Source organism: Dermacentor andersoni, chromosome 4 (assembly GCF_023375885.2).
Source record: "Dermacentor andersoni chromosome 4, qqDerAnde1_hic_scaffold, whole genome shotgun sequence".
In the NCBI taxonomy this organism is placed as follows: domain Eukaryota; kingdom Metazoa; phylum Arthropoda; class Arachnida; order Ixodida; family Ixodidae; genus Dermacentor; species Dermacentor andersoni.
In genome coordinates, this window is record NC_092817.1 from 150,234,689 (window position 1) to 150,306,777 (window position 72,089).

Consider the following 72,089-nt stretch of genomic DNA (forward strand, 5'->3'; position numbering starts at 1 on the left):
CACCTGTCTTCCTCTTAGAACGCGCCTCGGCACTAACATAGCAGTCGACCACGCCCTTTTTCTTTTCTTTTTTTTTGAATTCGTCCGTGTACACAGACAGCGTCGGTATATAAGTCCAGATGTGTGGGTGACAGCGAAAGCGCCCCTGGTGTGTGTCAGTTACACAACAAGACGCGCCACTCCACTCCAGAAGACGCCGCACGGGAAAATGAGCCTTGGTACATACCGTACTACATCACGATTCGCTAAACGACATAAGCTTCTTCAAGTAAATATTATTTTAATTAGTGCCTCCAATAATGACGTTACGGCAACAAACAACGATTGCTAACTAGCACTATCAGCTACTTCCACAGTGCAGGTTTCCCACGTCAGCCCGGCGGTGCAGGCGCGCTGGCTTCCGACTCATTAGAGAGTTTTAGAATAGGGGCCCCAATAGTTTGGGGCCCCAAAGAGCTTAGCGGGTGTTCGCGCTGGGGCACGCAGGAGTCAAGAGTTTTAGAATAGGGCTCGAAGTCAAGAGTTTTAGTCAAGAGTTTTAGAGGAGTCAAGAGTTTTAGAATACGGCGTCGAAGAAATGCTATTAGAAATAATTAAATTAAATACACCATTTTATGATAGGAATAGTATTTTGACTTGTGTGTATTCACGTTTAATTACAATTTAGGGGTTATTCTGTAAGCAGCAAACAATTAGTTGCGCTTAGTTTTGAGCAAACCAACTTTACGTGCCTTCACCAGCCAAGCTCAACCGTGTTAGGCCTACGAGCCATAAAATCCACAATTGAATTCGGAATCAGAGGCGTCTAATGAATCAATCTTCATAGCACACGCTAGTTGCGAGAAAGTGATAACCGCAGTCACTTCTTCTAGCTTGCGAACTGCACGCGTTACCACGAATCGAACCCAGTTTGGTGGTAGGCTAGAGCCGTCGCTTCGATGGGTGCCGCCATGTTTTCTGACGCAAAGCTTTTGGGGCCGCTATTTGGGCTCCCGCGAAATCGGTGAAATAGCGTTCCCAACGCAAAACCCAAACAGTTCGCGTCTTGCGCATGCGCAGTGGCTTCGATGGTATTCTTTTGGGGTCCCAAAACGTTTGGGGACCCTATTCTAAAACTCGTATTACATCACATGCGTTCGATAGGCGTTTATAAAGCTGTACGTGTGCACGGTGTGAAGTTGCTAAATGACGGCGTTCTAGAGGCCGCCGCACAGAGACGATAGCAAAACAGTCAAAAAGAAAACACTTCGCGTTTCACTCAACCGGCTCGCGTGAGCTCAGAGATCATTTGTTTCGCTAGCTCAAATATACATTTCCCTCTTTGTCGAGATTATTCATATGGGTCAGTAACGACAAAAACAGAGAGGTAAACTACATATTCCATTACATACCTGTCCCAAAGTGCTGCCATGGATGCCCTTGTGCATCTTGCCGCTTCAAAACTCTAATCCAGGCTTTACGGCGCTGTCGATCGCGTTTTACCGACGGAAATCGAAAAAACCGCATTGTTCTGCTGGGATCGTCACGGGAAGTGCAGCCGTAAGCGACACACAACAATGGCATACCGCCGAATTTCCATGGCAATAACGCTCGAAAGGCGTTCCGTGCGCGCCAACGAGAATGTCGAGGCTGACAAGTGAGTGAAACAACTTTATTGGAGGTCCGTCGAGGGGGACGCGAACTCGTCGCGCACCTTGCTAGTCCCACGTTGGCCCCGGCAGGTCTAGCCCACCGGCCCAGTCGCGGGCACGCCGGACAGCCGCGATTTGCTTGTCTAGAGCGGGGCTACGCAGAAGCGAGTCCCACTCCTTCTCGCTGAACTTGGGGTATCTCGACTAGCACTCCCAGAGCAGCTGTGCTAAAGTGGAGGTCTGCCCACAGGACGCGCTTGCGTCCTCGTGATATACGTCAGGGTAAACTTCGCGTAGAACGGCCAGACACGGATATATGCCGGTCTGTAAAAGTCCAAGAGAAACGGCTTGTGCCCTATTCTGACAAGTGCAGCGCCTGCCACGGCCGGCGTCCACTCACTCGAAGGAGAGAGTCGAGTTCGGCCGTGCGCCCCATGCGCCTGCCAAATCGCTTTGTTCCGCAGCCGCTAGGTTTCCTGTGTTTCGATCACTGAAGTGACCGTAACACACCCTCTGAGGGCAGTTGGTGTAGCCGACGGGCAGCGCGGACCGACCACCGTGCGACGGAGTTCGCCTGGTTTGCTCTTTTCTGCCAACGGTGTACAAATAGCCAAATCTATTTTTCATTTAGCCTCTTAATATTGATGCATGCGCTAACGAGCTCGGAAAAAACTATGCGTTCAATTGCTAGTACAATCTTCTTCGTAACCGGCGACACCCACGGCCAGCGAGCAAGGCCTACCGTCTTCATCGGTACAGTGGAGAGAACGGCCCGCCGGTTTAGACTTTCCCGTATTTACCGTGCGCGAAAAAGGAGTGTCGTAATAAGACAAACAGCTCCGTGAAACTTTGCTTCATCGCATATGGGCCATATTAGTAGTATGAACTGTCCTAAGCGGAGCATCACGCTCGGTGCGCTGACTTTGTCGGCAGCCGTCAATCGTTCACCTATAAGCTTATAGCTCCCGGTTGTCGAAGTAGCAGCCGACGGTGCTTGCAACGACAACGCAGCGAGTCATAAAGCGTTTATTTTCGTGGGCATTTTAGCGTCTGGACAATTATGTCGCGGTTAAGTGAACACAGAGTTGGTTCTCTCTATGCTCTGTCGGCAGCAAAGAGCAAATAAGGGGAGCCGCCTTGCGCGGTAGTCGCTGCGCGCGGCCAGTCCGTGAAACCAAGTGTGGACACTCGGCGACATATCGTCAGTGTGTTTCGACGACGTGCACTGGGCTCCTTGTTGATGGAGTGCATGTCACTCGCATCAGTCCCGTGCTGGCATCAGCAGCCTCCGATAATACGATATTTTTAACGTAACCTTCCTCTAGTGCCGAGCCTCGATGAGCCTGGAGAATAGTGGCAGTTATATACAGGGAGGAAGGCTCGGCGACTGATGTAAAAGGCCTTAACGAGATCGTTACAAGTGGTCAGATTGCCCCTGGTGTCCAACCCACCTCCAGTGACTCCGGTGCGCACGACTAAGCCTCGCGCAATGGAGTGGGTGACCTCGTTGAGATTGGGGAGGCGTGGGTGGACAGGGCCCGCATGCGCCGGGTTCCATGTCAGGGAGATCATGCTGTCTTTAGAGTGTGGTGCCTGGCAGAGGATGCGGAGAGCTTGGGGAGAAATACGGCCTTTGATGAAGTTAGTCACAGCTGAGCGAGAGTCACACACGATGGTGTGACAGGTGGGATATAGAGTGGCCACGGCAATGGCCATTTCTTCAGCCGTCTCGGCAGAGGGGGTAGTGACGCTGGAGGCGTGGTGTATGACTCCATCGCGTGTGGCGACGGCCACAAATCGTCTGCTATGGGAATATTGGGCTGCATGAACAAATGCGACGCCAGGTACGTGAGCAAGGGCTTTTATGATAGCTCCGGCCCGAGCTTGGCACAGGGCCCTGTTATATTCAGGGTGCTTGTTTCTAGGAATAGGGTCTGTGTAGATCCAGCTACGCATGTCATTCGGGATCGGTTGTTTGGGGCCCTGTTGCTGATGGTAGGTGAAGCAAGCGTGGGTAGAATAAAGCGTCCCGTTTCAGTAAGGGTGAGACGTTCAAGCTGAAAGCGTTGTTGGGCTTCAATGGGTTCGGCAATGGTGTTGTGAACTCCCAGTTGGTTCAAGGGTTCAGTGCTGGTGTAATGCGGGAGGCCAAGTGCTTGCTTGCAGACCCCTTGTATGAGGGTGTCGAGCTTGTTTTGCTCAGCCCGGTACCAGTTGAGGTACGCAGCAGCGTAGGTAATGTGACATATGACAAAGGACTGCACGAAGCGGAGAAGGCTTTCTTCTTTGAGTCCCCCTCGTCGTTTAGAGATAGGTTTAAGAAGGCGTAGGGTGTTTTAAGACTGGGCACAGGTATTGTTGAGAGCGAAGGCGTTGGAGCCGTTGGTAGAAATGGTGAGGCCGAGGACCCGGATACTAGGGACGTGTGGGATAGGACTGCCATCTTGAAGGCGTAGGGTGGTGGCATCGCAGGGTCGGTGATCAGATTGGTGTTTGGGAGGGCGACCCCGCTGAATGGGCTTGTAGAGAAGAAGCTCCGATTTAGCCGGCGAACAGCGCAGTCCGGTTCCTTGAAGATAGGCTTCAACCATGTCAATCGCCGTTTGGAGGGCTGACTCCACTTGACCATCACTGTCTCGGTGCGCCCAGATGATGATGTCGCCGGCGTAGATGATATGGTTGATATTGTCGGCTCAATGTAGTTGCTGGGCAAGGCCAATCATGGCTAAGTTAAAGAGCATGGAAGAGATAGCTGAACCTTGCGGGGTGCCTTTGCTGCCAAGGGGAAGCTGGTCCGATCGTAAATCCCCGGCCGAGAGGTTGGCCGTACGATTGCAGAGGAAGTCACGTATGAAATTGTAGGCTCGCTCCCCCAGGTGGAGGTGGGAGACCTGGTCAAGGATAGCTGCATGGGAAATGCTGTCAAAGGCTTGAGTGAGGTTTAGTCCGAGGATGGCTTTCATGTTAGGGGAACGGTCGTTTAGCACTTGATGTTTGAGCTGCAACATAGCGTCTTGAGTAGAAGGGTGAGGGCGAAATTCAATGATGGTGTGGGGATAGAGAGAGTTGTCTTCGAGGTAAGTGTTGATGCGTGCTAAGAAGGCGTGTTCCATCACCTTGCCTACGCATGAAGTGAGGGAGATGGACCTTAGGTTGTTGAGGCTAGGTTTGCCAGGCTTTGGAATTAGGATAACGTTGGCAGTCTTCCAGGCAGCTGGGAGGGCGCCATATCGCCAGCAATAGTTGATGTAGTCAGTCAGATGGGACACGGACTCGTCATCGAGATTGCGAAGGGTTTTGTTAGTGACCCCGTCTGGGCCTGGAGCAGAACGACGGTTAAGCTTGCGAAGAGCAGCATGTATTTCAGATACGCTGAAATCGGTGTCTAGTGTAGGGTTGGGATTACCGATGTAATTGCTGTGTGGACTGACTTGTCCCCTGGAGATATATCTGGTGCAGAGGTAGTCAAGCACCTGTTGTGGACCTTGCGTAAGGGTCTCCGTATAAAGGAGTTTCTGCAGCCGATCCTGTTGAGTGGTGCGGGTGGTGGTATTGTCAAGCAGATGTTTGAGGAGTTCCACGAGGATGGGCGATGAGGTTGTCCATCCACAGTGTTACACACATCAGTCCATTGTTGCCGGCTGGGGGTTTGACAATGCTCATCCATGGCTGTATTGAGTTTAGAGATCTTACTTCTGAGGCGACGGTTTAGGCACTGCCCCTTCCATCGAGCTAGGATGGAGGCCTTAGCCTCCAGAAGACAGGCGAGGCGGCTATCAATGCGCTCAACTAGGGCCTCTGTAGTTACCACCCGAGTGGCCGTTTGAACGTCACTGCGTAGCGCTTGCATCCAGGCGTTCATGTCGGCAATAGCACCAATGCGTATCTTACGAAAAACATCCCAGTTGGTAAAGGTGAATTCTTTAGTGGGGGCAGGGATGGCAGCGAGTTGGGGTAAAGACATAGGAAGAATATAAGGGTCGCTGCCCAGGTCTTGCTGGATATTGGTCCAGTGTGCATTGTTGGTATGCTTGATGAAGGTGAGATCGGGGGTGCAGTCCTGGATATTGGAGGTACCGAGGCAGGTGGGAAAATAGGGATCCTTGATAAGCGTGAGGCCTAAGTCTGGTAATCTTGCCAGTGGTTGCGAGCTGCAGCTTCCATGCGAACGTAGCCCCAGCCTGTATGGGCGAGGCTGAAATCGCCGCTGATTAGTAGGGGGTGCGTTCTAGCTACGTGACGGGCCTTCTTAAAGAGGGTGAGAAAGCGACACTTTCTTTTGTCCTTGAGGCTATTGTAAATGTTCAGAAGGAAGACGCATTCTTTCCGTTTACGATTTGGAATTAATTCACGGAATAGATGTTCGATGTGAGGACTATGGAGATCATGTTGGATAACAGGGATACGACGTCGTACTAGGGCGGAGACCCGAAGAAGAGGGTGGGTGGTATGGAAGGTTTGATAACCGGGGAGCATGGTGGGGGCGTTATGGGTTTCTTGAAGTAGAATAGCATCTGGGCGACGGGTATGTTGGCGTAGGTATTGATTGAGTACCGGTTGTTTCTGGTGACAGCCTCGGAATTTTAACTGCCAAATGAGGGCGTCTTCATCATTAGTGTGAGCCATGATGGGAGATGGTGGATGTCGCCATCGGCGGCCCGGAAGGGTCGCAGACGGAGGCGGCATGGCTAGGAGGCGTGAGATTATGAGTTAACAGGTTGGTCACTCTTGGAAAATACCAATAAAGGCGTGCTGTATGGAGCCTAATGCATGTTGGAAAGTGCTAATAGTTGTTTGAAGTGAGATGAGCATGTCTTTAACTTCAGAGCGGACCTGGCCCCTGGCTCCGTCTTGCAGAGCTCTCTTGGAGGCGGGAGACGTGGACGCCTCCTGACTAGGGGACTCAAAAGTTATCTAAACTGCGTTATTGGTTCTGCGTTTGCGCTTGACTCACTCGGGAAGCTGCAGAATTGGCGAGAGCCATGGAAGGTGGTGTCTGCCAGGAAAGGAACCGCTACGGCCTACGATGACTCAGGAGAAGCTCGTCTCTGAATAATTTGGCCGTTGGTTAGTTTACAAAAAAAAAAATGCGGTGGACGCTTAAGCTTCACCTTTAAGAGTGAAATGCGATAGAATTCAAAGAGCGCTGACTGCTTCTCACGTTACCCTACAACTGCAGTTTATGTAACTGTAATGTTTACCGGGAGACGCTGGCGGCGAACGCTATGCCCGAAGGCACGCTTTCAGGTAGAAACGCGGCATCTTAAGTGGGCCGATTCCGGAAGCAGTCAAGAGCCTCGCCAAGAAACATACATCATTTTCAGGTTCCTAGCTGTTCTTGTTTCGCAATTTTAATATTTATATCTGAGGAGATTTAATATCAACGGCATGTTTGCAGTAAAAAAGGTTTACAGGCAATTGCACAATCAACGTGCTTGCTGATCGCCTCCCACTGATCTCCTTAATGTATCCAAAAAGGTGAGGCTGTGCTTTTGCTTCCGCTAAAGTCTACCGCTAATTTGTATATTTGGCAAGCTGTCGCAACAAAACGGCGTGTCGGACACATGAACCTGGGACAGCAATTGGCGACGCCGAAGCTGTATCTAGATTGTTACTGCTATATGCACCGAATAGCTAGGAAACTGAGGATTTTTGTCTTTCTATACTGAAGGATTTGCCTCTTACAGCAAAAGGCATAGAACGTGAAACAGGGCGACACAAGCGACTGTATAGGGTGCAGTACATGATATCGCAATGCCGGCCAAAAAATATACCAGACAATTTTGGACCTTTCTTGCTTTCTGAACAGCACCTTTGAATCGCAGAAATAGCGCGGTAGCGATATCTGTGGTATTGCGGAAAGTTTGAGAAAAGTGTCTGAAAGTGCGCAATTTGCTAAAATACTTATCTCAAAACACAATCACAACTCTCATCGTGTAAGCCAAGCGAAATCCATTGGAAAATGTACGATTATCTATTGCTGAATATGAAGTTTGTGCACTCAGCATGGTTGAAATAACCTAACGGCCTGCGGATACGCTTAAGCCATTTCGCGTCCGAGTCTGAATAATGTAATTCAAGGTGAAGGACACATAGCTCTTCAGCATTCGGTATCACTGATGGCCCAATGTTTAGCTCAATGTTACTTTTGGAGGACTCTTTGCCTGACTTGTTAGCAACATGAATGCAGCAGAACTTTCCTTTTGGTAGTTGAAGGTTTGCGGCATGTATCAAGATACCTGCAAGTTGACCTGGATGATGTCCGCACAGATAAAAAATTTTAGGCTCGTAATGTCTTGCTGTATCCATGTCAGAGGACTTAAAGCAATATTATATACCAACCGTTCAAGAACTGAGCTTTGTGGCACTGCGCGGATGTAGTAAAAAGTCCAACCGACCATACAATTGTCCACATCCACAGCAGATGTCATCAAGCGCAAAATCGAAGGTAAAACTTAACGAAAGAGGCAGGCCGAGTTCCTCCATGTTTCATATAATAGTCTCTCATGTTGCACGTTATCGTACGCCATGATTATATCAGTCGTCATCGCACAAAGTGGATAGTTCGCGAGACATGCATGACTTGATTATCGAGAACTAGCGTGAAAAAAAAGACACAAGAAAGACGGACCAAACAGACGATGACTACTAACAATGCGTTTATTTTTGCGAGCACAAATATATGTCATACCAGGATAGAAGGGCGGAGGGGCGGAGGCGAGACACGAGCATGCTTCGTACAGTGAATTGCTAATCTGCGGACATTTTCGTTTAATGTCGGTGAATGCATCTTCGTCGGCTAATGCATCCGATAATGAACTAACACTTGCACGTATTGTATGGAATGCATGAAAAACGCTTCATATATTTCTCGAGTGCGGGTATCGCGGTAGCTGCGGGCGATACGTGTCTGGTGGAGGTGAGGGCTGCATCCACACTGGGAACGAGAACCCCTGAAACTGCGTAATGTAGCGACACGCTTTCAAGAATACGGCTGACGGCGAGTTACGGGAGGCGTTCTTTGCCGAACGGCAGCACCGTAGGTGTTTGAGACGTGTACGTGCCAACTCGCGTGAGCTTGAAAGTATGTGAAGGTTTAGATGCGAGAATGGAGATCTAGCAAAGAAAACCTGCGGTCACCAGCTTGTAGGATGGCTCGTTTAGTCTTCGCTCGCTTGAGTTGTTCGATCCCTTGGTCATAACTTTGCTTTAGTCATATCTTACAAATGTTATTTCGGAGTGAGCGCAACCGTCCCCCCCCCCCCCCCCCCCAATGCATGCTCTTCTACATTACTGATGGTGCAACTCGGTTCGTGTTGCTCAATGTTGCTCGTGATCTGTCACTAACACGCAAGACTAAAAATACTTTACCCGACGTAAGCCCACTATGCTCTTGTTTGAGCCTGTGAGAAACGCTGTTATCACGTATCGCTTCGAGAACGAATGCTGAAAAACTGATTTCATTTTCTGTGTACGCAACGTCCAGACTTGTTGAACGGCCGCGTGTACTTCAGTCGACTTTGACGCATGAAAGCCTTAATAGCAACAGCGCCAATTTCCGAGCCTTTCCGGAAGCAAAAAAAACACGACGGCAACAAAAGGGAACGAAGACACAGCAATGCTAACAGCTGAACTTTTATTGCACATGGCTACCACATATATAACTTCGTGCGACCGGCCAATATCGCAACATAGGTTTCCTTCCGGCACCAGTCATCCACCACAAGCCGCCACAGCGACAGGAACATGATTTCTTTTTTTGACAGTTACACAGATGGGCCACTTACAGAGTTATTTCATTTCATATCATTTGGAATGCCTCGATGATCTCCGTAGTGACTCGATCTGGGTTCCTAGATATCACTTTTGATTTGTCAAACAAGGGTTTACAGCCACAACGAGAGCAGTGCGCGGCCAGATGACTAGTCGTTACCAGATTATTAACATTGTTCGAATGTTCCCGTAAGTGATCATTGAGGAACCTTCCCGTGTGACCAATGTATTCCTTACCGCAGTCTAAAGGAATACGGTGCACCACTCCTTCCATGCACGAAACAAACGCTTCTCAGTGTTTTTTTTTTATTCGAATCATGGCGCCTCTGTAATATTGTTGACTTCTGTGCACAAGCTAGACAATTTGAAAGGGGCAGAAAGGACGACGTCAACGCCAACATGGGTCCAAATTTTTTTCATGTTATGGCAAGATTGGTGAAAGTACGGCATCACAACCACTTTGCTGCTTTAGCTCTGTAGGGCAGCGGATTCCGGGTGATCACGTTTTCTTAACATGCCGCCAGTCAGTGCTGTCAGCGTTTGCAAGGGGTAGCCAGCTGCGCTTAGGCACGAAACCTGGTTTTCAAAGCTTCTGTGTACCAAGTGATAGCAGGATTTTAGAAGAGCGTTTTTAAAACAAAGATTATTGATGCCTCGCTTAACTAGTTTGGAATGCGCTCATGAATACGGTAGAATGGCTTTCTTCCCTGGGCTTTCTTCCCTTAGCACCAACACACATGACTGTTTCAGAAAACAAGCGCGAGATCTAAAAACCTAATGGAACTGTTAGCAGGCTCTTCACATGACAAAATAAGTCCTTGGAGGCGTTCGCGAAAAACTGGTCAAGCATTCATTGTCACGTTGTCAAAATACTAATCATCGATATACCTAAAATTTTTTACAACCTTTGACCCTTTCAGGATAGTGCACATAATCATATCGTAATGTGCGAGAAATACGCTGCTTAATAGAGGCGCGAGACAGGATCCAATGCATGCACCTTCTCTTTGTAAAAACGTTGAGTCAACCCAAGCAAAGACAAGTAAAACTTTAAAAGTTCTAAAAGCTAGTTAGCGGTTAGACCGACTTCATTCTGGAAGCCCACTATGCCGCAGTTGTCAATGACGCCTTCCACGCATTGATGTAGCTCTTTTTGATGTAATGAGTAAAAGAAATCACAATTAATGTCTCGAGAGAAGACAGAGAAGCTTACGTGAGTGTTGACTTTCAAAAATTCTGTCACTTGCTCAGAGCTGCTGATTCTAAAAGGGTCGTCGAGAGCTAAAACCTGGAGCACCGCGTGGAAGCCGCCAGTGAAACTAAATAGTTTGACTGCATAATTATCGATATCGCGGATTTCACACAAGAGACACCTGCGAAGAATTAAGCCGAGAAAGTGACTATTTATTTTATTTATACTTCCTGTAAAACAAACCGCTAGAAAAAGTCTTCTGTGCAATGGTTTAAAATAATAAACAGCAGAAAACCTTTTCATACTCTGACTTGACGCATCATTTTTTTTAATGGCACATGCTCTTTACGGCGTATGTTTTCACTCTCCATGATAACAAATTTACAAACTATTTTGCATACGTACAAGCTATTGCATCCGAGGCACTGATCTCCTTTGCGATTGCACACACCTGGACACATCTTCGCAAATCTGGGCAACATAAGAAGCCCTCACAAGACGGGCCAGCTATAATGAAGTGTCATTTGCCGAGACGTCAGACTCGCCCTTGCGGTTTTGATGAAAGATCAAATCTACCAAAGCGGTTCTCGATCTCCCTGGCGACAGCCAGGCATAACCTATCGTTTCCCCTCTTCGCGACCACCTGGACACACAGGGGCAATCTCTCCGCTGACAGCAATACAGGGCACACCGAGACGGGTACCTTGAACAAGCTAAACAGTGCCGTCATGCCAGGCGAATCAAAGAATAGCAAGTCCTGATTCTGGAACGGAGCAGCGCTGGTGGCGGCGGGCAGGACAAGCACTCCGTTATCCCCCAGCGTCTCCTCGAACCGATTGCGGGCAATTTCTAAGGAGGCAATGTAGTCTGCAGCCTTCTGCTTCGAACGGAAGCGACAAAGAGGCGCCATGCTGGACGCAGCCAACGCTGCCAGTGTGTGCCGGCCAGCTCCCACTAGATGGCGGAGCAGTTCGATTAACGTGTTGAAGCCACCGGGACGGAACATCTCGGGTATAGGCTTGGGCTGCTTGACGCCGGCTACCTTAAACCACATAAACATGCCAAATCGCATCTCGGGCAGGTGCAGCCGATGCGCTTCGAGTCCATGTGCACCCCTCATGTACTGGGTCACCTGTGTAGAGTACAGAGACAAGAAACGTTGCAAAAATAATGTCACCTATTTTGATTATTACAGAAACAAAAGTGAAGGTAGACCGTAAGATGGGCGCAGAGTTGGGATAGAATTTGTCTAACGCCTTCGAAACAACGGTAACATCACACTTGCCGCAGCACAGTGCTCACAACCTGACGCGCGCGGCGAAGGTTGAGCACAGCTGTATGGTTGTAGCATACGGCTGCATTTAAACCATACGGCTGTGCTACATTTGTAGCACAGCCGTATGGTTTGTGGTCATTTCGGTGTCTTCCACGATGTGCTGCCACTACCTCCACTCACGTAATCGAGCTGATGTGTCGCCAACCGCTGAGTCCAAGACATCGTTCACGGAACGACGCCGTCCGGTGCGAGACCATCTTGTCTTCCCTTCTTTTCACGCGCGTTGAGAGCCGCAGCGGAAAATTGCTCACATCACCGAGGCAGCTGTCCCCTCATCAAGGGCACCAACATGAAACGGTATTAAAAGAATACAAGAGTCACGGTCCTACCTTCGGTGAGCTTGTAAGTACAAATATATCGGTAAAATGTCCGAGCCTCCAAGGTAATCTTACATAGCCGCGCACGACGCAGATAAATTACCGCCGATTGTGCTGTTGCTGTCCGCGGTAGCCGAAAAAATTCGAAAGCGTAGACAGAAAAATTTGGAGGACGCTTAAGCTTCGCCTTTAAGAGTGGAACGCGATAGCATTCAAAGATCCCTAACTGTTTTTCACGCTTTCTAAAAACTGGAGCGCATGTAACCGTAATGTTTACCGGGAAACGCTGGCCGCGAACGCTATGCACGAAGGGGCGCTGTGTGCTAGAAACGCGGCCTCTTGCGTGTGCCGCGACGCGCCGGACGCGAGCGCCAGTTGGAGGTAGTGCAAGAAACCGGGCGCGGCGCTCCGTGATCCCCAAGGCACCCGCGCGCCGGCGCGCGCAAGTGGCGCACGCCGTGGCTGGTCTGTGAATTGCAGAAACGCTAGAAACAGGGTTTTCTTGAGTTTTCGCGTAACATAATTATGTTTTCTCATGTAGTCAAATTACAATCCGAGAGCTATCATGTCTGTAGGTTGTGTGTACGTCCTAGTTTACGATTTCTCCATGTATTTTACTTGAGAAATTAAATTATCTCAGTAAATTCCTTGGGTCACATGGAGGGCTTGGGTATATGTGGTTCGAACATATTTTTGCTGAAACGACACCGGATTTTCTGCGACACGGGCTCCTTAACGCTCCACGGACAGGTACTACACAAACATGGACAGCCGCGCTTTCACCAGATTTGCCTTCTCAAGTGAAGGATTTTCATTGGCAATATCAGTGGGGCATCCTACCTACAAGAGACAGGCTTGAACGCTGGCATATGGTAGCGAATGATAAATGCATTCATTGCGCACAAATAGAGATCAACGCGCATGTAGTAAAGGAGTGCGTTGTAGCACGCACCTTCTGGAAGCTAGTTGCAAGAATGTTTGGAATATCCATCGTGCGGCCACGAAACCGCGGAGATCGGTTTCCGAGTCTCGTTTACTACAGCTCTAGCTACGTTCTGTGGTGCTTCTGCAACATTGCATAACGATCTCGGCAGTCAAGTAGAGCAATGTACCCCAGAATGCGGAAACTACGGGTGATAGTATGGGGTCATCTTGAAGAACAGTTGTTCAAACTCGGTGAAGCTGAGTTTCTTCGCCGCTGATCTACGCGGTACCTAACCGTCTCCCGAGGCGAAGTCTCTCTACAGCCAGAATAATGCTCAATTCTGTTTGCCTGAGTTGAGAGTTTGTATTGGTATGTGCCCCGAGTGTCTTTCACAAATTCCAGGCTGACAATAATGCTTTTACGTGGACGCTGTAGTGATGTTTTGTTGTTGTTGCTGTGTGTGGCAAAGCCAGCGTCAAGCAAACACCATTTATTATTTAATTTGCTTATCTGTTTTGTTTACATCAAGTATGATGTATTACATGTGCTGCACCTTATATTGTACTTTACGTTCATACCACAGTTGTAAGTGTGCCTACGCGTGAATAAATTTCCTTGTCTTCCGCTGAAATGTATACGGACCTAGCGAAGCCGTAAAGAGTATTGTGAAAGAGGGGAATTGGTCGCCCAGAGTTGAAGGATGGCGCTAGTTGTTTTCGTTGCTGCGGAAACGCCGGATTATTAACTGAAGTACTCTCTCCCTAGCGTTAAGGCGTTGGTAGCGTCTGCAAGGGAACATGAAAAAGCTTCTCCGCTAGGCCGTCTGTTGACGCTAGTAGTACCAGCGCCCAAAATGGATAGGTCATGCACTACAAGTCTATTCAAAATGTTGAATAAACATTTCCCAGCGGCTTCTGAAAACTATTATTTCATTCATCACCCCATCAAAATTCACCTTAATATTTTGCATTGTAAAAAAATTACGAAGTGAAGGTCTGAGTTGGCTCAAGATTTTAATCCTATAAGCATTCTTCGAATACTTCAGGCACTTTTCAGAAGCTATGTGTCAGTTTCTCTAATAATTTGCCCGCCAACCGGGCCACTGGTTATATGCAACTCTTCAACGAACCTATGTTGCACCAACGTATGTAACTCGGCATGTGGCACTGGATATGTGACTCATCAATGAGTCATTGACGCCAACATGTCACTGGTTATGTGCCACTCTTCAACGTGACACCGACGTATGTCACTGGTCATGTGGCACTGGATATAGAATGCATGAAAATGGATGAGATCAACGAACCTATCTGACACCGACGTCGGTGGGCATGAGGCTGGATATTGTGACACCAGTTATGTGCCGCTCATCAATGAGTCATTGACGCCAACATGGGTCACTGGTTATGTGCCACTCTTCAACGAACCTGGCTGGCACCAACGTCTGTCACTGGGCACGTGGCACTGGATATGTGACAGTAGGTATGGGCTGCTCATCAATGACTCAGTGACGACAACATGGGTCACTGGTTATGTGCCACTCTTCAACGAACCTGGCTGACACCAACGTCTGTCACTGGGCACGTGGCACTGGATATGTGACAGTAGGTATGGGCTGCTCATCAATGACTCATTGACGACAACATGGGTCACTGGTTATGTGCCACTCTTCAACGAACCTGGCTAACACCAACGTCTGTCACTGAGCACGTGGCACTGGATATGTGACAGTAGGTATGGGCTGCTCATCAATGACTCATTGACGACAACATGGGTCACTGGTTATGTGCCGCTCTTCAAGGACAAAATAAACATTCTTTAAAATTATGGATAGATTTAAAAAATCCATCCAAATTTAAAATGATGGACTTAGAATGGATGGAGACGACGACAAAGTGATTCTCTAGTTGAACGCTGACACTGGCTCCGTCTTCGATGACCGATTTGGCAGTGTCTTTTGACTCAAATCGCAGTTTCCTTGTTACCAGTATATTTGTGAAGGCGCTACGAATCGTCCGATACCCAATTTTTACGTAAGGCAAGTATTTCGCCATTTTCTGGAACTTGTTCGCCGGCGTCCATGCGGTGGTGAGCTAAGACTAGGCTTTATCCGCGGCCGCCGTGATTGGGCCTGACCCCGGCGTGGAATCATACGACGTGGCGTCCGAGATTGAGATGGCCACGTCTCCGACGAAATCGAGCTCCGGCCCTGGCCAAGTATCAAGAAAGCCAGATATCATCATGATGCATGTGATCCTCATTGAGAAGGTCAAGCTCTCAAGTTACCGGTCCCACGCCAGCCCGCCAAGCCTCCGGGCGGCGGCCGGCAGTAACGGCAGGGGAGTTTGCCCCTTGGCGAGAAAAGGCATCACGTACGTAGAGCACGAGTTGTTGAGCAAAAGCACAACTGAGCACACCATGGTAGAGGTGGTTACGTGGAAAAAGCAGAAGGAAAGCACTTTTCTGATAAACATGTACAGTAGCCCATCACACAGAAAGCAGAAATTCAAAGCACTGCTGCACAAAGCGTGCAACGACAGCAGGCTGGTAATCTGCGGGGACTTTAACGCGCAGAATCAAGCCTGGTGTTACCCCACAACATCGGCAAATGGTAGGGACTTAATGCGAGATGCTACCGACTTGGGGCTAAGTCTAATCATCGACCTAGCATACCCTACAAGAATCGGCAACTCGATCACCCGAGACACAACGCCCGATCTCACTTTCGTCAGGGGTAACGGCGGTGATACGGGGGACTTTGAATGGCGAAACACGGGGCACGAGTTGGGCAGCGACCATTAGATTGTGGAGGTCGCTGTCCCGCTCGGTGGCAACGAAGAAGTCGGCAGAAGCTTTATGAAACATAGACTTACGGATGGGGACGCGTTTCGAGGGTTGTTACCCGAGGAGCACACCGAAATTACAGACATTGAGGAGTGGTCGACTGAGATTGTAAACAAGGTAGAAGAGGCCGCCAAGGAAGTCTAGACGGACGAGCGTGTCCACAGGGTCGACAGCCGCCTGGGCCACCTCATCGCGGCCAAGCATGCAGTCCATCCTATCGAGGTGGAAGGCGCAGCAGACAAACAGAAAGCTACGCAAAATCACGAGGGTTGCAATGTGGGCTTGTTGGTGGTACATCTTCAATGGGTGTACGGTAGCGCGATTAAAAGACGGGACAAAAGAAGTGTCCCTGTGCGTCTTTCTTTCGTCCAGTCTTTTAATCGCGCTACCCTACACCCCTTGAAGCTATGCAAGAAGGTCGCCGAACTCAACCGCGAGATTGAGTCCCATAGCAGAGTGCTTTGCACTGAGGAATGGGAGGAGGTTTGTAACGCAGCGGACGGCCAGATGCATTGCGGCAAGACGTGGAGTATGCTGAGACTTCTTTTGGGTACGACCACGACCAAGTCTCACCAGCACAACAACCTGGCCAAGATCGTTCACAGGGCGCTGACCGACCGCGAGGAAGACGAAGTGAAGAAACGCCTCGACGACAAGTACCTGCCGGTCACTTTCGCAGAAACGCACCCGGACTACCAAGGCGAAAGGCAAACGAGAGGCTAGATCGCGACATTGAAGTATGTGCAGTAAGGGTTGCCCTGTACGATCTCAACCGCAAGTCTGCCGCTGGTCGCGACCACGTTACGAACAGAACGCTGAAAAATCTTAACGAAGCGGACATCGAGAACCACATGGCATGCTTCAACAATTGCTGGCGGGGCGGGTCACTACCCCGGCAGTGGAAAGCAGCCAAGATCATCTTGATTCCCAAGCCGGGCAAGCCACCCAACATTGAGAACCTCCGGCCAATCTCGCTTTACGTCCTGTGTGGGCAAGTTGTTGGAGCATGTACTCATAAAAAGGTGGCAGAGGTACCTGGAAGATTCGGGACTTTATCCAAACACCGGCATCGGGTTTCCAAACAAGCTCGGAACTTAGGACGCCATGATACAACTGAAAAATAAAATCCTCGATGCCACTACCAACACAAAAGACAAGCGAGCCATCTTGGGTTTGGATCTGCAGAGCGTTTTTGATAAAGTGAGACACTCTGCGATCCTGGCCCAGGTGTCACGGCTAAACATGGGCAAGAGAACATATGCATACATCAAGGATTTTTTGATGGAGCGGACCACCGAGATCATCGCCGGTGACCTACGGCTCCAAAAGAAGCTCGGCCGTGTCGGGGCCCCCCAGGGCTCGATCATCTCGCCATTACTTTTCAACCTTGTAATGAGAGGGGTGGCCGAGTGGCTCTCGTGAGTTGCGGGGTTCCGACACACCATCCATTCCGACGACACAACGCTCTGGGTCCCAGGAGGAAGCGATGGGCACATAGAGAGTGCATTCCAAGAGGCAGTTGACGGTATCGAGGAGCAGCTGGACGGGTCTGGGCTCACCTGCTCCCCAAGCAAGTCTAAGCTGTTGGTGATTCCACCGAAAGGAGCAGCTAGGAAGGCGAAAGGCAACGAACCTACGAGAAAGCAAGAGACAATAAAGATCAAGACGAGCGGCGGTCACACGATCCTGATTGAGCAATGCTGATTGAGCGCAAACGAGTGAACGGCGAGACGGTCGACCGTGTCGCGGCCAAAGTCACCAAGGCCATTCGTCTCATCAAGAGAATGTCACACAGAACAGCAGGCATGAAGGAAGAAAGCATCACCCGGCTAGTGGAATCCTTCGCTGTAAGCCACATCGCATACGTTCCTGCTTTCCACTACTGGAGGCAGTACTTGCGAAACAAGATCAATGCGCTCATACGCAAAGCGTACAAGGCAGCACACGGACTTCTCGACTGCACAAGAACCGACAAATTCCCGGCCCTGCGAGTGCATAACACCCTGGGAGAAATCGCCGAGGCACAGAGGACCACCCAGCTCGCGCGGTTATCGGTAACAAGAACGGGCAGACAATTGCTGTGTGACCTAGGCCTGGGGCCAAAGGAAAGGGGACCCGAAAATACAGAAGTGCCTGTACCAGACGCAATTAGTAGGCGGTTACGGGTTTGTAAGGTGCCAAGAAACAAGAACCCTGAGTTCCACAAAGAGCGGCGGGGGCGAGAGCCATGGCGCTCATCGATCTCCATGCCAAAGACAGGGGTGCCGTGTTTGTGGACACGGCAGAGTATTCAGATGATAGAAAGGCATTCACCGCAGCAGTCGTCGGGGCATCAACCGGTGCAACGAGAACTTTGGCGAGTGTGCGGACTCGCGGGGCACATCGAGCCGAGGAAGTGACCATTGCCCTGGCCATTGCCGACCCCGAGTGCACGACTGTGCTCTGTGATTCTAGGACGGCAATGAGAAAGTACGCCAAAGCAACGGGTGTGTGGTCAAGCCACGCGTGTGTTGCATGCGGTCGATCTCGCGAGTGAAAATCGGTGTGTCGTGATCAAGTGGTTTCCGGCGCACATGGGCAGTGATGTGTCGGATCGCGGCAACGCAAACCACAACGAGACGGCGAACGCGGCGGTGCGAGGACTAACCAACCGTGCCGCTGCTACTGCGATCGACCCGTCGCGGTGGTGGGAAACCAAGGACAGAATCACCTTCTAAAACGAAATTGTGAAATGGTACAGACTAGAGAGAAGGACTATCCCGCCACCTCATCCGCGCTTGAACCGTTAGGAAGCGATGTTATATCGACAACTTCAGACGGAGTCGTTATTCATTCCGGTGCTTATGAGGCGCCTTTGCCCGAGTGTTTGTATGAGTGACCTATGTCGTGTGTGCCGAAAGGAAAGAGTCACTGCAGCTCACATCCTTTGGGACTGTGCCAAGAATCCGCACGAAGCTGCAACGATGACAACGACCCTTCGCGGATCGAGGCCGCAACGAGGTGCTACGATCAAGAGGTCCAAGCCTGCAGGCCGTCCAGCAGATCACGGCGGCCTTCGAAACGCAAAGCGAAACCGGAGGGAGGCTGCCACCTCAAAACACGGGCAGGCGCGGTCGACCAAAGGGAGTAGTGCGGCCACGGACGGAGTAGAGGCGCCACACACTGGGAAGACGTCATGGCCACGTCACGGTGACGCGTACCCCGCAGGGGAAGGCTAATCGTTCTACAGGCATTCCTAATAAAGTTGCTTCGCTCACTCGCTCTTTAAAATTTATCCGGTGCTGGCCCTAATCGAAACCGCACCATACGCAACCAGACAATCTGAATTGTTTCAATATATATGCATATGGACGCCGCCCGCGGACATCGCGGTGCTGCCGCTAAATTTCGCAAGCAGCGTGTCCATAGGGAAGTGTGAGTAGATGAGCCCGGCTGCATACACACAACTTAGATGACGCGTTTCGGTATAGTGGCAATACGGTGTGTCGCTACACTGCTGCAGTGCTAATCGCATTCACCTCGATATTCAGCTTGAGATGAGCTCGACCGTAATTTTTTACTTCGTTCTGCCGGCTTGCTCATTGAGCTGCACATATCAACGAGGTTTTTGGATTCGCTGAGCAAATGCACAGTGCGATGCGCTAAGATTGCTCATACTCCTCGTAGAGTGCTCGCCAACCGGGCGTGTCCTGCATGCGTTGTTTGCCAATGAATGATGGTGCTTAAGCTAGTCGTTTCCATTTAAATACGTTCTCTAGATGCGGGGAACACTTTAAGTGGCCCAGAATTTTACAATATTTCTTTCACTACCACTTCAGTTTCTCGGTTTTCCGCATGAGCAGGTAAGACCTTCTCACGATCACTTGGTAGTCTCACAATGTGTCGAAGAACCGGGAAGAGGGGGGGGGGGGGGGCTATTACCACGTAAAAACAATTTTTAGACGATACCCACGCCGTACGCACACACGTAAACACGTAGTGGCTGGCAGACATCGCAAGGCACGAACCACACTATGCGTGATTCAGTCGATCTCTACAAGGGTGCGATTACGCTAAATCTCGCAGCAAATGGACATAAGAACAGTACACTCGTTTCTTTTCTAATTACATGTTCAAAGTGACATAGTGGAGATTTTATGAAAGCACTGACCCGTCTAACTGCTCGGCGAGCCTCAGTGGTCACACGGCTCAAGAAAAGGCTTCCTTCTGTATCCATGTAATACAGCTTCAGCGTCTTTAGATTTACCTGAAAAGAAAAAAAAAACATATTGTTTGCATCTCTTCGGTGCAGAGAGATAACATTTATTATGCACACTACCTCGGTGACACAATATAGCATTCGTATATAAAAGCTATGTACGTCAATCTCATCAGTAATAATTAGGAAATCTATAAGAATGAACTGCGATTGATTTAGCAAGTTCTCAGCTTTCGTGTCCTCCTTTTCTTGAAATCGTGGGCCTGAACTTTTTTTACGATGCCTTATAATCCGCATCTTGAAGGCTGTTTCTGTAAGTTGACTTAAACGAGAAATTTAGAGATATTAGTTGCCGGGTGGAAAAGAAAGCTAACTACGCTAATATCTTACTCGTTCCCCGACTTATTGAATAAAGCATTTTTGGCGGGTCATTTATGAAATAAGCTTTTTTTTTTTTCGATACACAATCTTACCTTTTCTTTGTCCCCTCTAAATAAATGTTTGCGCTCGGTCAGCACTTTTTTAAAGCTTTGAGTAGACGGCTGTACGTATACAGAAATTACCTTGCTAAATAAAGCAAACGAATTTAAGCAAAAAAAATTGTCTATACTCGCCTGCATGTTCGATCAGAGCTCTTTCACTGCTTCGGAGTAGCAGGCTTATTTTATGGTAGACTCTACAATAAATATTTTATACTTTAACACACTGACAACTGCGTGACGCTGTGCATTTTTCGCGTTGCTCACCGTTGTGTCGATTATGTGCGCGATAACTGTGACTCGTTCACTCGCTCTACAACAGCACCCCATAAAATCGCACACACCTGTTCATTTAGTCTAAGCCCGCTGGTCGCACTCCCTGCCAGAACGTTGAGCATCAGCGGCAAGTCCTCCACGAATCTGACCATGGGGCCCACGCAGTTGAACTGCCCCAGATCTTCTCCAACATCTGGCAGCAGGCCAGTGTTGGGCACCGCTCCTGAGGTTAGCGTGAGAAAGGGCAGAGGTAAGCATAACAACGGTAGCGCCATCATCGCCTCCATCTGAGCCCGATTTTGGCAAATGTAAAGTATTCCCTCTAATAGTGAAAGCGTGATTAGAGGAAGTTCAGGACTCAATGGCGAGCAGGAGAAAACATTCATTTATTTACAAGGGGTAGGGAAGTGGCAATGAGAGAAGTTGTGGATTTATGGTGTCTTATGATGCTAATAATTAACCCCTTGACTCACGAAAGACGTATTCGTATTCGAGGTCACTTAACTGAAACTCTCTTGGGCCACAAATGTTTGCCGAAATCTACGCACTGACGCTCTTCACGGACCCCGTCAGAATGTCGCAGGTGCAGTTTCCAATGTAACATATCACTTTGCGTTCACGAGGACGGTGTCACAGTCAATTTACTATCATGGTGGGCAGAAGAAAAACGATTACTGAATTGATAAATTTGAAAAGCTCGCTGCATAGTTTTCACCGGCTGTTGGCTTGTGGCTGAAGACACCACAGTACGCGGCTGGTATCCGCACGCTTCCACCGATGTCTGTGCCTAGGCCAATCAGTGAGCCAGCTGCAGCCAGGAGGCTTCCCTCTCCACCTGCAGGGTGTGGGAAAAATGTTTTTGTAAATAGGGTAGGCCGTGTATCAGGGACGCAGCCGCAATGGGGTGCGTGAAACGTCTTCTGCGTGCTGCAGAGGGTGTATAGGGGCTATATATGGAACAGAAATGACGTAACCAAGTAAACAACTTACATTTTTACGCAATAAAATGCCTAGCTCCTTATGCTGCAGCTAGTAAGGTCCTTACAATCTAACTTACAAACCTACTGCCGAATTACGCCACTATGAAACCAGCCCGATAGGTGAAATGTAGCTTGGATTGCTCCATATGCGATTCTACAACGGCACTGCCGGCGTACGCGACATATGCATTGTAGAGTAATAGCTTCTGACGTAATAGTTCTGCGCAAACCCGCAAGGTGGAGAGAAGTAATTAAGCGAAAATGAGACATCCGTCCAATCGTGGCACTTGCTACAAAGAAAACCCATACGGGTTCCTCGAAAGAAAAGCTTCGCAGTCGAAGAAAAATTCGTCCTGCACCGGGACTCGAACCCGAGACCACCGCCATTCTGGGGAAGCCGGTCTACCATCTGAGCTAACCAGGCGGCTAGCAGGCGGCTCAGTCGAACTAGAAGTCGAATTTGTCAACTGGAAGCGAAGGCAAGAGTTTGACGTAATAGCAATGCGTAAACCCGCGAGGTGGAGAGAAGCAATCAATTAAGAGAAAATTAAATAAAAAATAAATTGTGGGGTTTAACGTGCCAGAACCACTTTCTGATTATGAGGCACGCCATAGTGGAGGACTCCGGAAATGTTGACCACATCGGTTTCTTTAACGTGCACCTAAATCTAAGTATACGGATGTTTTCGCATTTCGCCCCCATCGAAATGCGGCCACTGTGGCCGGGATTCGATCCCGCGACCTCATGCTCAGCAGCCCAACACCATAGCCACTGAGCAACCACGGCGGGTAATTAAGGGAAAATTAGACTCCCACCCACAATCGTAACAACTGCTACAAAGGAAACCCATACGGGTTCCTCGAAAGAAAAGCTTCGCAGTTGAAGAAAAATCCATCCTGGTTCGGGACTCGAACCCCCAACCGCCGTTTTTCCGGGGCAGCCGCTTTACCACCTGATCTAACCAGGCGGCTAGCAGATGGTAGAGCGAAGTTGAATTTGTCAACAATTCGAAGTAAAGGCAAACATTTTGACGTAATAGTTCTGTGGAAACCCGCAAGGTGGCGAGAAGTAATTATTTGAGGGAAAATGAGCAGTCCGTCCGTCTAACCGTTTTCCAGCCCACTTGCGTCACTGGGAAGTTCATGATCTAACGTGTACATGGCGCTATCGGACGGCTGTGCTGAGAAAACCGGGTTTGAAACCAACCGCCCTACCACCTTCGGTCATTGGGCACGTGACAAAGGGCGTGCGGCACTAGGTATAAGCCACTCATCAGTTCACTAGTTTCATGCCAGTTTATGTTACTCTGCATGTGCCATTACTTACATGCCATTCTTAAGGGAACCTCCTTACCTTCAACATAGGTCACTGGGTATTGTTGTGCCTGGCGATCCTTCTAGACAAAAGGTTCTTCACCGGTGAGCGTGCAGCTATAAAATTCGATCCTTGCTTCATAGTCTATTCGACACCAAAGAGCTGGCGGCGAAACCACCGTCAACTCAAGATAATTGACAGCGACTGTTCCATGACCCAGCGACAGCTGGGTCGTCACACCTGGTGTGACGACCAAGGTGCTATGAACGGGAAGAATTTGGGCACCCCAAGCTGCAATGGATCATCAGCGTGTACATCTCAAAACGCCAACGCCAGTCTGTGTACTTCACTCGAAGCACCAGCACCCGCCTGTACAACGATGGGGCCCGACGCAGAGTGTTCATAGACAGACCTTCCTTGAAGAACCTCCCTTCAAGGTGATTCCAACCGCCGCATTCCTTGGATGCGGAGGCGGCAGTCAAGACAAAAATCTCAACAACCTGGCCCTTACAATGAGCGTACTAATTGAGGCAGTGAGCCAACGCTGACAACTTCCGTGGCACAGTGTCGACCCCGGTTTCACCTGGAATTGCCTCTTTATTGCATCGAGGGCCGGTCGAAGGTCCGATACCAGAGGTGGAGTCCGGCGGTGCGGTGCGACACCATGGGTGGGGTTTTGTGGACTGTGTGACAATCCAATTGCCCGAGAGAAGGGCACTGAATTCCCATGTCGAGTGAGAGAGGAAGATCAACTGCTTAAATTTATAGTTGAGCTTCAGTGTTGATAATGATATGTGATCTCTGATGGCACAAGAGCCAGCTCTGGCCAAAGAGCGCCACGCAAGTGAGTATGAGTATTTATGGGGGCAATGAAGTGAAAAGTATTGATGGAATACGGCTGTATCTTTGCCTAGAAATAGAGCCACTGTTCAGTGCATAAAACACAAATGTAATAAATTTGACAATGGCTTTAAAGTTTTCAGGGAATGTAAAAGATATGTTTTGAAAAATGATGCCACTGGCTCTGCTGCCTCATCAGAAACCTTGGAGGCAAGGCTTTGGAGGCATGTTCCATACAAATGCTACTATCGCAGCAGTAGCCTCTGTTAAGAGGTCATGCTACGAATTCATCGGGCGTAGAACCTCTAATGAGTGAACATCATTTCAATATCTTAAAAGTTATTTGCTGCTGAAAAATGAGTACACATGAAGGAACATTGCTGGATGAAGGGGAATATTCTGTTTTAAGCTAGAGGAAAGTGCTTTTCTTCTTTCAGATTCTGGTTCACGGCACTCCACCAGGAAATGTAAGACGGTCAGCGTCTCTCCACATTTAGCGGAGACGGGAAGGTCACCACCAGACAACAAGTAAGATTGGGTCTCATAGGTATGGCCTATCCCATGTTGAGAAAGAATTACTTCAGTTCGCCGTGGTGTCGTCGTTGGTCGCCAATTACCCAACTGAGGCTTAGTTAAATGAAGCTTTTTCGATGTTTCAGTGTCCCAGATTCGCTGCCAGTATGTCCTAATTTTTCTGCGGAGAAAACGCGTCAAGTCTGTCACAGGGCCAGTCGTGAAAGTGTCGCTCGCTTTTGCTGTAACAGATGTAGCCCTCTGGTCTGCCAGCATGTTCCTCCTAGTGCCTCTGTCGCCGGGAACCCAGCTGATCGCAACAAGCTAGTTTGACATGTACGCAGTGCACAAAAGTGAGTACAGCTCTTTGAGTGAGAAAATGTTCCAAAAGCCAGGGGAACTCATGCTTCAAAGTGTTGTTTTCACTGGCTTTACTCAACGATGTTTACGGCAGTTTCATAGATAAATAGGATGTATTTCTCATTTGTTGCCATTTATGTACTGACGATGCCACCCGCATAGGTAGCGAAACGTCTATGTATTTTGTTATTTTTCGTTGAGTAAAGCCAGTGAAAACAACACTTTGAAGCTCTTTGAGTACAGGAGTTTTGATATTGCGGGACGACATTAAGGACCTTATTACACTCAAAGAGTCACTGAATATGATGGCTCTGGGTAGGTTGGCTTTCCTGATACATTTAACAGCCGACATTACTGCGTATGCCTCAGCGGAGAAGGCATTTGTTTCCGGGTGCAACACATCAGATTCTGAGAATGATGAACCAACCGCTGCAAAAGACACGCCAGCACAAGACTTTGATACGAGAGTATAAAATTCCGGGCATGAGTACTTTAAATATAGTTCTAGAAAGTGTTTTCGCACGTGTTTCTCCAGAGCGTGCTTTGTGACATGAATAAACGACGTGTCCCATTCAATAAGCTTCCATTGCCACGGCGGTAAGAGCTTTGCCGGGGCCTTTAGACGAGGTTCTAAAAGGACACCCATTCCATTACTGAGCTTCCTCACACGCAGTGAGAAGGGCTCCTTTGATATGGGTCGGTTGCGAAGCAGTACGGTGCACGTCATATAATTTATAGTAGCGTAACAAGGATGTTCAGTGTTTGCGTGTACCTTCAAAAAATATGTAAAGCTAGAGTATGATCTTTGCAAGTTTAGTGACAACTCGTTCAGTTCCGTGCAGAGGCGTTGCGCAGGACATGTCCTGAACGCACCTGTTGACAGGCGGATACCCAAATGGTGAATCGGATCCGGCTTCTTTAACGCGCATGGTGCGGCCAGAGTGGTACACCATGGCACCATAGTCTAAACGTGTACGTATAAGGCTTTTGTACCGGTCCTATAGGCACTTTCTGTCTCTACCCCAAGTGGTGTGTGACAGAAGTTTTAGGACGTTCACGGTCTTCAAGCATTTTGTCCTGCGATATTTGACATGAGGTATAAACGTTAGTTTTGAATCAAAGATAATACCTAAAAATTTATGTCCACTGCTGACAGTGAGTTCATCTCCATTGATAAAAATACTACGGGTTGGTGTTGCCCCTCTCTTCTTGGAGAAGAGCATGCAAGGACTTGTCGGCGTATTCACTTTAAACACGTGTTCATCCGCCCATCTAGATAATTTGTTTAAACGAAGCTGGACCTGGCGTCCGCAGATAACAATATTGCACGATTTAAAGCCTACCTGCGCGTAGTCGAGATATGCAGAATAAAACATGGTGTATAAAATGACTGTATCAAGTGAATTCATTTTCACAATAAATTGTGTGCAATTAAGCACGCCTCCATGCAGCACAACGGTCTCTTCGGTGAATGTTCTTGACAAATTGTTGCCCACTCGTACACGAAGCATGTGATGAGAGCTATATCCTTCGATTCAGTTAAGCATGTTGCCACAGACACCCATTACGGAAACGTCCCGAAGAATACCGAAACGCCATGGCGTATCATACGCCTTCTCAAGGTGTCGTTTACACTGGGCTACAGCTATCTTCCCGAACCCTCATGTCTGTCATGAAGATCAGGTTGATCTGCCTACAACGATATCTAGAAATCGCTGACGGATGAATTAAGGAGAATGTCCTTAACATGCATGGAATGATCTGGCCAACAGAAATCTACACGTGTCATTGCCGTAGTCAACACACAACGTCAACATTGTTGTGTCCGGGCCCTGAGAAAACACTTAATAATTGGATAATCACAGCATATCAGGAGAAGGCATGACGTTTTCTAAGTATTACTCAAGGCGGGAACTGCGCTTTGACGGCCAGAACATCGTCCCCTTTGTTCCCGACGGTTGAACGGAGGACAAACGATGTACTCACCGCTGCTTCCACCGGGGCTTCGGCGCGTGTCGTGTGGGTTCCGCGTGCAGCCGTCCACCAGGTTCTGCGATTCGCCCCACATGCACATTTCGGGCACGTTGGTCAGCGCCAGCGGGAAGGCTCCAGCTGCCCGGAGCAACGCCACGCTTGGGGCGTCCTCCTCGGCCCGCCGCCCGTGCCAGAAAAGGGATCCCGCGTCCTGTCGCAAACCTGGAAGACATTCATACTTGTCAAATAACGCTGTCACACAATTACCTAACAGGAACCAGTTGTGCGCGAAAAAAAAAAAATTCGAGTTTAATCCGGACTGCGAAGCACTGTCAGCGATAGCCAGATTTAATGTTGCGCTTGCACTGTACGCAGGTGCGCAAGAACTTGCGGCACCCTCACAAGCTTTAACACGCGGCGTAGGAGATGTGAAGGCATCACGCGGGCGCCTCCACGCCGTCCGTAGAGAGCGGTGCCACAGAAATTTACATCACTTTCAGAATGTGGGCACTAATAAGGTTTTTCCACCTTTTAATAGGATCAGAAAATGTAAAGTAAAAAGCACGCGCTGTCAATGAAATTTTTAATGGCATTTTCATTCCGCGCAATAATTATAAACAATTCTGAGAAATAATCAGCGTTGTCACCTTAGCAATTAATTTTTATTTAGCGACCGGTGACGTTCTTTAGCGATATGCCATTGCAATTGGTGTCACTTTAGTTACTTCAAAGTTGCTTCGAAAATAGCCTTCTAGAACGCGCTATATTATTTAAACGCTTTATGTGAGCGGCCGATTTTACCGATTTGAGTGTGTCTTAGCGCTCTGTGTTCTGCACTTTCGCTAAGTTTGCACTATTAGCCGCCGTGGTGGGTAATTGCGCTGCTAAACCCGATGGGGCAAGATGAAACCCTGGCCGCGGCGGCAGCATCTCGATGGGGCGCGAAGTGCAAAAAAAAAAAACGCTTCTGTATATCTTACTTAAGGTTAGATTTTCTTGAAACAATATAATATACGCTAGTGTGGCGTGAATTATTTACACAAAAATACATATCGCGTTTGTCTAGGCTACGTGTGAATTTGATCAAATTATTTTTAATGCGTTTGATTGGTGGACATCTAAAATTTTAGAAGATTTAGATCGCGGCATGTGCATAATGCGATAGATCATTTGTACAAATGCGTATAACACGGGAGTGGCTGGGCTGGTTCACGCGAGTCTGAACAAGCTGCTTTTCAAACGCATGGGTTTTGGACAAATCAGTAATGCGAAGAGCCTTCACTTAGCCCAAGGGTCGGAAGCGTATTATTTGACCTGCAGACAAAAGTCAAGCAATTATCATCGTATTGACATGCGACCTTGTGCATCAGAAGTGCCGAAAACTGAAGAAAAAGGTGCATTGCCAGCGAAGCTGTGCAGCACACGACAATTAGCTGACATAGAATTTTGAACAAAGGTACAACTTCATTATTTTCATCGGTGGTCATCGGGACGAAAGGTACACACCCACATTTATTTTTGAGTGTCCGCCTTCATTCGTGTTGTACATTCGTTATATACGTTCGTTTTTTTTTTTCAATTCGCGATATATAGAGGCAAAGAATCACCGCACCGACTGGTGCACTGGATGAGTGCCGTCAGCGCCTTCGCAGAGGGAGGGGCAGTATGGGAACGCTAGCCCGATGACCGGCATTGCAGTGAGCTCTGGAAGACGACCACGATGACGAGCGGGGAAGAAGTGGCACGAGCCATTGCTACTGCTGATGTTTTTTTGCTCACAGAGTTTTCGACGGACACGAAAAATGCGCGGAACCATGTAATTAACCAAGCGCGGTGAAACCCTAACGAGCGGGCCAACTGCCTGGCGCGTGATTTCACGAACCGCGCCCGAGCTAGTGGCCCGGCTCTCCCGCAGGATTGTGCTTTCAAAGATAATCTTACGACCTTTCACGAAATTACGTCACATTACAGACACCCCCCCAGCAGGAGGAAATTCCCTCCCCCCAACCCGAAACTGAACAGGGCTCAGGCTGTTACTTTCAGGCTTTTACAGACGAGATCCTACCTCACCCCGAGAGCGCTTAGTTGGATAGACCCGAACTTCCCCCAATCGTGCTCCAAATGCGGTCATGCGTGCTGCTCTTTAGACCACATGCTCTGGCTATGCCCGTACAACGCGGGCTCCGACTTTCATAACAAGTCCAAGTGGGACGCCTTGCTGAAGAGCTCGGATTTCACAAACCAACTACAGGCCGTCCAGAGGGCCCACGACGTCGCGGAGAGTCACCACCTCCCTGTCCCGTCGTGGGCGGGGCTACCGGTTACTTCGGTTACCCGCAATCGAGTTTCTCAGGGCACTCTAATAAAGTTCTTTTCACTGTCACTGTCTAGCCATAAACAGCTTCGCTGGAAAAAATTATGATCGATAATGTGCACCAAGTAAGTGCCTTTGTGTGCTAGAAAAATCATGGGGCTTGTGTTCTTTTGAATCGTGCAGCACTTGGAACATTACAATATCCGGGCAAACGCCAAATTTCAGCCATCCTTGTCCATTATGTAAAAGCAGAATAGTAAAGTAAAAGGCCGCTACAAACTGCTGGTAAATTCACTGTTTATTCCTCACTCACACGAAGCCTTGACAAACGTGAGACGTGTGCGTAAATGATTTACGACATACTAGCGCCGTGAGACGTGTGTGTAAATGATTTACGACATACTAGCGCGTATTAAGGGAGAACGCAAGTAAGGCGGGACAGTAAAGCGGGCGCCAACGTTTCGACAAATTGACTTGGTTTTTTTCAAGGCAAGATATGCTTTCTTCCGCACAGTTTAAGGGTACGCTTCTTCTAAAGGGGGGTTAAAGTTGAGTGGGTGAGGCAACGATCAAAGGCGTGCTAACGGCGAGGGTGCAGAATTGAAAAGAAAGGAGTGCTATTGAAACGGCCGGTGACATGGCCATTTTAGCCGGCCGTGTGTTTTTTCGTGGAAGGGGCCTGGACGACGACGTGTGGGAGATTATCTTCTTCCACTGGAGTTCAGTGAGCCATCATCTCTCTGAAAAAGATTATAAAAGCGGCAGAAATTGGAGCTTGTGGAAGAAAAAAAGTTACTGAAATGCAATAAATATACAAATAAAAGAATAAAGAAAGGAAGGAAAGAAAAAGGAAAGGCAGAAAACAGAAACACTGAGCAACCAAACGAAAGATAACTAAGTGCTGTTGTCTATAGATTGAAATTTAGCGTAACGAATAGATTCTAAAGCTCCCTTTGAAATGTTTATGTTTCGGAAACGTCTAATTTGAAGTAATATTTACTCAGAAGTTTTAGCGACAATTTCAGCTACATTTCAGCAAAATTTTGCGGAAATTTAGCTACTTTTTTGTATAAATTAAGCGACACACTTCTAAAGTATATTGCAATACTGCCAATAAATCAGCCAAGAACCTAGCACCTGGTTTCAGCGACATTGGCTGCTTTTACTTTTATCCTGCATACAGCACGCACGTTTCCGGTGCTTGGTACAGCGCTTGAAGTATAAGTTGGATTCGGACTCTACAGCTTGATTTTAACTCATAGTTTGCTTAATTTCTGCAAGTGTTCTTCAAATGACCCTACAAGTGCTTGTTTCCAAGCTCCGCTAGTCCTCTCCGTCACCATGAGCTGTGCCAAACATGTCACCGATTGTGTTCACATGCCACGACTTGTAGTCTTAGTTTGATGTTCGGCATAGAATGTATCAAAAATATTCTATTTTTATACGCTTTGCAATAAATGTTTCACGTTTTCAGCTAAAACACTGACAGTTGAAATTTCTGCTTCTGTACATAGAGCACAGGTTTCTGTGCCGTGCTCGCATGTCTTGTCAAGCTAGGTAGGCAAGAACAGTGTATAAAACAAAGTACGTAATAAAGTACACACGTCCTTAGTGTGTTTTATATGTGAAATCCCACTTTTTACACGCAGTTTCTGGTCGTGATAAAGAACAGGCTAGACGAACTTTTTCAGTTTAGGTGACACTATAGCTATGACATGCTGAAATAAATGATTTCATGTCGTGAACTCCTTGGCACTGTACAAGTACAATGTTACATCGCAGGCCCTCTTTGGAAGTGAAATACAGCTGAGAAGATGACCAATGCTGACCAGCGTCAGTGTTGTTCTATTCCCCAATGAGCATTTTCTTGCTTATTTTATTTCCTTGCTGTGAAACTTTCCAATGTCTGTCTCCAAATGTCCCGGGGATGTGCCTTGCAATGCTAGTGTGTATCATTACGCGTGGTCCACTGCATGTCCTGGGAATATACACGAAGTGGAAAGGGGAGCCAGTGGGCTTTCGAAGGGCTTGGCATGGGTGATAGCAAGGCCTTTCAACAACGTAGCAATGCCACCCAGCTTTGATTTGTTTTTCCTAGCATGTCTAGCCTCGAATGAAGAAAAGATTGATGGTAACCCCCGAACTCTTTATAAGGGCGCTTTATGGCTGAATGTTGCCGGAATAGCGTGCCAAACAACCCATAAATAACCTTTGATGGCAATGCTGTTCTTGGCAGTGAACGGCAGCCCCAGCAACGGCTTTTCTGTGCTCATTTGGCTGGCGCTCATCTTTCCCGATGCCACCAGCCTATCGACCTCCTTGGCGTCGTCGAGCGCTTCCTCAAACCGCTCCTCGACGACAGCGTTGATGACGGGCTGCACGTCCCGGATGCGCCTGACGTAGGCCGAGACGAGGTCGACGCTTTTGACCTGCGAGAATAAGGAAGCGGCGTGTGAGGCAATAGCTCCCACAGTGTGTTTGTTTGTTCGTTTGTTTTCGTTGTTTATTCAGACGACCATACCAAAAATAAATTTGTCTGGTCCACGAAGCTCCTTCAAAGGCATGAATGCGGGATAATGCATCAGATCCCTTTCCCATCCCTAATTCTCTACACATATAACTCCGACAATAAAAATGGTTGGGTTAAATGTAACAACGAATTCGGGAGTCGGGGGAGTACAAGTACAAAAGCAATGACAGGGAAAGTATACGATGTAATCACTTCAAGATACATACTTATATCTATAAACGAGAAAAAAGAAGATTGACCGAGAGCCCTGATTTTTATTAGTCATATCATCAGAAGCCAACAAACACTCGCACCGAAGACAACATAGGGGAAATTACTTGTGCTTAATTGATGAAATAACGAAACGATAAATTAATGGAAATGAAAATGGATGAAAAAACAACTTGCCGCAGGTGGGGAATGATTCCGCAACCTTCACATTTCGCATGCGATGCTCTACCAATTAAGCTACCGCTGACGCCGTTTCCCCATACACTTTCTTGGGTATTTATGTTTCCTAGTAGAACCCTGTGAATGTTAGCCAGCGCCACCACTCACAAACCTTGGTGGCGGATGTGGAACATCCCTTCACTAAAATGATGAAAAATAAACGAAAATTCACAGGTTCTCTTGTGCTATCCCTAAGACGACTTAAAGGGTAAAGCCTAAGTGCCGATGTGTACGACACAATCGTGACGTACACATCCCCCTTAATTCGCTTAGTCTGCTTCGCTTAGTCATCCCTCTTAATCAGCTTATGATGATGATGATGATTTGGGATTTTTATGGCGCAACAGCTGTGCAGACTATAATGCGCCAAGAACATGTTTTTCGTATTAGCTTATTTGTTTAAATGCTGTAAAATGGTGTAAATGGCCAACTAAAAATATAAGACATGAAATGTGCTACAGTTCTTGTAGAATTCCTGTGGCTCTTAAAAAGTTAAAAGTATCTTCATATGGGACCAGTGGTTCATCGCTCAATAAGAACATATGATGGATAGGGATTCTTTTGTCGTAAAAAATCTTAAAATATCTTTCCCTCCATTTTTTAAAGCCAGGACATGTTATTGAAATACGTAGCACGGTTAAAATTTCACCGCCGTGTTGGCATGTTGGTTGTGGTTTGTTATTAATTAAGTAACTATGTGTTAGCCTTGTGTGACCAATTCTTAAGCGACATAATATAACCTCATAAAATCTTTGTCTGTGGCGACAACTCTGCCATTCTCGTAGAATAGGTTTTATGCAATGAAGCTTGTTAACTTTTTCTTGATCCCACACTTTCTGCCAGTGTTTTTTAACTGCTATTTTTAAAGTGGCTTTATAATCTTGCCAAGCTAGGCCAACATCATGTAGCTCCAAATCTTTGGTACGGACTGCCATAAAATCTGCTCTTTCATTACCGGGAATTCCTACATGACTAGGAATCCAGCAGAAAGTGACATTTAACGCTCTCTTGTGACATGTTGTGTATTGTTTTTTTATTTTCTTCAGTAGATTATTTCTAGATGGTAACCTAGATGCGAGAGCTTGAAGAGAGCTCAAGGAGTCGCTAAATATAACAGATTGGTTATTTCCTCTTTTCAGGATGTCTTCCAAGAGCTAACGAAATGGCATGAAGTTCTGCAGTAAAGACAGTAGTAGCCTGACTTGGAAGTCTCATTTGTTTTTCAAATTGATTTGATGTCACTGCAGCGCCTACATTGCCATTGCTTTTTGATCCATCTGTAAAGTATTTCACGCAAAAATTATATTCTAATTCTATTTCTAAATATTCGCTTAGTAACGCCTCTCTTGGTGAAAATTGCTTTCTGTTTTTTGTTAACCTAAAGTCGCATTGCGCATGTTTCATCTCCCAAGGAGCAAAAGAAGGGTCATCTTGCAAGAATTTATTTCTTACGTCGAAACATAGGTCCGCATTCAGCTTTTGGTACCTGATGAAAAAGGAAGGAATGATTGCCGGTTTGTTGCTAAAATGTACTTCAAAGCGCGGCCTTGTAAATAGTAGTCTACAAGGATGCGTTGAACAGGACAGTATTCTCATTATGTACATGTTTCCAAGAAATAGTCTTCTGTGTTCCAAAGACAGCTGGTTGGTTTCTGCATACAAGCTTGTACGGGAGACGTACGAAACGCGCCGGAACACAGACGTAGTCCGAGGTGATGCACCGGATCAAGAACCTGTAATGCTGACGTTCGAGCTGAGCCGTACACAAAACATCCGTAGTCTAATTGTGACCGGACAACTGCATTGTATATGCGAAGCAGACATATTCTATCTGAACCCCATGATCGGTGGGATAGGAGCTTTATTAAATTTATGGATTTCAGAGATTTCTGTTTTGCATAAGCGATGTGCGCTTTGAAGTTGAGTTTCTTGTCAAAGATCATACCAAGAAATTTGTGTTCGTTCTTTACGGTGATTTGCTGTCCTTTAATATGTAATGTTGGGTCCGGTGTGAGCCTTCGGTATTGGCTGAAAGGTACGCATATTGCTTTTTCTGCGCAAAATTTAAAACCATTTTCGTTTGCCCATCGCACTATAGAGTTTACACCCAACTGGAGTTGGCGTTCGCAAGTAGACATATTACAAGAGGAGAAACAAAGTTGAATGTCATCGACATATAAAGAATACATTAAGGAAGAAGGAATAACTGTAGTTATCGAATTGAGCTTCACTAAAGATAGTGTAACGCTCAATACTCCACCTTGCGGCACTCCATTCTTCTGTATAAAACAGTTGGAGAAAGTTGGTCCAAACATCACCTGAAAAGTTCGGTCCTCCATATAGCTTTTGATTATACGAAGCATGTGCCCTTTTATTCCGTATCTGTGCAAGTTCATTAAAATGCCATGTCTCCACGTCGTATCATACGCTTTTGATAAGTCAAAGAAAACGGAGACGCAATGCTGCCTTTGGACGAAAGATTCACGGATTTTTGTTTTTAACCGGACTAATTGGTCGATTGTGCTGCGATTGGCTCTAAAGCCACACTGGTACTGATCAAGTAACCCGTTACTTTCCAAAAGGTGTACAAGCCGTTTGTTAACCATTCTTTCGACTGTTTTTCCTAAACAACTGGTTAAGGCAATGGGGCGATAACTGTTAGGATCAGAGCGTGCCTTTCCAGGTTTTAGAAGTGGTAGAACTATCGCCTTCTTCCATGCTTTTGGAAAATAGCCTTCCGCCCACAACCTGTTGAAGAGGTGAAGGATTGTGTCGTACGTGTTCATGTGTAGGTGTCGCAGCATTTCGTAGTGTATGTTGTCCGGGCCTGCTGAATGGCTCTTCCCTAAATATATCGCATCGAAGAGTTCAGTTTTTGTAAAAGGACAGTTATATGGCTCAGTACTATTCAGTGATATCCGGAGATCTTTCTTTTCTGCCGTGGCCTTTATATTAAGAAACTCGGGAGTGTAATGAGCGTCACTCGAAATTACAGCAAAGTGCTCGCCAGGTATACTTGCTTGCCCTTTAAGATCCGTTTCGTCGTCAAATATAGGGAGTGTGTATTCTGTATGAACACCGTCTATTTTTCTCATTTTCTCCCATAATAATTTACTTGTTGTTTGACTGTTTATCGAGCTCACATATTTCACCCATGATGTTCTTTTTGCTATCCGTCTTTCTCTTCTAGCCTCACTGCGCTTTTGTTTAAAAAACAATAAATTTTCTAAAGTTGGGTACCTGTTTAGTCGAGACCATGCACAGTTTTGTTTCCTGCGAGCTTTATCACATGCATCATTTCACCACGGTTTTGGTCTACGTGGAAGTTTCCCTTGTGAAAGTGGTATGGAGTTTTCAGCTGCATCTAAAATTTGTTTCGTTATCGCATCACATAAGTCGTCAATATTGAGCGCGATGACATCATCAATCCTTATTTCGGAGCTTTCCAAAAAAACTGACCAGTCTGCTTTACCCAGCTTCCATCTCTGTCTTCGTGCTGGCATTGTGGGAGGCGCGTCGATCGGCTTGAGTATTATAGGGTAGTGGTCGCTGCCACGTGGGTTTTCCCTCACGCCCCAAGTAAAAAACCCAGCAAGTGATGGCGTGCCACAGGAGAGGTCAATGCTTGAAGTAGATTGTGATTTAGCAATAAAATATGTTGGCTTTCCATCATTAAAAAGGTACAAATTGCAGTTGTCTAAAAATTCTTCTACCATTTTCCCCCTTGCGTCAGTGTGGTTACTGCCCCAGATGTTATTATGAGCATTAAAATCACCCAATAAAAGGAAAGGTACTGGAAGTTCTTTCATGAGATTTTCTAATTCTTTTATTGCGATATTCTTACCCGGTAGTAAGTACAGGGAGCATACTGTTATTGTTTTCCCTATCTGAACCTTTACTGCAACAGCTTCTAAGTTGGTGTTAAGCTTCACTTCGCGTACTGGGACTCCTTGAGCGACCACTATAGCGACTCCTCCAGATGCGACTGACGCCTGTTCCCTATCTTTGCGAAATATGCTATATCGACGCAGAAGTTGTTTATGGCAACCTTTCAAATGAGTTTCTTGCAAACACATAACAGAAGCCTCAGCATCCTCGAAAACATCGTAAATGTCATCAATATTGGTTCTTAAACCACGGCAGTACCACTGCACAATAGTAGCCATATTTGATGATGTGGATTATCAAGTACTTCACGAGAGATTCTATGTAAGAGGTCACAAAGATGACGTATGTGAATGAGCAAGAAACTTGCTAAAATGCTTTGTAGGTCACTTCTCCTTGGCAGGGGGAATGACCGGAAGTCTACCGCCTTTGTGTTTTCCAGGGGGAATACCCGACTTTTTGGTTTGCCTACCAGATATAGGCTCTTTTGTTTGATTCGTGTCCGGCGGACACACTTCCATCATATCATCGCCCTTTGGGCATTCATCGTTGATGGTGCTTGGTGAAGGTGCCGTCTTCTTGGAAAGAAAGCGGTCCTTCAGCACCGGCGTTGAGACCTTCGTGGCCTCTACTGCGTGCTGACTGCCGTCAGGCTCAGCAGAAGCCTCTGGGCCTCTTGGGAGAGGGTTTCGACGAGCGTCTGTTATTTCAATGGGTGAGGAGGGCCGGAGAGCTGAAACCTTGTCCAGCAGCTCCACCTGGGTTCCAATTGACACCATCGGCGGCGCACGCCCTCTGCGCACAGCCTGTGCGTAAGTACCTCTATCGGCAAACGCGACTCTCTTTTTGGCTTCAATGTATGATATGTTCTCCCGTACCTTCAACGCAATCACTTCTTTTTCTTTTTTCCACTGAGGACAAGATCTGGAAAATGCCGCGTGCTGACTCGCGCAATTTGCGCAGCACAGCTCGTTTGTGCACGTTTCATCACCATGGTCTGGTTGACTGCATTTAGCACAGGTTGCTCTTCCGCGACATGACTGGGATCCGTGCCCATATTTCTGACACCGAAAGCACCGGCGGGGATTGGGCAAATATGGTCTTACTCTAAGGTACAGGTAGGAGGCCTTAACGGCACTTGGAAGCGTTAAGGAGTTGAAGGTCAGCACAATGTGTTTGGTCGGAGTTTCAATGTTATTTTTTTTAATTTAATTCGTCTTGCACATATAACACCCTGATCTCTCAAGGCTTCTTCGATTTCCTCGTCTGTGCACTTAAGGAGTTCTGTATCTGAAATCACACCCTTCGCGTAGTTCAGTGTCCGATGTGGTGAGACAGACACACTGTTCTCACCGATCTTCTCAAGTTTCTTAATCTGCCTGCTATGCTCAGCCGTCATAACTTCGAGCAAGAGGTCTCCAGAATTCATTTTCTTGGCTTTGTAGGTCTCACCAATACACTCGTTAAGTGCTTTGGCGATGAGGAAGGGTGACATGTCTTGAATTTTTTGTTCAGTTTCAGACGTGATGACAAAAAATTTTGTGAAGCTATCACTAGGTTTATTGAAGTTCATTACCTCGGTCCGGTGCCTTTTCGGCCTCTGATCAGGTTTTGTTGAAGAGGGGATTCTGTCCATGAAATTACATATAAGTTCGGCAGCTAAGCTGGCCGCCCACCATGGAGCCCAACACGGGAGTGTTTTAAAAACCACTAGCCATACATAACTGCTATAACCATATAACCATGACCAAGGAAGGCCACGCCCACATGGTTAACCCTAGCCGCCCGGAAACTTGGAAATGAAATGAAGCAAATAGGAGACAGGAAAGGTCAAAAGTGAGAGAGAAAGACGAAGATTTGAGTAGAGAGAGACAGGAAGAGGCGACTGCCGATTTCCCCCGGGTGGGTCAGTCCGGGGGTGCCGTCTACGTGAAGCAAAGGCCAAAGAGGTGTGTTGCCTCCGCCGGGGGGCCTTAAAGGTCCGAACACCCGGCATGGGCTCAACCCCCAGGATCCCCCTTTACCCGGACACGGCTAAGCCGCGCACGGCTACACGCGGGAGGGTCCAACCCTTGTGTGCTCGGGTACGCGGTGTCGCAACATACCAAACGCCTGCTGACGCAGACGCCCCTGCGGGGATATCAGCTTACTCCTCCCCTTAATTTGCTTAGTGCACTTCGCTTAGTTATCCATCTTAGTTCCAAAGGTCGAGGGTTCGACTCTCAGCCAAGGTGGTGAATTCGAGTGCCCTAACTCTACATAGAGGGAATTCTAGTGCCAGAGTTACCTCTAGTATTTATTGTAGGAAACTGCGATTCACACACGCACCCCGCACGGACTGTTGTGGCACCGCTAGATGGCGCAACGCGTCCATTGGGATAGCGTGCCTCGATGTCCTCCTCCCGCACCGCTCCGCCCAGGGTGGCGACATTCATTGTTGGGTGCAGTGCCATCGATTTCAAGGACGTCCGCCATTGAAGTGACCGTGCCTTCGCTCCCGCGCATGCCAAAGCTGAAGTTTCTTTATGAGCTTTAAAAGCTAAATACCGAAAACGTTTGCGGCCCCGCCGGCGCTTATTTGGACAGCGCTCACTTCCGGCTGGGAGCTAGTTGCGTCCGCCATGTTCTTCCTGGGCCAGTCCATCTACTGAGTAAGACGGCGCTAGCACGCTTGTTTTCTTGCTTGTCTAGTTGTGTCGGCTGCAGATCTTCAGCGGAGGTGACTTCTGTATATCTGTCGTTGTTTGCTGGAAGTCAGCGTGCCTTTCTGGACGTGTCTTGCTGCCTGCTATTGCAATGCTTCATTATTCGCCTCAAGACAATGGTTTACGCATATTAACTGCGAAGATAGCACAACTGCGGGCGCAATGCACGTTTCGAAAAGCCCAGCATCAGTCTGAATAGCGCTAACCAGATTCGCCTATGAACGGCAAATTTGCCTTTGTGATCGTGGGTCCGTTCCTGAGCGCGAACGACGCGTTACCGCGCAGTGCGACATCCTACTTAAATTCGCTTAGTTGAGCTATTGTTGAGTATTTAAACAGCAACATACAGGAGATTCGCGAGTAGTTTTATTACAGTACAAAACGAAAGGAAAAGACACTGCCAGTCGCGGCAGTTGCTATCTGAGGTTTTGCGCACACAAGCTGCGGCCGGCAGAAATAAAAGGGATAGGGAGAAGATGGCAAGGGGAGGAACTGAAGATGGCGAGCAAGGACAGGGAAGAGCTATGGGCACTGTTTACCAAGTACGAAAATAAGTTTTCATTACTTGCACGCGAGTGTACAGGCACAGTTCTAAATTGTACCACGCGCGAGTAACTGTTGCAAACAACTGCACTAACACACAGCCGATATAGGGACTTTAGCCAAAGCAAGCTCGCACATTGGGTCGGTCGCCGCGCCCCGAAAAAGATGGCTCGATGTTGCGTGCCCTTGTGCACGAATCATTCCAGGAATGGTTGCAGAACGTTTCCGTTTCCTAAACAGCCAAAACGAAGACTTCTCTGGATTCTCTGGGCCCGTTTAGGGCCTGTACTATGCGTAACAAATAAAAATAATAAATGGGGTACATCTTAACAGCCATTACAGTTTGTATAAATCCTACTGCGCGGGCGGCCTTGTTTGCTTTAGTTCAACTTGCAATTAAATTATGTCCATGCGGGAAACGTTAGAAGCATGCGCGTACGGCTCACTAGTTTTAGACTCACCTCTTAGTGTACTCCGGTACTTATTACTTCTGATAGATATAATAATCCCTTTTCGTCTGTACAGTAAGTAAGCCAACACATCCGATTAAAATGACCACCTAGACCACGGTATTTTTGTTTGTTTTGTTTTACCCGACATTATTTAGTCACTAGAGTTCATTTGTGATTGGTATAGCCACAGGCCCTTTCATGGCCGTACTCTCATAAGTCATTTATTATAAAGCCGGATGACTCGTCGAGTTTCGGGAAATATTTATTTGCCACGGATAGAATCTAATACAATACTTTTCATTCGACTTGCAGGCTCAGTTTGAAAAAAAGTAGCTTTGAGCAAACCAGAGCAGACGGGTGGACAAAGCTGAGGCCAGACGCTTTGCCACAGGTGTTCCCTTTCAGAGGTAAGATAGCGGACTCCAGCATGCTCATTAAATGAGAGTGCACATCCCATAAGGGACCACTTGCAAATTCTTAGGTTGCCTGCCCTGCATGACTATTTTGCAAGCAGAAAAGTGTTGCTTTAAGTGGTCTCCTCACAGACTAGCACAAATAGTTAAGGAGATACCTTGCGTCTAATTGAGACAAACAAAAGGAAGAAACAGACGACGCGTTGGTGGCTTGTAAATTGTCAAGTCACGGCTTCCAATTGGGCGCGACACTTTTCAAAAAGCACAAATGTTTCTGACAAGTGTCCTGGAAATTCCAGAAATGCCATATCGTGGTTATCCCTACATATCCCCACTACCACTTCGGGAGTGCCTCCATTGTTCCGTTTAAGTAGAATTTATCCCTGTCGAATAACCGCAGCATCGACAGGTCATAGTATAGCTAAGCTGTTTAATCGGAACAATAAATTGCACTATGACCCTGTGGTGGATATTGTGTGAAAAAGTGCAGTGACCAAGTCAAACTTTTTGCAGGGGTGGCGCATGCACTTGAGCGTGGGCGAGGAGTACGCGGAGACGGAAGGGCAGGCAGGCCGCATATTAAATAAAAAATTTCGAGCTGGGGGAGGGTGGGGTCACGTGTCGAATGTGAAACCCCCTGCCCCTCCATCAAGCTCATCATCATCATCATCATCATCAGCCTGGTTACGCCCACTGCAGGGCAAAGCCCCCTCCCATACTTCTCCAACAACCCCGGTCATGTACTAATTGTGGCCATGTCGTCCCTGCAAACTTCTTAATCTCATCCGCCCACCTAACTTTCTGCCGCCCCCTGCTACGCTTCCCTTCCCTTGGGATCCAGTCCGTAACCCTTTATGACCAACGGTTACTTTCCCTCCTCATTACATGTCCTGCCCATGCCCATTTCTTTTTCTTGATTTCAACTAAGATGTCATTAACTCGCGTTTGTTCCCTCACCCAATCTGCTCTTTTCTTATCCCTTAACGTTACACCTATCATTCTTCTTTCCATAGCTCGTTGCGCCGTCCTCAATTTGAGTAGAACCCTTTTCGTAAGCCTCCAGGTTTCTGCCCCGTAGGTGAGTACTGGTAAGACACAGCTATTAGATACTTTTCTCTTGAGGGATAATGGCAACCTGCTGTTCATGATCTGAGAATGCCTGCCAAACGCACCCCAGCCCATTCTTATTCTTCTGATTATTTCCGTCTCATGATCCAGATCCGCCGTCACTACCTGCCCTAAGTAGATGTATTCCGTAACCACTTCCACTGCCTCGCTACCTATAGTAAACTGCTGTTCTCTTCAGAGACTGTTAATCATTACTTTAGGTTTCGGCAGATAAATTTTTAGACCCACCCTTCTGCTTTGCCTCTCCATGTCAGTGAGCATGCATTGCATTTGGTCCCCTGAATTACTAAGCAAGGAATGCTGTGAATGCGGCCGAACGTTAGTCTTTTCACCAAGTTTCACTCTTTCCGTAGCCAAGTTTGTGAATGCAAAACGTCGCCGTCACCCCCACTTTCAATGGTTGTTTTCAGTAAGCCATATTTTGAGCCTTCATGCTTTCATGATGTCATTGCCACATTTGTTGATCGGTGTGATATTCCCCGTTTATCGCTATGTCGTCTTTTGTTTTGTTTTTCTATTTTTATTGCCTTTTTGTTTTCTTCAAACGATTTTATGCCCTCATCCTTCGCCATTACACTGGTTAAGTGCCATATCCATTTCCTTCACATACTCGCGGTCTCCTACTCTTTTTCTTTCTGTGCTTTTTTATGTTACCTCTCTCTCTTTTGATGATGCTGTAAGAAAGACTCATGGTTATTTTGGTGATCGCTTGTCGCAATCTTGGTCTGCACTGTTACCCAGCAGATAACATTTACGTTTTTATGTTTATCGGTACATGTGAGAGTGGCAATGTGGGCACGTGTACAGGTTCCTGAATGAAATATATGTATGTTGCTTGCTTTCCAAAAATAAACAGTTAGCAGTCTGCGCTCGTGGTGTGGTGTGTGTTTTTTTTCGTGTGTCCTCGTTTTCTTCACGCAGTTAAAGAAACGTCTAAAACCGGCGAGATTGTTAGCCGTATCTACTTGAAATGGATCTCCAGGATGAGACGTACCACTTTCGACATGTTCCCCCAAGTGGGGGGCAAAATACATAGGTGTTCCAGTTACTTTGTGCTTAAATGTATAAGAGACCGTGTCAAAGGAGTGAGTGGAACAACAGTGATTTTTTACATCGAGTTTGATGGCGTACACCCCCAAACTGGTCTCAATCTGGAAATTCATTCAAAGTGGATACCCGTTGCATGCTCACGGGCTTATATTCGTAAATTGCAATATTTGCCGTAAGGTAATGAATTATCGACTTAATTAGTGAATTTATTTACTTCGTTGAATATGTATTTCGATTTCTCATGCGAGTAATATCCGCCTATCTGAGTAATCCATTTCAATGACTCGAATTATGTTGCCTGTTACAGGGGATCTTTAAACGTCCGGAAAATTCGGCAACCCCGGCCGCCATCGAAACCGCGACCTCGAGCTTGCTTTTGAAACTCGCATACTATGTCTATGCCAATGTAAGACTGTTTCCGGCCACGTGCTTTTTATCATTCTTACCTTTCACACGTACGATTTTTATCTCGACGAATACAGTACCTTCAGTTATTGTGAACGCTGCTGTATTTATTCACCACGTTTTCTCCTATATATTTTCACGGCATCACGCAGCTAAAGTTTTACGGTCCAAAGTTGCGTCAGTCCTATCGAAGGACAACTTCTAAAACCTTTATTGTGCACATATGCGCAAATTTTGTTTTTCAAATAATATTTTTTTTTTTTTTTTGCGTAAGCGGGAGCGCGCCAAAAACGACTCGTTATGTGCTGGGCTCGAACCTTATTCTAGTATTGCGTTACTGTAAACGTCCCACCTCCGTTTTTGAGGTGATGTTTAAATATTGCAATGCTCGCAATCGCACATACTGCGATAATTAGAAATATTCACGCTGCCAGTGAGCGCACAACCTAAATTACCGCTGTTCGTCATTGCGCGTCTTCGCGTGTTTCGACACAATATGGTGGCGCAACCGCACGTCTCACCACCCTATACGAAGAACGTGGCACCGAAGCACCCTAATTAAGAAGCAAAAGCGAGGAGTCCTGTTGCACGCACGCCTTATACATGAGGAGTGCCGACGCTGTCAATACGATGCGTCACTGCATTGGTTCAACACTAATTGCATTAACATTGACATTCATCGTGAGATAGATTCTGCAGGAATTTCTTTTTCACTTCCGTCACAATACGAATGCAAAACGATCTTAAATACTGCATATATAAGACTTTAGTCTGTATTGACATACAAACACTCCTGCAGCTATATTTTACCTAGCGATACCTACCGGACCACGTAATGCGTAAGATCAAAATGCTCATGTACTAATTAGCCGTGAACAAGTCATGTGCCGTGGTAACTCGCACAAAACCATAATGCTACGAGCGCGAATCAGAAAGCCAAATTACAGCCGTAAATGCGAAGTCAAAACATCCATTCCAAGCGCTGGACGTTTCTTGGACCGGCTCGGCCTTATCGGCCGGTAGCGCCGCGGCGCGGCGCTTCTGTCAGTTGTCGAAGATGGCGGTGAACCTCCACGACAATGCGAGATGACATGTGGCAACGGAACCGCCAACAAGCTCCGGTCATTTCATTGGGAGAGTCGGGACCACCCGCCATACAGTTCGGACCTCGTCCCTAATGATTTTCGCGTTTTCGGTGCGCTGGAGAAGTTCCTGGCAGGACAGCGATTCACGTGCAACGATGAAGCCGATGGCAGCAGTCTGACGTTGGTCCCACAGTCAGCCGGACGAATTCTACCACCAGGGCATCTCAAAGTTAGTGCTGCGTTGGGACAAATGGTCTGAATCGGTGTGGGGACTATCTGGAAAATAGTGTAAGGTACGTAGAATGGTACGTGCACTTGTAATCACCTGTATGTCCCCTATTTTGGCCAATAATAAAGAGGGGCAAAGACTTTCTGATTCGCCCCCGTAAATATATTTATATGAGATGAATTTAGGTTTCGATGTGTCTCATGTGATTTCTGTTGTCAATTGTTGTATAATGCGATACGTTACCTGTGTGTCTGACTTTCTCTTTCGTTCTGGATACCTTTCTTTTGTTCGGTGCTGGCTTTTTAGTTCATTTTCAGTATATTTATTCTACGTGAAAAAAAATAAGTACCCGGCGCCACCACTTTCTAAATATCACGTAATAAAAAGAAACAGGATAATTGAAGAAACTTAGATTAAAACGCCTGCAGATGATTAAAACTAGGTTGCGACGACGTTCACTGATCGCACACCATCCTGCATAAAGATAGTTCGTATCATAATCTGATTATCGATAAAGGTTCAATCGTAGACAGCGTTTTCTTCGGCAACCACGGCGGGTAACGCCGTGGTTGCTCAGCGGCTATGGTGTTGGGCTGCTGAGCACGAGGTCGCGGGATCGAATCCCGGCCACGGCGGCCGCATTTCGATGGGGGTGAAATGCGAAAACACCCGTGTACTTAGATTTAGGTGCACGTTAAAGAACCCCAGGTAGTCGAAATTCCCAGAGTCCTCCACTACAGCGTGCCTCATAATCAGAAAGTGGTTTTGGCACGTAAAACCCCATAATTTAATTTTTTTCTTCGGCTTTGCAAAGGCTTTCGATAAGTACGTCACAAACTTCTCATTTTTAAGCTTAGTAAATGAAATCTTGATCCTAATGTGTTCGCATGGCTATAGGTCACTTTCTTTTTAATCGATCACAGTTCGTTGCATCTAATAACCACTTTTATTCATTTAGCCCCGCTGAATCCGTCGTTCCTCAAAGATCAGTTTTAGACCCTCTCCACTTTCTGAATTACATTAGCGACTTACCCTATGAGATCTCTTCTAACATTTAACTGTTTGCCTACGATCGCGTTATTCCTCGTGAAATTTCTGACACTGCTGGTAGTAATATCCTGAAAAATGACATTAACGCTGTCTGTAACTGGTGCGACTTGTGTTTAATGCAACTAAACCCCACTAAGTGCAAAACCACGCCTGTAACCCGCCATGAACTTCGTGTTGCAACCTATTGTCTTAAGAATGCTACCTTACAGATTACATCTTACAGATGCCTAGGTGTTCATATAATCTCTACACTTCCCTGGCCTTTACCATCGACAGCGTTATCAATAAAGCCAATCGCATGCTAAGTTAATCCGTCGAAACTTCTCGTCCGCTCCATCATCATTAAAGTTAATTTTATACAACATGTTATAATTAGGAGTAAAATGGAATACGCTTCATCAATTTGGGGCCCGTATGCTGAAACGCTAGCCCCGTCTCTCGAACGTGTTCAGAATAATTCCTCGAGCTTCACATTAAGCAAATATAACCGCACGGCAAGCGTAACTACTTTGAAAAAAACATCCGGTAACTTCCACCACTTTTCGCTCGTCGCAAATACTTTCGCTTAGATCTGTTTCATAAAAAAATATACTTCCACAATTAACATCTTCGTAATAATCTTATGTCCCCCCCAACCTACATCTCACATCGCGTTGATCACCACAACGTGGTTTTGAATACCGCAGTGTCGCACTAGAGCTTGTCATGAGCATTTTGTTCTCAGCACCTGTCAAGAATGGAACCACCTTCCCTGCTCAATGGTTGCTAGAGAAGACTGCGCACATTTCCGCACGGTCATAATCGAAACCATCACTTCGGGCTTCACGCGATAATAACTACGTCACTTGCTGCCTTTCTTTATTCTTTATTGTTTGGTAACCTTTTTTTTCGACCCCCACTCCCTTCTGTAATACCTTTGGGGTCTTGATGGTATAACAAATAAAAGGGAAAAAATAACGCAAGTACAGCGATGATTTAGGCATCAATGGAACGTGCAGGGTTTCTTTTGCCACGGCGATCGTCTACTATATTCATTCATCACCAAACCAAAGTACATCAGAGGATGTGAAACTACGGAGTGAAAACGCCTGCATGCGCACGGCTAATATCATTGCACTAACACACGAGGCCATTGGCGCTTGATAATCAATTCGCGACGAAAAGGTAATCGCCAAAGTATAATATATGACAATTCAACTCAGGGCATGGTCATCTGTATATGAAGGATAGTTATTACGTCTCAGTTTACACATGCGTAGTAACCAACAAAATACAAGGGTAGCAGCTTCTTTTGAAAATTTTCAGCGTGGTGAATTGTTCTCACTGCTCTGGGATTGTCTGTGTATCTGCCGAGTGTTGTATTCTCATTAGAAACCTTTTATCAACTGTAAAGGCGTTTATTAGTCACCGAAGTTTCAGCGCGACCGTAGGATCAGGGCACTGACTCCCAGCACGAGCGGTGTTACCCGAGGAAAAGCGCTAGAGAGATTCACCCACTAGAAAGTGCTGGAGAGGATGGCCCACTATAGCGTACCTTTTCTTCGCTACATTTACCCCCAGGTACAAAAACGGAGCCGTGCGGCGACCTAACAGCTCTCTATGAGTGAATCAAAGCACGGCTTGAGGCGCTCGACGTTCACAATGTCTCGTCCACGACGGCGCATGTCCGAAGACGGTTCAACGGGTTCGATCACGTAGTTGACGAGGGATGAGCGTTCGTCGATACGGTAGGGCCCTTAATACTTGGGTAGTAGTTTTGAAGATAGACCAGATGCAGCGGAAGGAACCGAGAGCCACACAAGGGCTCCAAGAAGGAAAGTGGGCATAGAGGTTGTGTCACCACTAGTGCTCTTCTGGCGCCCTTGTTAATTGGAGGTAAAGGCCCGAGCGAAATCGCGGCACTCTTCAGCATTTCTTGCCGTGGCCGAAACGAGCGCACATTCAGATGTATCCGGCCGGTATGGTAGAATTGTGTCGATGGTATGCGACGGGTGCCCTCCGTATACAGTAAGAAAAAGGGGGAAAAGCCGGTGGCGCTCTGAGTAGCGGTGTTGTACGCTGTTATGCCATACTACGAGCACCACGTGGCAACCACGAGGCGACGGGAGCTCCCACTTCTCCGCGACGAATCAAGAATTCGATGCGGGCGACGTCATCACCCTGCCCCGCCTGGTTCCTGCTGACGAGGGGTCGCCGAAGTGATTTAAGGGAGAACCGGCCCATTGTAGAGCACAGAGAGTCGCTTCCATCCGCCCAGTCGGTGTGATGCGCTCTTGCTGCTACCTGTATGATATTATCGACTATCTGTAAATATTGTATAAAGTTCTTCCTTTCTTCTTCGTCTGCGGAAAAAGTCGGTCTTTCGTCCTCCACACCGAAATCGCAACAACGCGTAGTTCACGAAGGGCAGAATGACGTCCCTATTCGCAATGGTCGGAGGCGACGTACATGGCAAGCATGTCGCCGAGTGTACGTTTGAAGCATTCCGTAAGGCCATTGGTTTGAGGATGGTACGCCGTGGTTGTACGATGAACAACCACGGTGGCACGGTGGCACTCTTTGAGAATGGATTCAACTACTTCCGAGAGGAAGACACGTCCGCCATCACTGAGTAGTTCTTGAGGTTGCCCATGGCACCTGAATTGACGATGCAGGAAGGAGGCAACATCGCGCGCTGTAGCTGAGGGAGGGCAGTAGTTTCGACGTTGAGGTGGTCAACTTCCACAATGGCCCAGCGGTTTTCAGCCGATGTCAGCGAAAAGGGCCGATACAAATTGATGCCGACGTGCCAAAACGGCCGGGTAGGGCGAGAAAAAGGTTGCAAAATGGCTGGTGAGAGATGGGGTGAAGATTTACGGCGCTGACAATCGAGCCAAGAGCGAATGAACTTCTAAACGTAGCTGTACAACCTTGCAATTTTTTAACAACAACGCGCGAGCGCCGACCACACGACGTGTCAGAGGCCTTGCAGCGGTGAGGGGCACTCCTGAAGCGAACAGTGCAGCATTACACATTCGAACTAGAGTTCGCCTTGCACGACCGCACGTAAAGTTGCCAATCCCGCCATCCCTGGCCACTACAAGGCCGCAGAGACGCCTTACCATCGACGCTCGCGTGCTATTGTTAAAGAATTGCAAGGGTGTACATCCCTAGGCAGTAGTGCCGCTGTCGAATGCTCTGGTGAGTTTTGAATATTCATAGTGTGCACACTGTGAATCAGAGTGGAATGACGCGCATAGTTCAGAACGCAGACAGCGGGGTACTACTAGCAACCACTGGCGGCCATCGGCGGTGTAATTGCGCCGGTGGAGTAGGTCGTCGCGAATGGCGAAATGATCAGCTTGACGACGCAACAACCTTTACGTTTACGTCTTTGTTATATTTTACTGCGTTTATGAGCGCCTACCACAAAGACACAAGCAGCTGTCCGAGCGACTTGCGTTTGCCGCTGAGGCAACAATTGTCGAATCCGGAAAGTGCCGCCCTTCTGCAGTGATAGCGTTAGATTTGCATAGACGCGTTTCGCGAGACGTTGAAAGGTTACTTCACCTTGCCATTTCTGATGTCGGCCGCAAGAGATGTAGCAGAACGCAGCAGAAGCTTGTCAGTGGCAGCTGGCAATGGCAGAGGCTTTTTCCAGAAGAACCATAGTGCAAACACCAGCCTGGCCACAGTACACCACAAGTACACGCCCAACTCCAACAGCAGCTCACGACAGGTTTTTAGGATGGAATCCATTGCACGAGGGACGCTGTGTCAGAATTTGCCAGCGTACACAAGTATACCGCTTATCGCTGCACGTACGCGTTGAAGAGGCTTCACGCTATCTCGCTTCAGACGGGTATGGGCAGTGTATACCTTCGTATCAGCTGCTCTGGATAGTGCAGTCAAAAATAGTGGACAACAGACTGCACAGCGATCGCCGAGCCATAGGACGGTTGCCGGAGGGAAGGAAGGAAGGAAGGAAGGAAAACATTATTTGGTCCTGCAAGTAGTGATAATTAATCACTAAGCGGGCCGCTCCCACGGAGGGAGTACAGAGCGTTTCTAGCTTATCCGAAAGGGTGGAGTGTTTAGGTTTCAGGGAGCGTTTCAGCGTTGCGAATGTGCGCGTGGCTAGCCACGGTCACGTTATTAACACGTACACCCGTGAGCAAAAGTATACGGACGAGGAATAGCGCGGTAAAGCCGATTTTTTCCTCTGCCTGGGAATACAACTTGGAATAGAAAGCAGCAATCCAAACTTGGCATTGCGAACTTTCCATTGTACTCGTCAATTTCAGTTTATGCACGTTAATTACAAAGAAATTCATTTTTTTCGGCGACCCTGTGCTTCGTATACTTTTACTCACGGGTGTACCTGTCCGTGTTGACCGAGCGACGCCGGCAGCATGTGTAGAAAGGCGGTTAACCGAGGGGCCCGATTTTTAATAATCATATCATGAGAAGCCAACAAACAATGAAACCAACGTAAACATAGCGAAAATTCCTTGTACTTAGTAATTCAAGTAAAGAATAGATAAATTAATGGCAATGAAAGTGGACAAAAAAAAAACAACTTGCCGCAGGCAGGGAACGATCCCACGTCTTCGCATTACGCGTGTGATACTGAGCTACCGCGGCGCCGTTTCCCTATCCACTTTCTTGGGTATATACGAGTTACTACTAGAACTAACCTTGGGAGTGTTAGCCAGCGCTACCACTCACAAACCTTGACGGCGGATGTGGAACATAACGAGGGTCCCGAATCCGGCAACATTGGTGCCTTCAGGTAGCATATGTGGGTTTATTGACCAGTTCCCTACACCCAGGAAGATCACGTACTCGTGACGCCTGCGGCATGAAGGATGTCTTCTATATATGCAGAAAAGAGACGGCGATCGTTTTGTAAGATGTGTTAACGTTTGGGTCTATATATATATATATATATATATATATATGTATGTATAACGCAGTTCGTATAGCAAGTTAGCCTTCATGCGCTTGTTTCTTTAATAAATCCTATAAGGGGGAAGGAGTGTGGTGACGGCGCCTATGAACATGGCCTGCGCTTCTGTGGTTACGTCATGCCCGTCGAAGGCGCCCGTGCGGCTGCAGCAGCGGTTGCGGCAGATTAATGGGGTTGCGGCGACCGCGGCGGCGCTTGTGTCGGCGTAGTGTGGTGCCGTATGAAAAAAGAAAAAGATGCATGATTTCATAGTCCACGCAGCTCATGTATGCAGCCTCTGAACAGATTCGCTGACAATCCGTCCCTACATGAATGTTGCGGCCCGCCTAATATTATGATACACTTCCATTAAACTTTCAGTAGTGAGTTTGCGCTTCTGTAGTCGTGTTTCTTTCGCGATCCATCTGATTTCTCCTCCCTGTAAGTTACCATCGAGTTGTACGGACTCGCCTTACATGTTCCACATGTTATGGAAACGTTGAGGAAGTATTTTCTCGCCTTCGTGAATTTGATCAGCTTCCTTCTTGCTTCTCGTGTAACTGGGGAGAAATATTCTCGTATAGAAAACCTAGACTCGTTCCACTGATAAGATGCGTTCTTTATCCTTATAGAAGGTCAAATTCGATATGATGGGCCTCTCTTTGTTATCGGCATACTTGCCTAATCTGTGCACCCTTTCTAAGTGCATGCCCGATAGGCCTATGTCAAGTTTTTGAAAGCATAAATGAACAATTTTCTGCTCGGACGCAGCCGAGTCCTTTCTTTCATTGTCCGCTATGTTAAAGAACAGCAGGTTTGAGCGTCGCATTATATGCTCAGTGTCATGGCACCGTGAAGAAATTATGGCCAATCGATCAGATACTTCGCGCAGGATATCAGCACTAGCTGTGGTATCAGCCGGGCTTCTCGACGCGGGAGTATTGACCAGAATGGCAATCTTTGCGCTCGGCAGTTTGATTTCACCTTCAGCGACCTTCTGTTCTTGCTTCAAATTTTTTAGTTCGGAAAGTAGCGTTACCGAGCTCCACTTTTAACTTGAGAAACTTGTTTGTAACTGCCATATGATCGGCTGTGACACTAGTTCGGAAAGCAAGTGTGAGTGCGCTTATTCTAATTTCTTAACTGCCTCTATTGCAGCAACAAAAGCTTCTTCTTGAGACTTATACCGGTGTCAAACCTACACTTCTGAACGCGATCGCAGCCGATCCGGATCGGATTTCTTGATCGCGGTCAACAATGGACTCTGCTACACGGCCCGGTTATCCGGACCGAGTTATCATCGCCTGCTGATCGTCGGCAAATCTCAGAGCTGCATAATGCCTTGGCTAAAAATTCAGATGCGCAAAATATGGTTAAATTTGGACACCAATTCAATTTTACAGCTTACTATTGCTCATAAAAAAGTTTTCAAACGTTTATTGTTATTATTATTATTATTATTATTATTATTATTATTATTATTATTATTATTATTATTGGGCTGCCTTCATTTCTTTGTTTTTAGACTTTTCAGAGAACTGCGTTAGAGGACGCAGAGGTCAGCCTACGATCGCGATTAAGAGGTTGATCACGATTCTCGAAAAGCGATCGTCCGGATCCGGACCTTGCAAGACTGCGTTCTGAAGTGAACGTGTAGCAACTCTCGATCCGGATCAAGCTCAGTCCGGATTGATTCCGATCGCGATTAGAAGTGTACCTTTGACACCGGTGTTAGTCATTCGTCTAGAATTTCTTTCAGCGTTTCCCGACGGCATCAGTTTTATTGCAGACATTGTATAGCGCATTTCAGGCGGAAGAGCCAAAAACTGCTGATGTACCATAGCAGTACGTGCTGCCCGAGCCAGCAAGCAGCAGCAGCCTGCGGTGCCAACGCCGCATGCCACCGACGTCGTGTGCGACCAGAGACCAAGGAAGCAGCAGCGGCCACCAAGGCCGGCCAGCGATAGCGGTACGTGCTTCCTTAGTGCTGGCTCGACCACCGTGCGCCGGCTTCCGAGAGCGAGAGCGACGGTGACGTGGCGTAGCGGCGATGCCCTTTCCCCTTACGCAATACCTGGCGCGCTATCGTGGCAGGAGGCGTACCCTTTCACCCGCTTTGCTCCGTCACAGTCAATGGGATTTTAGGTGCCGTTTCGCTGCTACAGACTACATACGCCTGCTTTTTCGCTCAATGGGTCATTTGACGGTCTCGCATCAACACGTAGGCAGATAAAAAGGAGAAAAAGGAAAACGAGGGACGCATTGCCACTTATTTTAGTGGTATTCACAACACCACCAAATAATAACACGTAAGTGTCATGACAGGATCATTAAACTGCGTAAATATACTGCACAGAACAAAAAGGAACAAACAACGAAGGAGAACAGCGCATCGCAAGATGCAGTGATGGGGATAATATACGCAACATCTTTCTAAGAATGGCCTTATAAGTATTGTAGCGAAGAAGACTGGCGCGCCCTACGGACGCACTATCCTCACCGGCCCGCCGACGAAGAGGAGCTCGCGCTCGGTGTAGCGAAGACTAGCGCGAGCCCCTCTTCGTCGGCGGGCCGGTGATGATAGTGCGTCCGTAGGTCGCGCCAATCTTCTTCGCTAGAGTATATACAGCGTGCGTTTTTTACAATACATATTTTTATAACAAGCTATTAGTGCATTGAACATGGCGGTTTTGCAGACAAGCTCCTATGTAAGTCGGACATGCTTTGCCGCTATTAACGTGAGCTTCAGAAGTGTAATAAATTAAAACTTACTAAGTAACTTTTTAGTAGATCCTGAGGGGCAATAGTCTAAATGACTAATTCAAAGGCAGTGACATTTTATGCACCCTCATTTTCAGAAAAAAAAATTTTGAAAATCGCACCTAATTCAATATATTTATCATCGAATTTCAGTGGTAAATTCAGGCAATATCGAAAGCTAGCACTGCGGTAACGCAGAATAGGCGGCCCTGCTATTGTGTTAATGGTTCGGCGATTATGACTGGCCAAGACACGGTCATCACATTCCCTATAGTCTAGTCACCTAGGGAAGACCAGTATTTTAAACGCGGACCTTTGGTGCAGTGAGTGTCTCCTGACGCGTCCTGACGTATGCTCAGACATGTAGCGAGTTCAAACATTTAAAGTGCTCCTTCATAGAGCTGGCTTCCATATCTGGAGTCGGCGTAAGTATGCAAAATAAATCCGTTTCTTTCGCTCCTATTCCCGGACGTACTCGCCCCTGTGCCTGGAAGATTCCTGGCCTAAACAATACCCCGATTTGGAACACGGGGCAGGATTTGCCGCCGGCATGCTATCATTCAAACTTGGCCCCACACTTGTTTACGGGGCATTGCCGTATGACGGCCAGCGCTACGCGCTCAGTGTCGATATTGCCTCGACTGAGCTTCGGAATCTGACGATGATTATCTCGAATTAGGCACGATTTTCTAATTTTTTTTAAAGATGGGGTTGCGTGAAAACGTCACGACCTCCAAATGTGCCCTCTCGACAACTGCACCGAAGACATTAATAAAAACGTTAATTATTAAAATGTGTTAGTTAGTCTTCCGAAGCGCATCTTATTAGCGGCAAAGTATTTCCGCTTCGTGTAGTGTTTCGTCTGTGAAAACGCCGCGCTTGCGGCGCTCATTACTTTTCATATTCTCAGTTCGGCGGCGGTGCACCGTGTGAACACATACCTAAAAGCACAGTCCTGATTTTGCAGCATCCTTCAACATGGCTGACCAGTTCTTCCGCGGAGAGCGCCGTACAACCTATTTGCACCGGCCGTGGTTGCTCAGTGGCTATGGTGTTGGGCTGCTGAGCACGAGGTCGCGGGATCGAATCCCGGCCACGGCGGCCGCATTCCGATGGGGGCGAAATGCGAAAACACTCGTGTGCTTAGATTTAGGTGCACTTTAAAGATCCCCAGGTGGTCCAAATTTCTGGAGTCCTGCACTACGGCGTGCCTTGTAACCAGAAAGTGGTTTTGGCACGTAAGACCCCGTAATTTAATTTTTAACAACCTATTTGCGACGGGCTGTTCCTATCGCAGTGGCCCAGGAGCCACCCACTATATACGAACAGCTCTACTGCTCAATGGGGCTCCAGAACACCGACTGCCCGTCGACAGATCCCTGCTGCCACCATAAAAGGCGGAACGCGCCATCGGCTCGTTCAGTTCGGCGGCGGTGCACCATGGACACACATACCTAAAAGCACGTTCCTGCTTTTGCAGGTGAGCACATTTGTCGTAACTATTCTTTCTTTTATCTCCTTGCCTCATGCATGGCCGCCGAAATCGGCCTCCCTTTTTTTTTGCATCCTTTCTTGTTTCTGTTTTGGGCTGCATATCTGATGTCGAAAGATGTCAAGGACTTGTGCAAGCAGCTTGATGAATTCCGAAAGGGATATGCGCCTTCATATGCGCTCGCTTAATGAAAGTGTCAAATTTTGCTCGGATACTTGTGATAACGTAATAGAAATTCAGAAAGACATGAAAGAACTCAAGGATGACATGAAAAAGCTTATTCTTAAAAACAGAGAGCTTGAAGAGAAAAATTAGGCTTTATAGGCGCGAGTGCACGAGCTAGAACAGTACCAAAGAACAAACAACATGTAAATTAAAGGACTACATGAAGACTGTGACGAAGTCGCTGCAGTTAAAAGCGTAGTCGAAAAATTGGGTGAAGGAGTTACAGATGTAGACATTGACATCTGCCACAAAGCGGAAAGTATAAAACACAAAGAAAAAAATTTTGATAATTCGCTTCGCTCGCCGGTCAAAGCGAAGTATCTTAGGAAAGGCGCGGAAGACGCGCTTGACGACTGAGTCCCTTGGATTTGATGGCCCTAACAATTCAGTATTCGTTAACGAACACCTGACTCGAGCGAATAAGCAGTTGCTCGGTGCGGCCATTGCCCGTAAGAAAGTAGCAGGTTGGAAGTTCGTATGGACGAGCAATGGCAAAATTCTTGCAAGGCAAAGCGAATCGTCCATGGTTCTGCGCATAACTTCAGTTCATGGCTTGGATCTGGATGACTCCTGATGCTGATCAAGGCTCCTCTTGAGACAGCTGGGTGGAAACGGTCGAAAACTTGAAAAAGCACAAACATGCCTGATCCAGTCGTTCCTGCAGACTTCAGACTGCAGACTCACCTTGACGTTCCATATCTGTCCGGCGCACCCTTGAAATGTTTTCATATTAATTCGCGGTCTCTTTGCAATAAAATATGATTATTTTTCTACCCTGCTGGAAAGTTTTGGTTTCGACTTTAATGCGCTCATATCTGAGACTTGGTATGTGAACGACTGTGTGTTCACGCTGCCCTCATATGAAACATTTTTTCTAAATCGTCGAAACGGACGGTAAGGTGGTGGCGTGTCCCTGCTCGTGAACAAATCTATGAAATGTGAATTTCTGCCTGAACTAAGCTTCATTACTGATTGTTGTGAAGTCTTGACAGTTCTCTGCAACTATACTGCTGTTTCAGTTTTTTACCGTCCTCCAAACAGTGATGACAATGGATTTCTGGAGTGCTTGGATACATTATTTCAGTTCATTAATGACAAAAAGTATAATATTGTATGGGGTAGTGACTTTAACATTGATATGCTGTGTAATAATGCTATTAAAATAATTCTGAAATTGTTCTTGCCTCGAATGGCTGCACAAATGTTATAAAAGAGCCCACTCGCATTACTGCCACCACAGCAACGTTACTTGACCTTTCTATAACTAGTTTTGATGTAGCACACACCAAAACAGGTGTATGTGACATCAGTGACCATGTGGGAATATATATATTGTATATTCTATATATATATATATATATATACAGAATATATATTGTAAAGCAATCACGGAGAATATACTTCAGAATTTCCGCAGAGCAGCAGAGAGAGAGAGAAAACATTTATTTGTCATGAGATTGGGCGACTTCCTCGCAGGGTGGAGCCCTTAGTTCAGGGCCCCATTGGCTCGCGCCACTCCGCGTGCCCGCCGGATCAGCCGTCGCTGCTCTTGTGGGTCTGAGCTGGTCAGCGCAGTCTCCCAGGAGGAATGGGAAGGTGAAGGAATAGGGGAGTAGCCTGGAGGGTGTGAGCACTCCCAGGTGCAATGATATACTGTGGGCTTTGCTCCACAATAGGGACAGTATGAGGGATATTGTGTTGGCTGGAAGAGGTGAAAATAAAAGAGGCAGGGAAATGAATTAGTTTGAAGCTGTCGCCACGCGACGGCATCTTCTCGATTAAGGGGATTATGTGGTGGAGGGAAGTGTCTCCTGGTATTTCTGTAATATTGTAGAGTTTCAGTATAGTTCAGTGGTTCTATCGGTGCGTCGTCTGGGTTGGACGGCTCTTCCAATGGCGTCCGGTTAGCGAGCTCTCGGGCTACCGCATTAGCGCGCTCATTACCATGGAGAGAGGCGTGTCCAGGTGTCCAGACGATACGCACCCTGTGTAATGCTGTGGGGTGTAATGATGTAAGGATGTGGTGTGTGTAGGGTGTCACCCTCCCTTGTGCCAAAGTCCTGAAGGTGGTCTAAGAATCAGTGACCACTGTGATAGGTCCATCTGGCGCCGGCATGGTTGAAGTGTGTACGATGGCTAGGGCGCTAGCAGGCTCTTCCGCCGTGCCACTGTCCACAGTGTTGAGCGTGGCCGAAGCCCTCAGAATTTCTGCACTATCTAGTGCGACTAGACATAGGACACGTTTATGTGGGTAGCCGGCGACGTCGGTGTATAGGACTGGTGTGTTTGATGTGTCATCGCCAAAGAGTCGAGCCAGGGCTTGTGCTCTTGCCTTTCTTCGACCTTTATGACGGTCAAGGTGCATATTCCGGGGAATTGGGGCCACGTGAATTTTGTTGCGAATGCTAAGCGGAAGAAGCGTGCGGTTTTCCTGTTGTGGTTTTCTCGGTCTTTGGTATCCTAGCCGGGATAGAATGTGGCACCCTTGCATTGTTCGCTGCAGGCGTTGCAATTGGCTGTTAAGAGGACCTTCAACTAGTTCGCGGATGGTGTTGTGCACCCCCCAGTCGTAGAAGGAGCTGCGTAGACGCATGTTGGGATAGTGCCAGCGCTGCCTTTAGTGCCGTATGGAGGAGGGTGTCCATCTGGTGCATCTCAGTCTGTGTCAGATTATGATAGGGGAGGTGGTACGTTAATCGGCTAATTATGAGGGCTTGCACAATTCTGAGTATGTCTTTTTCTTTCAGTCCTAGACGGTGGTTTGTAATGCACTTTATCATGTGCGTTATTTGGGTAAGTTGTTGGCGGAGCACGTGTAGGCTGTGTGGCCTTCCCGTTGTGTTGTATGTGAAGGCCTAGTACACGTAGTCTGTCTACCCTTGGAATAACGTTGCCATTGAGATGCAATGTGATGACTGGTGGAATATCGGCCTTGTTCCGTTTTTGGAATACAAGCAGGAGCTCCGACTTCTCAGCTGCGCATGTGAGTCCTCCGGCTGTTGCATACTCTTCAACTATATTTACGGCTTCCTGTAGTGCGTCTTGAATGGCGCCGTCTGACCCTGTGGTCACCCAGATTGTGACATCATCGGCGTACAGGGCGTGCTGCACGTTCGGAAGTTTGTCGAGGAGCGGTGGTAGCTTTGCCATCGCCACGTTGAACAGGGTGGGTGAGAGAACCGAACCCTGGGGAGTCCCTCTGCCGAAGGCTCCTTTGAGGTCCAACGCCAGAATGGCTCTTGCTTGAGCCATTCTGGACATCCTCCTTAAGTTGTAGGAGTATGTCCTGCGCAGACAGACCTGGTCGATAGCCGAATAAGGCATTGGGGAAGAATTGGTTCGCTTCGAGGTGAGGCTGGAGGCGATTTAGAACTACGTGCTCAAAGAGTTTGCCAATACACGAAGTCAGGGAAATGGGTCTGAGATTTTGGAGGGACAGCGGTTTCCGGGGTTTCGGAATTAAGGTGATATCGGCGTGTCGCCATTCCTGTGGAAGCGTTCCGTTTTTCCAATTGTCGTTGAAGTATGCAGTGAGTTGCCGTATGGTCTGGTCGTCGAGGTTGCGTAGCAGTGCATAGTGAATGCCGTCTGCTCCGGGCGCCGTGTTTCGTCTTATGCCGTGCAGGGCTGCTCTCACTCCTGTTTCTGTAATATCGCCGTCCAATTGGGTTTCTTCCTCGCGCGGATAGTCTTTGTAATCCGGTCGGTGGCATGTAACAATGCATTTCTGTTGCAGTGTTTGGAGGAGCGCGTCATCATCCATTTGTTCTTTGTGGATGATATTCCTTGCTGTGTTCGTTGTGTGCATTTTTGTGTGCGTTGGGTTGAGTAGTGCTCTGAGGAGGGACCACGTTTTGGAACTACTTAGTGTGCCATTAAGGCGGTCGCAGAGGTTGTGTCAATTGCTATTAGTGAGGCTGGTGGCGTATTCTTAAGCTTCTGCTGTGATCCGGGCGATTCTTTGTTTCAGCCTACGGTTGTGCCTCTGCCTCTTCCATCGTTTGGTCAGGCCTCTTCGAGCATCCCAGAGATGGAGCAGATGTCTGTCCACATCCGCTGTCTCCGTTGGTGCAGTAAGTTGCTTAGTGGTTGCTTTAAAATCTGCTTGTAGCTGTTGTGTCCACTCGTGTAGAGATGGCGGGTCGTGTTGTTGAGAATTGGTTCTGTTGCGCCGGAAAGTGTCCCAGTTCGTTATTTTAATTGGACGTTCTGGGGTACGTATGTCCACCAATTGGACTTCTGTGGCTAGAATGCTGTGGTCACTGCCGAGATGCTCCATTAGGTTGTTCCGGGAGCATTGAGTCAACCCCTTGAGCATTGTTAGGTCAGGGCAGGTATCCCTGCTTACGCTGTTGCCCGTTCTGGTTGGTGTGTCAGGTTCTGTCAGCAGATTGAATTGATGAAGGTTCATGGCGTGGACGAGACGGCGGCCTTTTGGAGTTTCTGTTTGGTACCCCCAGGCTGGGTGGGACGCATTGAAATATCCCAGAATAATCAATTTTTTGGCTTGTGTACTGGCGGCCGAAAAAAGTTGTCCGAAGTCGTCTTGTCGCGATTTGGGTGCACTGTAGATATTAAGTAAAAACAAGCTGGTTTCATATCGATTCCTAGGCACAACTTCTAAGAGCACATGCGGAATATGGGAGCTGTCGAGCGTGTGCTCGATCACTGTGATTTGTTTGCACACAAGGGCGGCAGCTAGTGGTTGTTTGGTTGTGTCATGCTTGTCGGTGTATCCATTGTATCCAGTGAGCGTGGGAGTGCAATGTACTTCTTGAAGTGCTATAACGTCTGGTGGGTGAGGCTGTGTGGCTAGGAACTGTGTGAGGGAACCCCTCTTCCTTCGGTACCCTCTACAATTCTATTGCCACACCCGGAAGGTGGTGGTACTGCGCCTCTTAGGTTTGCTGGCCATGATTGGTTGATACCGCCTCGCTGGTGAGGGCAGGTGTTGTACGAGCCGGACAGCTATAAGGGTGTGACCTTCTTGGTTCTCGAGTGGCGTTAGTGTCATGTGGATGTGAGTCGTTTTGATGGCTGAAAGTTGAGCTAAAAGTTGCACTGATGAATGGTTCCATGTCAGTCATGGCTTGTTGTATGACCTGTTGTAGCATGTGTTTGACATCAGCCATGATTTCTTCTTTCACTTTTTGCATCTCCGCTCTCAAAACAGTCGCCATTTCCTCTATCATTTCACGCACTTCTTGTTTGGTTCAGGAATTGTGAGGGAGTTTCTCAGGTGCGAGTGTGTGTGTCTGGGTGAGTGAAAGCGTCGCTGTGGGAGACAGTTTGGTTTGTTTGTTTGTTTGTTTGTTTGTTTGTTTGTTTGTTTGTTTGTTTGTTTGTTTGTTTGTTTGTTTGCTGTGCGGACGGAAGTGAAGGAAGGGAGGAGGAAAAAGGCGGAAACTGCGCTGACCAACTCACCGCTGTCACCTTCCTGGTGTGATGGTCGGGCGTTTTCGTCCACGCGGCCTGAGGTTCCTTCGGTAGCTGTTTCTGCTGCGTCAGGCTGTGGCTCCCAGATCGGCTTCGACCACGTGGTTGCTTCTGGTCCTTGGACAGCCTGCGGAACCTGGACCTAATGCAACTTTGGGACTGGCTGTGTCCCCGGGATCGGTAGCGAGGACGACCACGTGTTGCATCAGTAGTCGCAGGCGCCGCACCGTTGAACCTTGCTGGACTTCTTGTCGTGCTGGAGTTGTTGCTCCGCCATTTTCTGCTGCTCTCGGAACATGCGGCTCTTGTTACAGAGTTTGCGTTGCCTTACTGGACATCGAGAGTCATTGGCGGGGTGCTCACCACCACAATGAAAACATTTCAGCTTGCAATCATGTCCTTCGGAGGGTTGGAAGTTCCGCGCGCAGCACACCGGGGTTCATCCGGGGTAGGGAAAACATCCGCTCGATGACCCGTGGAGAGGCACACGCTGCATAGCTGCTGTCGGGGTTTATGAATGTAGCACCGGTATTCTGCTCCGTAATAGTATATGTACCGGGGAACCCGAATGTCAGAGAACGTGATGATGGCCGTGGCTGAATTTCCCATCATTCTTGCATGCAGGACCTGAGCCATCGGTGATCGGATATTTATCATAACCGTTGTCGGCGTTGTGTTCTTTTCTATGCGGGAGATGACTCCTTTGCAGGAAGCATCCGGAGCAGCCACATAGGCCTGAACCTCGTACTGCTTGTCTTCCAGGCATATAGACTTGATCAGCTGCAGTCTTGCCGCTAGTTCTTCGTCCGGTGTGCTAACCACTGCGACGTTCTGCTCTCGGCGTATGCGGATGGTTAGCTGGTGGAGCGTGCTCTCGTTTAATTGAGGCGCTGTGCCTATAGCTCTGGCTATAGAGTGCCGCGGCCACTCACCGAGATTCAGTCCATCTCTCGGTCGGAAGATCACTTTCAAGTCGTCGATCGGTAGCGGGGGCAGCTGCGAGCTCGTATTGCGCGATGTCAGATGTAGGTGGTCCTACTGTGCGGGTTCGGTGTTGGGTGGCAAGCTCGACGTAGCTTGGACCTGTTTCTTGCGCTTTCGGGCGACGAGAAACCAAGTCCCGTCTTCGTTGTCTTAAGTCGGTTCTTGATCCATAGCGGCGGCTGGTGTGGTTTCGTCCAATGCTGCGGCAGGCAGAGGGTCTCGGGCAGCCATCGTCACGGTAGCAGTGCCGTGGGCATGGGCGGCACGCGATGCTGTCACGCCTTAATCGCGGCGCCTACGTTAGGCCTACCGCTGCGGCCTGCTCGCCTCGAAATGTCCAAGGGCCGAGGTCTCAACGGATCTGGGAGATCTTGGTCTCAAACGATTTCACCCGTTAAGATCCGTCAACTGGTGGTGGTAAGCACGTTGTAGAAACAAAAGATCAGCTTTGAGGTGTTCCAAGAGCCGGAGCCCATTCGGAGTTTCTTCTTCTTCTTCCTCCAGAGCAGTAGAAAATAAGCCATGGGCGAACATCTGTCCCATAATGTGTCCCAAAAACGCGTATAACACTTTCTTAGACAAGCTTATGGCCCTGTATAAGGATAGCTTTCCCTATACGAAGGTAAGGAAACGAAGAATGAGAAAACCATGGAATTCAGTTGCATTGCTGCATCGTATTGAGGGAAAAAAACTTTACTGGAGATTTATTAAAACGAGAGAGCCTGATCAGTGGACACAGTACAAAGCTTATTGAAACAAATTAAGTAGTGATATTAGAATTGCTAAGGACAGATACTACACTGACATTTTTAGAGTAGTAGTGGCCGTACTGGTATGATATGGAAACAGCTGTCCAGCATCCTTAACCCTTCTAGCGCGACGAATGTCCTGATCACCTAACGCTGAGTGGTGTATAATTAAGTAAGTCCAACTTAGCTAATGCATTTAATGACTCATTCCTTGATTACTCGCCGTCACAATATAACCCGAAAGCGACTTAACATCTTCATCGCAATAACCCCCACAGTGCCTTCCTCGCTCCTGTTGACAACGCAGAAATTCAATCAGTTTATATGGAGTTACACAATAGCACCTCTAGGGATGCGAGTGGACTTCAGATCGCACCTGTTAAGTATGTTATAGATGTAATTTCACCTCCATTGACTCACATCTTTAACCTTTGCCTCAAAAGTGGTATTTTTCCAACGCAAATGCAACTATAGCCAGAGTTTTACCAGTGTTTAAAAAAGGTGATCGCAATAATATCGCTAACTATAGGCCAATATCCCTCTTACCAGTTTTTTTCCAATGGCCTTGAGAAAGTAATCGCTAAACGCCTACACCAATTTTTGGATCACCATAGTATTATCACCCGTTCTCAACACGGCTTTCACAAAGGATTTTCCACCGAAACTGCATTAGTATCCCAGAATGAACTTATTTTATATAACTTTGAAGCAAAAAAGATTGTACTTGGTGTCTTCATAGATTTCAAAAAGGCTTTTGATAGCATTAGCCATGACACTCGCCAAAATTCAGAGTTATGGTATCAGAGGTCATTTTCTGGAGCTAATACGCTCTTATTTATCACACAGATATCAGTATATCGATATCAATAGGAGTTACTCGCGCATGACACAAATTAAGGCTGGCGTCCCACAAGGAAGTATTTTGGGCCCACTTCTATTTAATTTATACATTAATGATATCAATAATGTTAATAAGAATGCATACTTTCTTATATATGCGGACGACACGAGCATTTCCTTTAGCGGGGACCGCCCGGACGACCTCCTTACCCTTACAAATCATACTCTTTCAGTGCTTGCCCACTGGGTAAGATGTTACGCATTACAAATAAGCATTTCAAAAACAAAAGCAATGTTCTTTCGACTGGTAGGAAAGTCACTAAGCGTCTCCGCAAAACTCTGCTATGCGTCGAGTACAATAGAGATTGTTAAGAGTTTTAAATCTCTAGGAACCTGGTTTACGGAAGAACTGCTCTGTGATACCCATGTAGATCACGTATGCCTTAAGGTTGCTCGTGTGGTCGGTGTACTTTCTCGGTATCGCCATTTTTTTCTCGCCTAAAATTAAGCTGGTTCCGTTTCAAACGCTTTTCATGTCGCATCTGCCTTACTGTAACCTAGTGTGGGGAACTGCTCCGTACACCACACTTCAAAAAGTCTACCTCCTTCAGAAGAAGGCTTTCAGAATTGCCTTCAACCAACCTTATGATCACCCCTCCGCAGACCTCTTGAACGGCAGCAATATACCGCGAATATTTAGTCTTTTCGATATACGTCTGTGCTTACGCTACAACCAGGAAATTCGGGACAACGTTTCAACTCTGTCAGAATTAGGTAATCTAAAACTGCTATTGTCGGCATACTCGTTACGCAATCCAAGGCACTACACTGTTAACACACCACGGACTAACTATGGGCAACAGATGCTTAAATATTATCTTCCAGCATTATAAAACCACCTTTATGATGCGTCCCTTGATATTAACAGGTGCAGCAATACCGACCTCCGCGCATTATTTCGATAAGTGTTGTTTTTTTCAATTTCTGTATGGTTTGGCTGATCCTTACGGAAGTACCGGTTAAAGGAGAAATATGTAGCTTGCGGAAATATGTAGTGAAACCTTCCTGTAAGTAAACATCATATCTTGATTATTTGTGCTCACTTTTTTTTTTCTTCATACTATTCCAGAAGGTAAACATTGTGGTATAAAGTTTGTAAACAGGGATAAGGTGCCTCAGCAGCCTTTCTGAGGCACCTTATCCCTCTTTACAAACTTTAAAGCGCAGTGTGCTATTCCATCCGTCAGCCCCCCTCTTGAGTAGGTAAACATCGTATCTTGATCATGTGTGCTAACAAATCGGGTGGCATTGAAATGCAGCATGAGTTGGGAGCGTCTCGTTATGCTTTCTATACTGTCTCCGTTTTTTACACTTATGTATATAAAACCTTGTCATAGGCTTTTTTTTTTCTTTTTCACCTAAACTTACAGCCAATGTATTTGCTACAATCAAATTAATGCCGTTATTCCTGCATATTTTATTTACTTACATACCTACAGCGCCCAATGTTGGGCATTAGAGTAGGGGGAAGGAGTATACAAATTATGGAAATACAGATGATTGATGTTACAAAAGGATAGATCTCATACACAATACAACAAAAAAATTGATATTGAAAACACAGTACTTAACACAACATTACACTAGAGGTTATTATGAAATACAATATAAATACACTTTAGTACATAATACGACGCAAGATATTATTAATAATTATAATAATAAAAAAAAAACAGCGAGTAAAAAAAAAAAGAGAGAAAGCCGCGGACAGGAAAGGTTAATCTCCTATTCTGTCCGAAGCGAAACACATTTTAGAACTAAAGATATAAATGTTTCGACAACAAAGTTTCGAACACAGATGGCGTTGCTGTAACAATTTCGAGCGGCAGTTTGTTCCAATCATGTACAGTTTTTGGAAAGAAGGAATGCTTATATAGGTTGATACGGCATTTGTATTCTTGCACCTTTAGCGGATGATCTGTTCTAGGCGATATGTAGCTTGGGTTCTTTATGTATGTGTCACTGCACAAACCAGTCTTGCCTGTGTAAATATTGAAGAAAAGTTTAAGCCGCAAATATTTCCGTCGGTTCTCGAGAAGTGGCCATCCCAAGTTAACACGTATTTGTGATGAGCTCTGAGTGAAATCATAGTTGGCAGTAACGAACCGGGCGGCGCGTTTTTGTATTCGTTCCAGTTGGTTAATGGCTGTGTTTGTCTCTGGGTCCCAGGCAGAGCTGCCGTACTCTAACATCGGACGAACGTTTGTTAAATAAAGCGTTTCCTTTACCTTATGGGGGGCTCTCCAGAAATTACGTTTTAGAAAATGTAACATACGACTAGCCTTTAACGCCACGCTCTCTATATGGTCATTCCAAGAAAGATTATTTGTAAAGACAACGCCTAAGTACTTGTAACTAGTTACCTCGATCAATGGTTCACTGTTTAGAAAGTAATTTTTAACAAGTGGTACCCTCTTGTTAGTGAAGCGAATGACATTGCACTTGGCAGAGTTTAGTTTCATGCTCCAGCTGTCGCACCACGTGGACACTGTTAGAAGGTCATTTTGTAAGATACTTGAATCGGCAGGGGACGTAATGGTGCGATATATACAACAATCATCAGCATACAGGCGTATGTGACTGGAAAGATGCGTTCCTATGTCATTTATGAATATTAGAAATAACAGTGGGCCCAAGACGGACCCCTGTGGAACGCCCGATAAGACTTCAGTCTCTGATGAGGTCAGTCCTTCAAGGACAACACGCTGCTTTCTACCAGTAAGATACGCCTCAAGCCATTTCATCAGTGATGCTGGAATTTTGATGGCAGACAGTTTTGTGAGTAGAAGGTTATGTGCAACAGAATCAAAAGCTTTCTGAAAATCCAGAAATACGCAGTCAACCTGGTGTCCGTTATTTATTGATGACGCGATATCATGGGTGAATTCGATTAGCTGAGTGTCACATGAGAATCCCCGGCGAAACCCATGTTGCGTGGGGCAAAAGAATCTGTTGCTCTGTAAGTGACTCATTAAGTTGGTATAAATTATATGCTCTAGTAGCTTACATGAGACGCTAATTAGTGAAATAGGTCTGTAATTTTTTGTCTTTGTCTTGTCGCCGCCTTTGAATACAGGTACTACGTTACCACTTTTCCAATCTTAAGGCAGGGACCCCTCTTCGATAGATGCCTGAAAAAGAATTACTAGAAATGGGGCGACGGATGCAGCACAGTTCTTTAAGACATAGTTTGGAATGTGGTCGGGACCAGATGCGGAGCTAACTTTAACGTTCTTGAGCAGTGAAGCAACTCCCTGTTCTGTTATGTCTATGTTTTCCATTTGTTCGTAGTCGGTAGGAATTGGTAAGTCTTTCACAATAGCAGCAGTGCCGGAAAATATTGATTGGAAGTAGTGATTGAAGTGCTCAGTTTTGCCGGTTACGTCATCACCGTAATTTACGTCATCTATAGTATCAGGCACAGTTACTTTGTTGTTCCCTTTACTTTTGACATACTTCCAGAGATCTTTCGGATTGGATTTTATTTTATCACCTAATGTGCGCAGGTATGTAGCCTCAGGGTTCCTCATTTCTTTGTTGAGTCTTGCTTAGGTCTTTCATCTTAAGATACGTGTTGGAATCCGGGCATGCGCAATATTTGCGATATAATCGGTGCCTTCTGTTAATAATTGATCGAAGGTTGTGGTTCATCCATGGCTTATCAGTTTGCCGTCGGGACGATACGATGCGTGATGGGACGTAAACTTGAACTAATGACAATAGCTTAGCTTTAAACAAACACCAGGCAGAATTAACGTCGATGTTTGAGGTGTGTCGACGAAATTCAGGTAGAAAGCTGTCAAGTTCCAGAGATAGCGATGAGTAATCTGCTTTATTATAAAAGAACACCTTCCGTGGCGGTGGGATTTTTCGGCGCATAGGAGTACACGTTAGTTTTGCAGCAACGACTTCGTGGTCGCTTATACCGGGAATTACGGTGACGCTGGATACAAGATCTCGATCGTTACAGAGGAACAGATCAATAATGCTTTCATTAGCTGATCCTAACCTTGTTGAGCGCTCAACAAACTGGAACAGAGAGTTGGCTTTTATCAGCTCGCAAAATGCTGTGGAAATAAGAGACGAGGAATTGTTTTGCGGTTGAAAGTTTTCCCATTTAATATGGGGAAAGTTAAAGTCGCCACCAAGAATAATATATGTCGTGTTTAATGAGAGCATGATGTCATTCATTTGAAACAAAGGCTTCGGTGACCTGCAGTTTGGGGGCCTGTAGAATGATCCGATTGCTACAGAGTGGCCGTTTGCGAGCATCACCCTACACCAGACCGTTTCGCAAAAGCAGCTTTCTACGTTGATGGGAGTGCTGCTGAGACTGCTGTCGATCAAAACAAAGACGCCACCACCGTGGCCGTTGCGGTCTTTTCTGTAAACAGTGTAGTCTGACGGAAATAGTTCGCTGTTGTAGACTGAACTGTCTAGCCATGACTCTGTGCCAATGACTACATGTGGTTTTGTCGATTCCAAAAGAGATTCAAACTCATGTTTTTTAGACTTCGACAATTCACGACAATGAAATTCAGGTTGCGAGCCGTCTTCCGAGATGTAGCGAACTGTGATGGCTATCCGTCTAACTCGATTACGTTATCGGAATCAGCATTGTACTTGTAGGTCTTTTTACCTATTTTGAGCTTATTGAAGATAAGTTTGAAATCACTGCCACGGGATTTAGCAAACTGAAGCAACTTCTTGCGCTCAAAACAAACCTTCTTAGAGTAGTCTTCACTAATGCCAAATCCTGTTCCCTTTAGTCTCGAGGCGGCCTCAAGGACGCGTTGTCTTTCTTTAAATGATATAAATTTTACTATTAATGGTCTTTTCTTGTGCTCAGAGTACCGCCCTATTCTATGTGCTCTCTCCATAGATTGTAGTTCAAGTGACACATTTAATTTCTCGGCACAGAAGGACGTAATCTTTTCTTCTGATTCAGCCCATGTTTCCTTCGCGGTGTCGGAAAGGCCGACAAAAATCAAGTTATTCCGGCGAGACCTATTTTCTAGGTCGTCTTGGCTATCACGCATTGAGGCAAGGGCAGAAGTGGCCGAGTCAACACGACATGAAATCCTTTCTATGGTGGCATGCAGTGATGTGACGCGTGATGCGGTTTCCTCAGCGAGTTGAACTTTGACACTCAAGTCGTTTATCTTTTGTTCCATAGCTTGCTGATTAGCTCGAAGGCAGCGGATCTCATCTAGTATGTCGGACTGCCCTTGCATCATCAATGGAATTTTCATAATAGCTTGAAACATTTGCTGTTCTTGTTCAGTAGAAAGGGGTCCTGGATTTTGTTCTACATCTCCAGAGAGCAGTAAGTAAATCTTAGACAGACAACCAGGGCTAAAAATGCAACTTAATCCAAAATAACACAGTTTGCTTGCAGCGAACAGTAAGCATGCAATGGGACCTGACGCCGATTTTTTAAATGGCTTGCCACTCACGAAACGGTAGGAGTAACTAACCTGCATAAAAAGTAGGCGTAAATTTCTGGTAGCCATGTCGGCGCCAGATCCCAGAGTGGCGTGGCGAGGCAGCTGCTTATGTAGTTTTCTGTCCGGGGCTGACCCCTGTTGCCAGCAGACGAGTTGTTCAACCACAGGTGTCGCTGTGGCGTCCAGTGTTCCTTGTGGATCCGAGAAGCGAAGAGTCGGGCAGGTGCCGTCAAAGTCGAAAGGTGCCGTGATCAGCGCTCCGCGTCGAACCGGAAAGCGAAGGGCCGTACTGCTGTCGGTCAATCCGGCGCTCTCGGCGCTCAGGGGACACGTCAAGTTGGCGAACACGTAAGCAGCGTACGTCATCTGCATAAAAAGTAGGCGTAAATTTCTGGTAGCCATGTCGGCGCCAGATCCCCTTCTGGCGTTCTAAAGTTGCGTTCTTCAAGCCCTTAATTTTGTATTTGATTTGTTGTTTTGTGTGTATCTGATGCTGATGTCTTACTTGGTGTTTTTTGTTTAGTAATGCAGAATTACTGTTTTTTACTACAACGTCAATCATGTTTCTGCATCCTATCTTTGTACCACATGCTTGATGGTGTCATTGTCAACGAACCTTGTGGGCCTCGGGAACTTGTCAAGCTACGGCTTTTTTTCCCGAGGTCCACTGCTCTTCGAAGCAGGAAATAAAATGAAATGTTGTAAAGCATCTGTATGGTTCAAAAAACCACACTGTATAGCCACAACCTTTAGGTGCCCTAGCTGTACTGGTGCGAACTTACGTATTTGAATAAATATACAAAGTTATGAAAATATATTTGCATAGCGCACATTGCGCACATGGGTGCACCACAGCGCAGCTCTTGATTACTAATCGGACGCAATGGTAGAAACTATTTTATCTACATATCGTATTAAGACCACCACTACACAGCATAATAGACCTCAGGTGACGTTGATCTGTGACATCTTCACTAACTGACACTTCACAACTAACTTTACTTATATAACTTATACTTTACTTAACTTTACTTCTATAACGACACATATAACTGTCATATCTCGTCTATTCAGCACTTACAAAGCCAAGCAATACGCATTACCAGTAACAGTGGGCTTATCACGAGTGCTACTCTACTACTCCGTGAAAATAACATCCTTGTTGTAACAAACTTGTTCAACTATCATCTAATAATTATGTTTTATAAATTACTTACTAAACAGCTCTCATACCAAAGCATTGATTCCAGGCACCTCATTAATAACAATAATACCAGGTTTGCGCGTAACTCCAATTTTCTGCTACCTATGGTTCATTCTAACTATGGAAAAATGACATCATCGTTCGCTGCTATAAAACTGTGGAATGGTTTACCCGTCAACATTAAATCTTCATCCTTTCGTACATTTAGTCATATCCTTAAGCAGTTTTATATGTCTAACTACGTTTACGTCATTCATTACACTACATTTGTCATTTGTATGTATTGACAATTCTTTACGCACTATAGGGTTGTATACAATCAATTTGTTTTCATTGATCTTATTTTTGCTATGTTGTATTTTCGAGATTGTATGTGTTTCTTCCAGTTAGCTTGCTCTTTTTTAATACATCTCTACATTGTCATTATTAATTGAGGTTCCCGTTGCAGTCTTTGACTTTGGGACCCTCGTCTGTATATTGTCTCTTACTAATTCATTGTATTTAAAGAATAATAAACTGAAACTGAAACTGCTTAACAAAGGAAGCACTTACTTTAAGTCTGATTTATCAAAGATAGTAATCAGCTGGTAAAGCTAGTAAATTACACCCGTTAATACCTGTTTACTGCCTTTTTTCTAAGAGTGCGTGGGGATTGTTTCACTATAGCGAACAAACTTCCATGCTCAATGCGGCCGCGCACTCCGCGATGATTAACGCTCATTGGGCTACACATTTTATCATTTAAGTGCAAGTTTAAAACTTTAACCGTCGATATTAACGCACCAGGTCTTTGCGGTTTCTGCAAAGTTCCTTCTTAACTTAAGGAATAGCGTGTACGCGGAAATTTTGTTTAAAAAGTTTCTTAGTTCTTGCGTTATACAAAATTAGTGCCTCTTTCATAACACGATTCAACATCTCATTTGTTCTTGTAGGAAGATTTTACGCTTGAAATGAGCAATTTTCTAAACAAAGGGGTTGCTTGACACGGCCACTTTTTTTCTCAGTGAATAGTGATATAATGCTCCTGTTGCATTAAAACGGGCAAAAACAATAAGTTTTTTTTTCACCACCTTTAACGGGATCCCCAATGGTTCTCTAGCGGCACTGAAATCCACGTAGGAAGTTCAGGCATTTGCCAAGCTTGAGAAGCAGCCAGAAGCGCATGGAGCGCGTAGCTATAGACTTGCTTGTGAAGTCTACGACCTGCGCTGTTCGTTCTGGCGTCATTCAAAGTTATCGCTCGTTTCGCTGCGTGCACCATGGACGCTGTCCTAACTATTAACGATGGAAGCATTGCCACAGTCATTATATCTTTAACCAGCCCTGCTACGCAGTGCGATGGTTGAGAGAGATTGACCGGCGTCGACTCTATTTTGCTGACCGGTGGCACGGATGATGACAAATGAGGCCCGGATGCCAAACGGGAAGCAGAGAAAAGGAAAATTTGTTATGGATATGTCTATATGCCTGGTGGCTGCTAAATAGGTGCCTCAGTAGATCTCTACTAAAGTGCAGCTGAACAATGGCTGCTAAGTAGGTGCCTCAGTAGATCACTACTAAAGTGCAACTGAGCAGTGAAGCTTTGTTTCTGCTTTCGACTCAATTATCTGAGAACGTCAGTTGTCCGCATTATTTCAAGAACTGCGTAGCTATAAAAATGTTTTTCCACCAGTGCTTAACAAATCACTACATATGTCTACTGTAGCAGAATTATAAACATGCAATGAAAGCACTTATTTCGAGAGAGAGAGAGAAGTTTAATGATACGAAATGCTGAGAGGTCGGCCTGAGGTATATTCCTCTAGCCAGCTACTCGGCATTGGGGGAAGGGGAAGAGGGAAAGAAAGAAGGAAGAAAAATATTATCAGGTTGGCATCAGATCGCGCCATTAGCCCACAAAACCCCCTACTTAAACTTATTAAATACGAAGTATACGGTATAAGCACACGAAAAATAATAAATAAAAGAAACCGGATAAGCAAAAAAAGAAAAGGTTTTGTCAGAAGTGGGATTCGAACCCACGCCCGGAAGACCGGACTGCGACCTGAACGCAGCGCCTTGGACCGCTCGGCCATCCTGACAGGACGTCTGTCGCCTGGCACAAATTGCTACTTGTGCAAGAGAAACGCATCTCCGACCGTGTGGAAAGCAACTTTTTTTTTTTGAAATGCTTTGTCATTTCTCTGCTGTTGACGAGCTCGACTAGTTCATGCACAAAAAGCAGTTGCTTTTTATTTGTTAAAAAAGATGGTTTCGTGTACAGCTGTTTATATTTAATTTTGTTGTCAGCATACATCCACAGATGGGTGCTGGCAAAAAAATGATGAAACCGCCATACCAAGTAGTAAATAGGCTGACAAGAAATTCTGATGACAAGGACCGCAAAGGCGGGGCACCTACCCACAGCTGTTGTTGTTGTTGTTGTTTCAAAACATGGCTCGTACCCACAACTGGAAGGGATTCCATTTTCCATTTTCCACAATTGGAAAATGGGATCTCAAAGTCACGTAATCGTCGTTGTCTTCGGGTAAAAACCTTGTAGTAGCACCTCGAGAAATGGATACCGCAACACAAGATTACTCTAAGCTTGTGTAACTTATGCTTTTAAGAAAAGAATGACAATGAAACGCTATATTTGTATATTTCTCTCCAAATATTCAGATTCTGACGATTAGCGTCATCTCAGCGCGTCAACACCGGGCAAAAAAATAAATTGAATTGCGTACGACATCCAATCCGTCGGCAGCGCTAAGAGCACCTCGAAGGAACCGTGAAAATCCGTACGTCTAAAAAG

At 46.7% G+C, this 72,089-nt stretch overlaps 1 protein-coding gene and 1 non-coding gene across 2 annotated transcripts; both read right to left on the bottom strand.

Annotated features, from left to right (window-relative positions):
- Window positions 1-9,250: 9,250 nt before the first annotated feature.
- On the bottom strand, window positions 9,251-48,972 carry LOC126537920 (fatty-acid amide hydrolase 2-like). The gene is made up of 7 exons (XM_050185040.2): window positions 48,721-48,972; window positions 31,477-31,696; window positions 26,966-27,175; window positions 21,687-21,806; window positions 21,040-21,194; window positions 20,169-20,264; window positions 9,251-11,728 (listed from the first exon to the last, which is right to left on the bottom strand). The coding sequence occupies exons 1-7, from the start codon at window positions 48,907-48,909 to the stop codon at window positions 11,132-11,134; spliced, it is 1,587 nt and encodes a 528-aa protein (XP_050040997.1). The 5' UTR covers window positions 48,910-48,972; the 3' UTR covers window positions 9,251-11,131.
- A 22,320-nt stretch (window positions 48,973-71,292) lies between these two features.
- Window positions 71,293-71,376, bottom strand: TRNAL-CAG (transfer RNA leucine (anticodon CAG)). Its single transcript has one exon. It is a non-coding gene; the product is annotated as a tRNA-Leu (tRNA).
- Window positions 71,377-72,089: the final 713 nt, after the last annotated feature.

Coding starts and splice junctions, on each gene's coding strand:
- LOC126537920 (XM_050185040.2), bottom strand. CDS start 48,909: ATGGATTCCATCCTAAAAACCTGTCGTGAGCTGCTGTTGGAGTTGGGC. Junction 31,697..48,720: donor CCGACATCAGAAATGGCAAG/GTGAAGTAACCT, acceptor TTATTCTCGCAG/GTCAAAAGCGTCGACCTCGT. Junction 27,176..31,476: donor GAACAGCATTGCCATCAAAG/GTTATTTATGGG, acceptor AATGTCTTCCAG/GTTTGCGACAGGACGCGGGA.